General features: G+C 34.3%; 1 long non-coding RNA gene across 4 annotated transcripts; it reads right to left on the reverse strand.

Annotated features, from left to right (window-relative positions):
• Positions 1-13895: 13895 nt before the first annotated feature.
• On the reverse strand, positions 13896-49826 carry LOC107516238. Of its 4 annotated transcripts, none has more exons than XR_001598234.2 (7): positions 46645-49826; positions 40088-40171; positions 39230-39331; positions 20046-20198; positions 18937-19028; positions 17849-18012; positions 13896-16935 (listed from the first exon to the last, which is right to left on the reverse strand). It is a non-coding gene; the product is annotated as an uncharacterized LOC107516238 (long non-coding RNA). The 4 variants fall into 4 exon arrangements; XR_001598231.2 differs by having other exon boundaries at positions 40088-40191; XR_001598232.2 differs by having other exon boundaries at positions 20040-20198; positions 40088-40191.
• Positions 49827-72089: the final 22263 nt, after the last annotated feature.

Genomic DNA, 72089 nt, shown 5'->3' on the forward strand with positions numbered 1-72089 from the left:
GAAGGGTACACAATTACATTCCCTTTCCCAGTGATTGAAGGGTACTTTATTGCCGAAAAACTACTCGGCAAGAAAGAACTTAGCAAAGAAGAACTTAAAAAGTTAACCTCTCTCTTCCTCTTCCTCTCTAATGATATCAATGTCTGGAAATTTGATGAAATTGAAAAGCTACTAAGGTACCACTATCTTAAGAAAATAAATACCTAGAAAGTGGAGGCAGGAAAGTGAGTCAGTACTACTTTCTCTTTAAATTATGTGCTGATTCAAAAAAGAAGAAGGAGGAGGAGGAGGAGGAGGAGGAGGAGGAGGAGGAGGAGGAGGAGGGGGAAGGGGGAGGGTGGAGAGGGACAAGGAGAAGGAGAGTTCAGAACTTGCAAAGAAGTATGGACATTAATACACTCTAGATTTTTCCATGGGACACCAGAAAAGTTGCTATTAAATATTTTTTAAAAATGGGTAAACCAGAAAAATGTAGCCTTTATTAAAATGAAAGCCTGTTTTTGAATATGTTAACAATCTAATGCAATCTCTCCTATCGTTTTCATTCCCTTCGCAGAAACAAATCCAAAATCTATCAGAGAAAACAGTAACATCCAAAGCTTCAAATTATCTCTGTTATTTCTGTATACAGTAGAATGTATTTTATTATAAAATCAAATAAAATAATCATATTAACAGACAATTCGATATGACTGGAAACTAAGAAAAAATAATAAGTAATGGAAACAGATGAAGATAGTATAGACGAGAACCAAATATTGCAGTTTTCAGAGTAGAGATTTTAAAATAATTGTGATCAGTAAGATGATATGAGATGATAAAATTGAAATTTTTAGGAGATAATTGAATAATATTTTAAAGACATATAAATTTCTCTTAACACAAAATATTTATTTAATAATAGGTCAACACAACTGAAAAGAGGTATAAAAATATTCCATAGGTGGCATAGAGATTAAAACAGACAGTAACTACCTAAAAGAGCATTATACACATATGACAGATGACTTAGAACCCAAATTCTAACTAATTTTGAGTCCTATAAGAAGATATGAGAAAAATGGGGTAAAAGTAAAACATATAGCATTAATAATGAGAATTTTCAAAATTGAAAATGACATCAGTACACATTATCAAGAAGAAATATAAATGTCATTTTAATAAAACACATCTATGTATTATATATACGGTTTCAAACCACAGAACATAAGAATGTTCCCTCAATAAACATGTGATGCTTAGATAGTGAACCAGTTGTAGATCTGGTTATCAACAATTTTGGTGTTTTTTTGTTTTGTTTTGTTTTGTTTTTTGTTTTTTGTTTTTTTTTTTACTATGACTAGAAATGTGTGTATACCTGTATTTTCCCCCTATGGTTACAATTTAAAAATGAGGCAATGTGCCTTCCTTTCTTTTGTGTGGGGCAAACACTATTTATCTGTATCCCAGAGATGTATGTATTAAAAGATGTGGGAGAAAGTAGATGCAGAATACGGAATGGCTATTGAGTTAACCCTGTTCATAACTTTCAGTAGGTAGGGCCTGTGTTGAGCCACTTAAGTGAGCCATAGTAGAAATATTCAAATGGTTAGGAAGATAGGGAAAAAGGAAAACATCCAACCTGAAAGAATAAACTAGGTTTCTTGCTATGAAGAAGGATAATCTTTATCGAACAGATAGAACTTTTATCATTAGTATCCAGCAATTATTTTGAGTATCCTCTATGAATAGTCTTCAATAATTTTCATAGAATTTCTCTGAAAAGCATTACCATATGTACATTACCATATCTTATTACTATATGACTTAGCATTGCAGGTTGCAGATTTGCCTATGAGAAATAGTGTTTTCTCCTTTGTAGATAATGATAAAAATATATAATTTTAAGTAAACCATTGGGTATCTCATTAAATCTATATTTCTTCTTCCTGTTGTTAATAATTCTTATTAATAGATTAATTTTTATCACCATTTCATGCCTTCCCATTGGAAATAACAATTGTTCTGGTTTGGAATTGGAAGGAACAAAGAATAAAATTACTCTTATATAATCCTTATTATACACTAGTTGAGAGTCAAAAGTAAACGTGAAAAGAATAAAATTTATATCCCTACTTTTAAGCCTTTTATGCTGAGACTCTTAGAGATGGGATCATTAATTTAGGATTGCTTCTTTCAATTTTTGTTTCCACTAAGAGGAAATAAGATTATATTTTTTCATAAAACAATTTACTTAATGATTCAAACAAAAATTTCCAAGCTAAATTTGGGGACACCCAGATAATCAGGAAAATGCTCTAAAGAGATTAAGAAGGTGCCTGAATAGCTAATTTGCTGATGACATCAGAAAATTAAAAATTATAATAAGGAAACCAACTTCTTACCCTGTCTAAGCCTCCTACTTCCATTCAAGTTTTAAAATTCACACTAACTTTGCAAAAAGGAAATTGACTTTCTAATGCTGCATCATGTTAAAAGTTATGTGAAATTTTAAAGGTCATTTACCTAAATTACTAAGTATAAAAATGAACTATTTAGAATTTAGCTAAATTCTAACCACACAATGAGTCTCCTACATATATATATATATATATACAATGAACAAATTACTTCTCCTTTTACATGGGTATCAGAGAATATGATATAAACTTTGCTTTGATTTTACTATTAGAAGCATCACATTAGACACTTCAAAATATTAAGTACATTCGGTGTTTAGTTTTGAATGCACTGAACATTTAAATAACCATATATTTAACTCGATTGCTCATATTCCAGTTTCACACTTTTAGTAACTACCAAGTGTTCAAAATTTAAGTACATACGCTGAAGTTTCTAGGTCTTGGCTGTAATTTTTAAATATTTGTTTATAGTTTCCTGAACCTTTTCAGGACATTGTTTGAAAGCCCATGTCTGAAAGCTGCATTAACTGGAAAACTTTTGAGTCTCTCTGTTGTCCAATTCTTCTTTTGCTTTTATTGATATTTCTTTAATTTATAATAATTATAAAATTATAATTATCTTATGTTTTTGTAATTTTGTTACATTTTTTTTTGTAAAATTATGAGGTTGGCATTAGATGTGGGGTAAAAACCTTGTAAAATTAGGGGCATAAGACGATGCAATGTTCCTTCAGGAGTCTTATTTAGTCTTTAGGTTGGTGGCCACGAGCACAAGCAATCCTAGATCAATGCAATGCAGTTTTCTGGGAATTAGATCATTTGAACTGTCTTCAATCTCTATTTGAATGAGACTATTTTCTGTTCAACCCTACTTCTGGATGGTAAACTCAAAATGTGCAGGTTTCCTGAGGATTCATCTGATCTGAAATACTTATGCTATCATCTAATTCTCTCTTTAAAAGGAGTCTCAATTGTCAGGCTTACCTCCATGATTTTCCTTTATCTTCTGGACCTTTGTTCTCTAATATAAAACAAGGGTTGCATAAGTGAGTCCTGTCTTCCCACCCAACTTAATAGTTTTTTCTCAAAGGGAGTTTTGGTTCATATTTTGTCTGCTTTAGAAGGTCCCTCAGCGTTCTACTCCCTTTGGTAAACAAACAAAAAAAAATTAAAAATATTACGTTATAAAATAATCTGGTCCTTTGATAAGTATTGTCTTCAATTTATAGACTAATTTGAGGGAAATGGGTATTTTTACATTACTGACTTTCTCATTTGGGAATGCAATAGCGTCAAGGGTGACTTATTTGTCACATTGGAAGATATACTTTTTTAAAAAATGGTGTAAATATTTATATATGTATATACATATATATTTTAATTAGGTAGCCTGGCATATGGATTGCCAGAAACAGACTCAAATTAATGAGTTAAAAAGTTTTACTGTTATTTAAATATTTAAGATAAATATCTAATAAGGAAGAAAAGTGAAGTTCTGAGAAGTATTTTTGGACATTCCAATAGTTTATTTGGTGTACATAAGTATATTTTAAATCATTCTTTGAAAGACCATTTTTTAAAATATGAAATATTTGGCATACTTCTTAATCAGAAGCCACGAATCTAATTTGTTCTATAGCAGCCATAGATTAAAGAATCAAAATAGCAGGTGGTTGTCTTTTTTTGTTGTGGTTATATATTTAAAATATATATTCAGATGGTGAAACTCGCTTCACTGAAACAAAATATGAATCTTGAAACTAAAATCTGAGTATTAAAAGCAACTTTACACTGAACTTGAAGCCATACCTAGTAAGAAGTAAAATAATCAAAGCTAAAACAGTGAAACAAGTAATTCTTCTAGAACAGTTTCTCAAAGAATAGTCACAGACATCTGAATTTGAGTACCTAGAATAGTCATTTAAAAGGATTTCTGGACTTTACACTAATCAACTGATTCGGAATAGCTGAAGGCAATTCTTTTATAAATGGATTAAGAACCACTTTTCAAGGGCCACCAAAATGCTAACCCCCCAAATACTCCACTAATTCCGCAATTACTATTTCCACAATTACTATTTTACAGAGGTAGCCTTGAAATAGATTTTTTTTTTTTTTAGAGAATAGCATTCTTCATAACGATGATGATTAAATCCATACACTAATTATTCATCTTTTTTATTTCACATTTTCCATATAATTACAAAATTTAAGTGGCAGTTTCTTGTGAGTCTGATTCAGTGTCCTATCCTTCATTTTAATGCTTCTTTGCTCTTTGTATCCTTTTTTTTAAAAAAAACTATATTAGCTATCTAGTCATACTTCCATGCACTAATAATAGCAATTGAAGCATTTAGGTTTTGAAGCAGGAGCTGTAATTATATTACTTTTCCTAAAAATAACATAGGGATTGATGCTTTTATAATGAAAATGAACCCAAGTGATTGAATATTTATGAATTGGAATCTTTTTGGAAGAAAATATGACAGCATTGAAAACATGCAATTACCAGAAATACCTACAGTGATTAAAATGTTAATCAATGACAGTTTCTTTTATTAGAATAAACAAAATCATACTACACATAGGAAAAATAAAATTCTTATAGTTTTTAAAACTCAAATTTATGCAATCATTAAAGAAAATTTACTTCCAAATCAAATATGTCAAGGAAGTTAAATAATTTGTTTTAATTTGCTTCATAATATTAACTTGAAATTCACCATCTAATGCTCATATCTCAGGCCTACACACAAATTAATATAAAATAGTTTAAAACTCTTGAAAAGTCGACTTTTGTTATTCCTCAAATTTAAAACCAAAATGCTTTGGAATAATGCAACAGCAACATTCAATACCAAGTCTAAATTTATTCTAAGAATTTGCATGAAAATCAATCTTCTAGGCTAGAAAGTATTTTTGTTCTAATTAATTCAATATATTAACTCAATATACTTCTCTATTTATTTGCATTGTCCTTTGAGTAATGTTTTTCTTTTTATGTTTATTCAATCACAATTGAAGGTTTTAATCTGACTTTCGACCACTCAAATATTCTTTAATTTATCTAAAAAAATTAGGGGTTTTGAGAGTCGAGAGCATAGAGTTCATTATTTTAATATTCTATTATATGGCTGTTTCTCTTTAGTATAGAATAATTTTGATTTAGTGAGGTTTTATTTAAAACTTCTAAACCCAAACTGCTATGGGCACATCTGGTATAAAATATTCATTTTTTTTTTTTTTTTAGTAATGACCACATATTTAATGAGGTACTTAGTTATTTAATAGAAAATAATTTTTTATACTTTTCTTCTGGAATCTCTTCTTATTATAATATAGTTACTTCATAGATTGAGAATCATCATATATGCGTGTGTGTGTGTGTGTGTGTGTGTGTGTGTATCTGTATATTACTGTACTTCATATGCAATTTCATATTCTGATATACGGTTAGCCTGTTTCGAATCTAACGTGTCCTTTTTCTTCTTTTCCAGTTTATATTTCCAGTGTCTATCAGAAATACTAATTCCTGACGCTCATCCTCAAACTCTATTTTCTCCTAAAGCCACACCAGATTTTCTATCTACAGTTATTATCTCCTCTCTCTCTCTCTTTATTTTCACTTCACTACAGCAATAATGGTTTCCTTGCTGTTATTCAAATAAGCCAAAAACTTTTACATCGTATATATCCTTGATTTTCCTTCTGCCTAGAAACTGGTTTCCTGATTTATTCTCGTCTCCTTCAGATCTCTGATCACGCGTCACCTTTAAAAATGAGGCCTCTGTGGTGATATTATTAAAACGAATAAACAAACAAACAACAGCAACAAAACACTCAAGCATTCTGTCTCCCCTATCTTTCTCCAATGCCGTTATCTCCATCTGACTTACTGTTTATTCTTCATATTATATGCTTATTATTTATCTTCTTCTATATGATCGGAAGCAAAGGAGATGGGACTTGTTTTTCAATACTTGAATTATAATACATCATTTCACTCGAAAAATAGTTGTTGAACTGAGATTTCCATTCCATTCGTTAGCAGTTTTCCTCCATAGGCTAGCAGGGATACTAGATTATTAACAAGCTGTTTTCGACAAAAATGTCTTTTATTGATGTCCACTGATTTTCAATGATCGAAGTACACTTATGTTTCAACAAACTATTCGAAATGTTAGCCCAAACCACAGACATGTTAGATAGCCTTTTCGAGTCCTGTTATTTTTACTGGTACGATAAAAGTTACAACTAGAAGTTTTTTGTCAATTTACATCTATCTTAAATAGTGCTAAATAATATTATCTTTTTTAAAATATGGTACACTTCTTTGTAGGACATATTTTATGAGTGATATGGACAACAATCTTGGTATTCACTAATATCAGTCTAGATTCCCTTTCTTCCCAGAAATCGTTCTTAGTCTGCAAAGCCATTTTCTATGACAGTATCCTACAAGCATCTTTCCATTTACTTCTCTCTATCTTACATTGGAATATCACTATCTTGAGGAGCAATAGGCATCAGCTGTATTAGCTGTTTTATCATTAGCACCTTTCACACAGCGTAAAACACATCAGAAACTCAAGAAGTATGTACTATGATAGCTAACATTTAAGCCTTTTGTGTAGGTCAGGAACGGTTATAACTTTTACGTATATAAATTTACTTAGCACTCATCGGACCCTATGTTTGTTGTTTAATTAATGAAAAGAAAGCAGAATTGACAAGAGGTTTGATAAACTTTTCAAATAATAGGTTGATAACATAATTTGACAAGAGACAGTGGAAAATTTGAGGCTGAGGAAGATAAGCAAAGCAGATTGGAGAGCAAGAAAGGCTTTGAAACTCATTGTTAAAATAAGGAATCTAACAACAAAAAAACATTAGACAATAGGATAAGAAGATATTTGTCTGTTGGTTTGTCTGTTCTCCCCAAAGAAGAGGAGAACTAGGAGTTCATTATGGTTACAATGGTTCTAGACAATTAAATACGTGTATAGACAGTCTTAATTATTGCTTTAGAGTTAAAGAAATCAAGTTTGAGCTATTTAGTAGTTGTTATACCTTAAGATGACAGTGGAACTTCTGATAGTTTAGTCATCACTTGAAAATCATTATGCCTAGTAACGATATTACTAAAATCTGTTGCCCAGACGGTGGGTGTTTTGCTACTTTTCTCTTCAATTTTCACAGCTACTACCCAAAGGGGGCAATTTCACTGACTGACTAAGGTCTCATGCTTTCACAGAGCTAGGATTTGAAATCTTCTCCATCTGATTTCAAATTCTGTGCTCTATCAACTTTGCCATTTTTTTTTCAACTTTTAAACAACAAAATATTTATTTTATTTTTTTGTCTGAAGAAAAGCTGAAAGAAAGCCAAGTCCATAAAAGAGATAAAACCTTCTTCTCTCCTCTTGGAGCACCTTGATAGAATGAATCCCTTTGTTTCACGGATGCTAGCTGTAATCACTCTATTAGCTACGCGTCCCTTCTGATAAGAAAGAGCCCAGCTTCCCAAAAGACTCTGTCCAAAAACACTCTCTTAGAAACTGAAAACTGTTACGTGAACATAAATTAAACTACTGTTATGACTTGAGGATAAATGCGGATATGTTAAACAATGACTTATATGCAAATTACCATTGCATACAGGTTTGTAACAATGGACTAACTGGATTCAGAATTTATTTATATGAATCTAAAAGTTTTTGGTTCTAAGAGCAATTGTACTTTATGAACTGATGTGGAATTAGTGTCATATTCCATTTTCACTAACTTTTCAATATGATTGATATAGACTCAGTGTATTAATTTTACAGAATGAATTCATTTTTAAATATGACACACTTGTTAAGAAAGTGAGTGGTATTAAGGCAACTTAAATAAATGCCTGAAATAACACCAGACAATCTAAATTATTGGTCTGCACCATGTTTGATTTTTAAAAAATCTTTGCATTTGTTTAGCTGCTCAAATATTCAAAAGCAAAATATAAAACAACCTAAAGATAAATCAGTTAAAATAGGTATATGTTTATGATTATGAGTCATAGAATATGAACCTGTATATTAAACTTCACTTTTTAAAAAAAAAATTTCAGTGAGCACCATTCAAATTTTAAACTTTCTTTCAGCAATACAGTGAAAACCACAGATTTAAATTTTGAATTGAATCTCGTAGAAATATGTCAGCCTTCTATAACTACTTCTAGGCCAAGATTTAGGGGTCAGGGTTAGAATTTAATTATTTTATTGTCTTCACTGAGCTTAATAAGCACCAATGAATGTTTATTTTCGATAAAAGCTAACAAATTTTAAGAGATATGAAGGGTAAGAGAGCATTTAATCTTCAGCTTCGCAAATATATATGAATCAAAAAATATTTAAATTTCAATAACGTAAGTCCTTAGTCTCACTGTGATCAGGACTCATGATTGAATCGCTTCTGGCTTCAACCATTGACACAGAAAAAGGAAAAAAAATATGTTATTAATTTTTAATGTCACCAATCTAACTACAGGTTCTATTTACTATTTTTAGTTACCAATTAAATGTAATTCTTAATCCTAAAAGTAGCTCAATTCTATTTCAGATTTATTTATCATTCATTTATTTATTCATGTAGCTAAGAGATTTTGGCAGAATTTCTGCTATGGTCATAACACAGACTACAGTCACATTCCAACAGCCATTATAAGAAATCATCTTTGGTTTCTGGATTATAATTTTAAATGCATATGAGACATATGCTTACACTGAAATTATATCATTTAGATTGGTTGAACACCAACAGAATAAATTGGAATTATGGGGGAAAAGATTCAGGCAGTTTGAGTACTAAAAATTATAGACATTTCACTCTAACCCAAAATATAGAACATGTTAATTTATCAATTATTTATTCATTTAATTGAGCTGCTGAATTATATTAGACTATACATATTTAAAGTCTTTTCATGGTAAGAAATACTTTGGGATTCAGAAATCCATTATTATGTATAAAAGCACATTGAGAAGATTTCAATTATACAAAAAGTGAAACTGTTCAATTACACAGTTCAAAGTGTTCTAATGATATTTTGCAGATTGAATTCCCATATAAAACTCAGCAGTTCGTTATTATCTGAGATTTAATATACAGCTTCAGAAACATCATATGTTCTTTCTAGTGCCCTCATTGTGTTTTGTTGCTGAATATTAAAGCACTTTTTAACTAAAAAGTCAGGTCTTACTGGCTATTGTTTTGAAAGGTTCAAAGTAATAATTTTTAAGATGTAAAAAGAGTAAAAAGAGGGAAGCAACTCAAGTGTCTGTGGATGAATGAATGGAGAGACAGAACATGGTCCGTACATAAGAGGGGGTATTATTCAGCTTTACCAAGGAAGAGGATGCTGACACATGCTACCACATGGATCAACCTCAAAGACGTTGTGCTAAGTGAAATAAGCCAGTCACAAATGGACAAAAACTGAATGTCTCACTTACATGAGCAGTCAAATTCAGAGTCAGAAAGTAGAACAATAGTTGTTAGCTACTGCAGGAGGACAGTATAGGGAATTTTGTTTAATGAGTACAGTTTTGGTTTAGTGAGAAGAAAAAATTCTGGAGACTGTGGTGATATTTCCAGGACAAGGGGAATGTACTTAACTCCACAGAACTGGATGCTTAAAAAGGGTTGATATGACAACATTTATGTTATTTATTTTTTACCACAACTTAAAAAAGCAACCATTAAACTATGTACTCCTTTATAGGTTTCAATTGATATATAACTCTAGTTGATGAGCTGATCCTTATGGCTACATTAAATTTAAAAAGGTCACATTTTATAGAATACATTTTCTAATAAATAAGGAGCTCTTGTTGAATTTATAGCAACTTAATGAAAACAAAACTTCAATATTTTATTCTAGATTCTAAAATCTATTTCAGGTCATATTAACTCAGAGTTAAAATATGACTAGCATAAAATGCATATTCAACCTTGTGCAAATACATAAACCAGAAAAGAAGTTATATTTCTATTTAATCCCTATTTATAAATACAAAAATATCATAGCAAAAAAAAATGTAAAAACTCTTCAATATTTTGAAATTGGAAAAAAAATTTCGTTTGAATTCTAAGCGCGAATACATCACCCCATGCTTTGGGTTTAGAAGATCATACAGATGCAACTTGGTAAAACTAATAAACAGTGGCTATTTTTTTACCATTCAAATATAACACACTGTGCTGAAAAACATCCCAGAAGAGTGATTATCACATGATAACGTACCCTCTCTTCTGTCTTAACTGCTAATTAAATTAATTAATTTAGTGGTCTTTCCCCAAGTGGACTTGATTTAATATCCTGCATGTAATTAGCAGCTCAGAAAATAGAGATGAGATGATTTTGTTCATGGTTACACATAGCCATAATCCAATGGACTTTGTAACAATATAAGTGGAGAGAGAATTTTGTATGTCTGTGTGTGTGTGTGTGTGTGTGTGTGTGTGTGTGTTTTAAAAATAAAAGTGTTCTTTATTGGAAAAAGATAGTAACACTGGAAGAGGACACTTTTGGCTGGAGTCTACCAAACAGATATAATTCATATGTTTTAAAGCTGCTTGAAGATATAGAAATTATTTGGAAATATTAAATGCAACTCATATTAATATTAATAAAATAAATTTCACCTTTTGACATTAAACATAACTTGATGTTTCAGAAGGACCGATTTCAGAGCCACCTGCTCTAATTGAAATTTGAATTTCAGCTCAGCCATATACTAGCTGAATGATCTTTGGAATGTGTATCATCTACACAAGAGTTTTGACAAATATAGATAATAATAATAATACCTACATAATAAGGTTGTTGTGAAAGAGTAAATGAGTTATTCCATGTAAAACAGTAAGGACAGTGTCTGGCACATAGTAACTATTAATGATTTTCATTATTAAAGAAGTGGTACTATTTATTCCATACTACTTTTTAATCGAATTACATATATAGGCACATATAAAATAAGTCATGGGCATTTATGCCCAACTGTTGGTGCATAAGAAAATAGATACATATCAGGAAAAACAAATAGCAGAAAATAGAAAATTTTCATAAATTCAGTAATTTAACACCAAGTTATACATAAAAAGTTCATGACACACATTAATATTGTAATAATCTGTCTCTCCATTCTCTAATAACATCGATTAGGCAAAACATTACTAAAATAATAGAGATGGATAATTTAATTAATATTATTGATTTAATCCATATCAATGTTCTACATCTAAATTACCTGTTAGTCAACTTATTTCCTCTTTACCTCTTATTTTATAAAATCTTTGCTTTCGATAGTTTAAAACCATGATACTAACTATAGTCCTGTTTAAAGTTTATAAATATAATATCTATTTTAGGTGATGCTTTTGATTTAATAACTTCTGTGTTTTTCTTCTTAGTTGAGTTACAGAGTCTTGCCAGAAGTCGCATTTTCTTTTCTGGTCCTGGTGTTGTTTTGTGCTATTTATTAGTGCCTGACCAATCTTGCTTATTTGTTTATTCTGTCAACATGATGAAAGATTATTCTTTTACTTTTTACATTCTTTGGGATCATTTTCACATGTTCTTTATAGCTCTGTAGCTAAAATATTTACATAAGTTTATTGTTTTAGCTAATTTATCTAGCATCCTGAGGAAGTTAGGTGAGATCTGACACCTTCAGTAATTCTAAAAAGAAATATCTGTTTTTAGCAGTCTTATTTATTTTGCTTTCATCTTCTGTTTGATTTGCAGGCCACCTCTCAAGTGTCTGTTACCTCTTAACCGCCTTCTACCACTAGTGCAGACTGGACCTTGGTCCATGGCATTTTTTAATGCCACCGTTCACTCTCTCTAGACCCTTCCTAAATAGAGCGCGTAGGGACAGATCTTGTATTCCCCGAGCTGCTTTATCAGGAAGTGTTTCTTGAGTCATTATTGTATTATTGATCTGTTATGCTGCACTATGTCTAACAAAGTTCATGACAATGATAGTCTTCCCTAGTCCCACACAGCCAATGGGGGGAAAGATTCAGCCTCATTTTATGCTTCTTTTGATGAGAACAAGAAGTTAGATGGTGTCCTAATGACAATCTGACTCAGAAGTTCTGGTTTCCTCAAATTCATGATAAAAATTTTTAAGCCCATTTCGAAGCAACATTATTGATGATTTTCCTGCTAGAGCTTGAAGTCTTATTTTGCACGATGTGACGTGATATTTTGCATTACTATTTTTACTTTTAAAGTATTATTCTGTTTAAAGACCAGAATTATATGAAAGGGCAGATGACATATTTTCTGCACTCATGCTACTGATGGGACTTTCTTCTTTCCTGGAATATTTTAAATAAATCTGTTTTTAATTCACGTCTGTGCCGTTTGCGCTACATGGGCTGGGCATCTCACTCAGATTTATTTCTGGTGTTTTACTAGTTTATCTAAATGATCATCACTGCCTTTTGCAGTTCTGCTTACCCAGAGGATTACTTGTTGATAACGAAATCGCCTGCCTGGAAGGAAATTATGCTGCAGCTGCACCAATTGTCAAGATTTATTTCTTTAGAGCCTTACTATGGTAAAATGTGGTCTTTATAATCTCAACCATTATATTAGTAAAATATATGAAGAAATATTGGAATATATGTTTATATAATATGTTGTTCCCTACGGCATATCCTTACGTCAGCTCTATATTTAATTTTATAAGCAGATAAAGCATATACGCGTATATTTCTTACCAGAACCTAAAGTATGCATATCTTAAGTGCTGAAACAGATATAGTATAGTTAAAATTGTAAAAATATCTATATAAAGAGAATTTGTAAAAAAATGTAGCCAACAAATCATCTCAAGGACATTAGTTATTTTCTTTCGGAAAATTATAAGAAAATGCTATTTGTAATCATCAAGAAGACAAGTTTCTAGTAGAGGATTTGTTTCTACTTGACAACATAAAAACATTAATAAAAACTTGGAAACCACTAACATAAAAATTTTATAGTATATAGTTCATAATTATAAGATTTAGGTAAAACTTTAAGGAACTTAAAATATTTCAAGGCAATTCATAGAAGAAGTCTTTCCTCTTTTTCTCTAATAATTTATTCTGTTTTCTTTATATATATTACATATTGTATAATGTATATGTGTACATAATCCTTAAAGACATTTAAAAATATATATGCACATACATATATATATATGTGTATATATATATATATATCTGTAAGGACTATAATGAAATGTGTATATATGTATATATACAATATATAACAAATATAATATATATATTGAGGAAATATATATTTTATTATTAAAATTATTATTATTATGTTCCTCAAAGGGAGCATAATAAAACATTAACTTTATATATTACTTTACACTTTCAAAAAGAGGTTGATTTGTAACAACTCACTAATAGTAACAATAAAAATGTGATAAATATATACATCACTAGGAAGTTAAAAAAAAAAAAATCCCTGTCTATAGATATATAGATACAAATGAATCGTATTTCCCACCCCGTGAGAACTTTGGAACAAGCACAGAGATTTAATGTGTCATGAGGAAGCTCAACACTTTTTATCTGTCTGCTTTGCTCTCTTGGGAATGTGTCTCTTGTCTTCATTGTGTCCTGATCAAACAGGAACGACCTAGAAGGACCCAAACCCTGCAAACTAAAACATGGACATGTTCCACTGCAGTTTGTTTTTTTAAAAAATTAATTAATTTATTTATTTTTATTTAACTATATGCTTTGGAGTTTTTAATAAGTACTCAGAGACCGTTCTCATTCTTTAAAATGGCTGTGAAGCATACTGTGACATGACTGTGCTATTTAACATGTTTTAAATTGACATTTATATTCTTTTCAGTCTTTAGTGAATGTAAACAACTCTTTAATGATGATGTTTGCATTTATATTTATCTGTGTAGATGTAAGGATATCCATGGGAAATTTTCCTAAAATCTGTATTGTTTTGAGAAAGAGTGTGTGCACTTTAAATCACGTTTAAATTGTCATTCATAATGTTTAAAAGTTTACATTTCCAACAACATATTAAATTGTCATCTTACCAACACTAGTAGATTCTCTTTACCACAAATTTTAATTTTTACCAATCTGATACTCTCCACTGTTCTGTAATGTCTATTGACAAGAGAGTTTTCTCCTTCCCTTGGTTTTTATAAATGTACTCATAGGCAAAGAAACAGGAAATTCATCCACTCAGAGACAAATATGGTGAAAGACCTTAGTTAACGATCAATAAAAAGTCAATTTGAGGCCATTTTTGAGCTACTTTTTAGAATTTGAGTATTCATTTTCTCTTTTCTCAGGCATACCAATTTTTAAATATCCGTTCCTTGAATGCATATCATTTCCGAAGACAGAGTCTGGTGCAGAAACTCCATCACCCTTATAGTAAGAGTAATACCAAAGTATCAGTATGTTGTCTGTTGTTCTCAGACATGCTTGCTTAAATTTTAATTTTGCCCTTGGTCATTTAATCAGTCAATATCATCTTCCCTGCCTCTTTAGTTTTACATTTAATTTATAATCCTACAACTATTTTCTAATATTTTGAGGTGCTGTCATTTCAATGGCAAACGGAACTAACAAGCAATCTGAAAGTGTTACTGCTAAGCGAAAGAATAGGACCAGAACTACTTTAAGTTAAACATGTATCGTTCTGAAACTACTTGTCCAAGTTTCTTTTCTCGGAGTGCGAGTACACAACTCTAGGGTAACAGGCGAAACGATTAATTGATTCAAAATAAACAACACATCGCTACTTCCTCTGAAAGGGAGTCTGGATTGCAAGAGAAAACTAGGCCAGCGGCACCTTTCTTTGATCCAAATGATTCTGGAAGCAGGGAGATATAAGAAGACACCTTTTATAGCATCATGCCAGCAAGGTTAACTACTTTTTATGCTTCGAAGTCACTCTCACTGTCTAGGGAACATCATGCTTCAGTTGGAGAGGGCACATGTGTTTGGTTTAGCTGTTGTCTGATTAATAAAGGAAGCCAAGCTAGTTGTTTTTGTTGTTACTTTTAACCTTTTACAGTTTATTATTCCACGTGGACAGGGAAGCAATGATATCCATTCAGTTCATTAGGTTCTTTAAATTAAATGAAAATCAAAAGAAATATTACTAGACTATCATGTCATACCTGTCCACTTGACATATTACATGTAAATAGGATTATAAACATTTTACATGGTTCTTTATGCCCCCTCCCCTTTTTGGGGGAAGATGAGAGAGGTTGTCAGTCTTTTAATTTAGATTACATTGCAGTCAAGAAAAAAATATAATGTTCATCGGTGTTTACAGGTAGGATTCCTCGTGAGTGTGGTTGGAAGTTTGAGATGTCCTTTTCCACCTGTAGTTCTCTCCACATTGAAACCCTTCCCTCCTTCCACACCAGGATACCGAGCACTCTTCTTCTGATTGAGCGAAAGTGGGAGCTAGTAGATAGGCCTGTTAGAGGTATCGTTGGTGGCAATTTAGTGACAGCTACTACTGACACTATCAGATGAGTGTTAATGAAAGACGTGTTTTGTTTTATTAAAGGCACAACCATCAAGACCTGGATGTTTGTACTAATTCTGTGTTACTTTTCCTAGTGCCAGTATTCAGCTGTCAGCCAAGATCAGGATGCCATTCTAACATAGTCATTGCATGCCAAGATCAAAGAAAAAACATGTTTTTGATGGCTCCCTCACAAGGGAAATTCTTAGATGTTCTGTGAGAGATTCAGTAAGCCCTGAGTGCATTTGTAAAAGTGCATTTGTTTGCTATCGCAACATAAAAATTATGATAGACTTTGAACCTAAAAACATTATTCACTTATTAGCTTCCAGTTCTATTTAACTGGATTCTCCACTTATGGTCACACCAGGCCTCAGTCAGACTGTCAGCCAATCCAAGCTCTTATCTGGAAGCTTTTAAGAAAGAATCCCTTCCGAGCTCATGCAGGTCGTTGGTTGACTTTGTCACTTGGAGCTGCAGACTGAGATCCCCACCTGTCTGCTCCCAGGTCGTGGCTGGCCCCATTTCTTGGCACACGGCTTGTCTGTCTTCAAAGCTGGCCATGGCACCTCAAAATACTTTGAACCTTTTGCATCAAATCTGACCTCTTCTTCACCTCTCTTTTTTAACACCAGCAGACGTTATAGTCCTCTCAAGTCTTCCTTTTGTGTCTAGAATTCTAGAAATGGGGTTTGTTTTGTACTAGAGAGTAAATGCACCTCAATCAGTTTCTCCTTTAACAATTAAAACATGACAACTTCCGTCACCTACTTGTTATAAGGAAAGTAATGTAGCCACATTCTTCCTAAAGTATCTTCCAGAGCCATGTGATGCTCAAGGATTCTGAGAGAGCCTCGAGGGTCTAAGCTTTTGCCAATAATTGTCCTGCAATATTCTGGGAGAATATCATCTCAGACTCCACAGAGAGCTCTGCCAGGGCTGGTACAGCTTTGCAATGATAGAAAACCTAGAAATGAGAAAAAGCGAGTGAATTTGACACGAACCCTCTAGGGACAAATACATTGACCTCTGGGAGAGCAGTGAAGATATTTATATTTTTACGGAAAATTCAGTATTAACATTTGCAGAGATTAAATTTTTGGGTCATTGTCTCAAATACTATGGAAACTGTAGATCTTTATTGGAGGAAATTTCTCTATGATAATTATTAGGGTTGTTTTTTCCCAATCTTGAAGTTTGGCATATATATATATATATATATATATATATATATATATATATATATATATAAAATCTCAAAAAGATTTTCAAAAAAATTGCAGAAAAAGGATGAAATATATGCCTTCACAAATTGTGAAAGGATCTTATCATTGATTTTTAAAGATTTTCATACTTCCTTTGAAATATTAGTATGTATTGATCGATTTACAGTAATATCTGGTTGTCTTTCAATTATGAACTCTTCGGTCTCACTTATGCTCTTCTGAGTAATAAAAAGAGAAAAGTACAAGGAACAAGATGTTATTCACTTTTTCACAAAATTATGTGAAACCCAAATTGATTCATTTCGCTTTGGCTTCTCATTCAGTTTTAGTCGATATAAAACTGTCCATTTAACATCGCGCTGTTTGACGTTTCCCTCGGTAATGCTCGAGATGCGGAGGCCTGACTCAACACTTCCTAACAGGAGGACAGACGGCTTCATTTCAGTAGCTTCATGCATGTCACAGTTCTCCTGCTGAGCTATCTATTACCCTGTAGGATCATAAGTTACTTCTATATTATGTAAAATGCAGCATGCATCAAAGGTGACATATGCCATTTGGGAGCTTTATTATAGTTCACCTAGCAAATTCTAAGGACAGTCAAGTCAAAATGAGATTTCAGAATGCAAAACAGCATTTACGCTAGTGGCTCACCTGGTGTCCTGTTCTGTGACATGCTTGTCCTGTCCCATTGTGGGGATGCCTCCGTAGAGGGAACCATGAAAAGTGTCACTGGGTTTCTCTGTCACCAAGCACCACCTGTACATTTCTGATTCGGTAATCTCATTTTAAGTGCATCTTGCAAATTGAATCATGTCCTACGAGGACAGATACTGTCATCTTCGAGAAAAAATATACTGTTAACCACAAACTACACTCCTCACGTATGGCTAAATATATTTCCTCATACATTTAGGTGAAAATAGATGTGTCTTCTCTATAAGGACACATTTTTAAAATGTATTTTAGGCATATGGCTGAGAATAAAACTACTTCCTTCCTATCTGAGCAAGGTAACAGATTAAATTTGAAATGGTGCTTTCATGCAAGCCCTGAAATATGACAATATATTTACAAGTGACAGCTCTAAAGGAAAGCTTTCCCTTTTGTTCTTTAAAGTACTCTGTCATTCCTATATTTGATTAAACAAATATAGGAATGACAGAGTACTTTATATATATATGATTATATATATATATATATAATCAATATATACAGAATGCTATCCTATACTAGTGAAATTACACAGTAAATAAAAATGAGAGACTATGGTTCTTGTTCTTATGCAACACACATCTAAAGGGGAAAAATGTAAACATATCGCATTTAAAACAACAAAACCAAAACAATTGCGGAAATAAAGTGCAATTTTTAATCAGCTATTTATTTAAGCAGTAAAGAATTCAGAAGCTTAAAAATAAAGAAATCGAGAGTGAGTAAAGCATAGCCATGGAAGGATTTTATTCAGTTAATTTTGTTCATTTAAAACAGAAATGTATTGAAGTCAGCTCGCAGGAGAAAACGAGGAGCAGCATTAGATTTCACGAGAACTGGAATATGGCCATCCAACCACGGTCTCGGCCATTATTTTCCTTATGATTCATTTCTCAAAATCCCTGTTCTTTCTATTGAAGACTGTTGTTTTAGATAGTGTGTGAACCATCATGTGCCCATACTTACTAATCTCTCTAATACCCAGCATTTTTTAATGGACTCAGTTTTCGTGTCTAAATCAAACTTACAGGAGAAATTGTGTGTTTGATATTTGTCCCTTTTCTGGTGGCATGGTCTCACTCCTGGACCAATTATTTGCCATTGGGGAGGACAAGATAACCTAGAAAAAGCAGATCGTATTTGTCAACTCCTTCATCAGAGAGTATGGATAATATCTTTCAAAAGAGTCCATGGATGAAAAAGTAATGTCTTGATACAATGAAGAGTCACTTGGAAGAAATAAAAATTGAGCTTATTTAGATAAGTCTTGAGGTGAGGTCTAAGGGAAAGACAGTTTGCTTTCTTGTGCAGGGAGAATATCCATTGTTTGATGATTTGTAAGTTAATACACTTAATGTATGTGTGTGGTACTGAGTAGGTTAAGATAACAGAATTCATGAGGATAAAATAAGGTGCTAGAAAAAAAAAAAGGAATGTCTTGGAAATAAAGCTCCTGTATGTCAGGGATTTGAGTTATATTGTCACTTTGGAAACCAAAGATTACGGAAATGTATATACGAATGATGTGTTGCAGAAGGGTAGGTTGTGATTTGTTTTTGTTTTGTTTTTGGTTGTTTGAAATTGATATGGAAAAAAAATAAAGGGGAAAGAAGCAAAAGTAGAAGATAGGTCAATAAGAGAATTGGGACAAAGTAAATATATCTTATGACATGTCTCCATTTATAGCACAATTTTACATTTTAGTACCTAAATGATGTAAATATTTTAGAAGGATCTCAGTGGTAAAGATAAAATAACCCAATCATAATATTATATTTCATTATGATACTTAAGTTATTTTTATTTTATTTTATTTTTTTCACAATCTCATTAACCGAAATCGTTTTGACCATGAACAAATCACATTTGAAATAAACATGGCTGGACCACTCCAAGCATCAGCTCTATAGTATAATAGTTACTTCTAACAAGATTATGTTACAGAGTAATGTCCTCACCTGCGAATGACTTCCCGCCCTCATCTACCAGTTTACTAACACTCTAGACATCTCCCACGACTCTACGTTTACAGAAGGCGAGCAGAGCGGAATCTCAAAGAACCTCATGCCAATCTGTTTTAATCACAGAATGAACTCTTGACAAGAGCATTTGTGTTCCAATACACTCTTACCCTTACGCCTTTGCTAATATCTTGCAGTTCAAAAGGAGCTTTGGTTCATCAGGAGTCTGAGACTAATTCACCATGTATGGAAGGGCAAGTGAACAGCCAACTTTGCTTGAACACACTTCTTCAGGTAAGTGTTCCCTGAGTTCATTCTCTCTTCTCAGCCTTAAAAGGATCCAAATAATGAAATGTGATTATTTTAATCACGTATTTTTTTTAAAAAATTCTATACTCACAAAGCTTCAAATATTATAATACAACAGATGTTTTCACATTATGGGGGGAAAGAGAAGTGAAAAGAAGTAGACTAGACAAGACAGTGGAAGAAAAAAATAAAATAAAATTATAAACATTTCCCGGTTGTTTCCTGAGGTCCTTTCTGAAGATTTGATATCAGAACATGTCGTTTTGAAGAATTAAAAAATAAATAAATAAATAACATTGCTCGCTGTTGAAACATGTTAATTGTAACCTCTAATATAATTTAGCTATGTGTATATGATTCAGTCTTTTATATCTTCTCACCCAAGTTCCAATGAAGAAAATGAAAATAAGAAAAATTTTCACAATGAAAAAAACTATTAATAAAATGAGCCCCCTGAAATCCCAACTATGGAGATAATTTTTAAATAATAAACAACAAAAAAATGTACTTGGCCATCTCAAACTAAACCAATCCTGGACTAATTGTCAAAATTTTATTTTTTTAAACTAATATCCATTGGCTGCCTCTCTCCCACCAAGGACAGAAAGCTAGAATGTATAAATATCCCAATGATATCTGGATGCATTTATTTATAGTAGAAGTCTATGAAACTCTTAAAAGTCTTCTGTGTCTTATATTTTTCTATGGAAAAATGTTTCAGTGTGTATTAGGATGAGTTTATCTAGAATTAAGAATAAGAAGCAAGTGGAGAAAGTAGAAAAATATCTAAATTTCTAAACCCAATAAATCACAGTTCAATGTTTGCTAGAAATTTAGAATTTGAGTATTATCTAAAATTAAGAGTAGCCATACACTCTGTCCATTTGCAAACACTGTCTCCCTATGGAGCCCTTAGTATTCCAGAAAACATAAATTAGTAAAAGGGAGACCCATCTGCACTCCAAAAGAAAAGATTATAAAACTGATTAATCACGGCAATCACAAAATCATTTTAAAGACATATTGAGACTCCCATATGTAGCATCATGGTGGAGTCATGTACTAAAAAAAAAAAAAACTACTCTGCCAAGGGGAAAATAAACAAAATATTGGAAAGAAGTAACTAAAATGTTTAAGTTAATTACTGACCTGGAAATATGAAATCCCAGAAGCAAAAATTAAAGTGAAAATAAGAACTCTTAGTAGTAATCATGTACCCTAAGCATCTTCATCCTTAGAGTAACATGAAAACGCTTACGGACTTGAGTCATTGTTGCGATGACTAGGAAGAGGTAGATAGGATCCAAGGTTCAATTCTCTTCTGCAGGGAAAGAGTGTCTAGTGAAACACTCCTCCATTAATCAATGTGAAGGCAAACAGATATGATCCTGCCCCACAGAAGTGGGCACCAGGGAAATGCGCCTATCTTGTATTTGTGGCTAAGTATCACACACACACACACACACACACACACACACACGCACGCACGCACACACATATGTATGCACACATACATATACACACATACACCGACATACACACATAAGCACACATACACACACATACACATGTACACACACACTAGTGAATATTCAAAAACACAATCCAGGAATCATGTAAAATCAAATAAAATATGTCATAGTATTCACTATAATAATCTAAGATAAATATTTGCCCCAATGATTAAAATAAGAAATGGCAATCCTGCCAGAGAAGCATAGCTTCCACCCAGGCCTTAAATATTTCCCAAAGAAAAATACGAAGAACCTAGGCTCATAGTCAAAATTTTCATAACAATGAAACATGAAAAGAGATATTACAGAAAAAAGCAGTTACATCAATTAGATCAGCATCGATATCAGTAATTAGATTTCTCAGAAATAGAATATAAGACATTTATTATATATTATATATTAAGCAAAGAATATGAGCTAGAAAATCATAAATTGGTATTTTATAAGCTAAATATAATAGTGAAAATTAAATATTCAATTATTCAATCAGGGTGAATTAGTGGACTATTTGCACAGACCCAGTGGACTCTCCAGGTTAATTCACTTTAGTAGAAGGTCTAAAAGAGGTTTCAAATAACAAATAGAAACAGTGATTAATTTAACAGCAATTACTCACCTTATCCATTTGCAAGTATCATCTCTTTTTATTCTACAAAAGGTTAAAAGAATAAAGGGAACAACATTCATATGCATTGCAGAGTATGGATTATAAGAGAAGATGATTAATTACTGAAACTTCAACATTAATTTAAATCTGAAGAAAGTATTTAGAATATAACACACATTGAAAAGATGAAAAATGTGGCACAATTAAAGAAACAGGATAAAGTGAGATCTGATGTATATAGAAGTAGAGTCTAGAGAGTGGCTGCTAGATTTAGAAAGGGGAGGAGTCAGTGAATTAACAGGTAATGGCTGTGAATTTTCTGAAGGTAAGGGCAATATTACTGTTATAACTGCTGATGCTAATTAAATATATTTAAAATCTAGAAATTTTGAAACTCTAAGAGATAAACTTTGTCATTGCATTACGGTTGCATTTAATGATAAATTTAATGATTTTACGATACAAATTAATATTTAGGTAGTTTTAGAACTTTTCTCCCACCCAGAAATTTTTTAGAAATACGAATGACCACTTAAAATATGCCCCCCATGCAAATCTCCTTAAACCATACTTAATTTCCAAATACAGACTTCTACCTAACATAATATAGTGCATACGACAGAAAAAATTTTCCTAGCAAGAGAGTGCAAAGTTCTTGGGTGATACTTACTCCTCTCCTTTGATATCCCATCACTTAAATACTGTGATATAAAGTCAATGATTAAAACAATTAGTGAAGTAATTATTCTTTTGTGTATCCCAGTGTCCCTTTTATAAAAGTGTTGTATAGATAAGAACAAATACTCCGATAGAATTTCAGTTATAGTATTCCATCAAGGATAAGTGAACATTTTTCTACTTTTTTTTATTCCTCCACAATCAATTTTAAGAGAAAGATCTAATGAAAGTATTTAAAATACAGAAATTAATCTTAATTACCGTAATCTTACTGATTATTTTTCTGCCAAAATTTTTTACCTTTTTTCTCTGCTTTGATAAAACACTTTGAATAAGTGAAATTAATTCGCAAATATTTAGTAACTGTTTTGGATATTTTCAAGCTTCTTAAAACTATTTTTTTTTAATGTGCTTTTGGATTGTATTGTCTTGTTCTTAAAATATGTAATCCATGTCCATATTAGAAGGATACTTGACCAAATTTAGTGTAAATAGCATTACCATCCAGTTAACATGAAGATAACTGTTAAATCAGCTTATAATTACTGTTTTTTTTTAAATCTGAGAAACTGGCATTAATCCAGAGAGCGCTAAAGACAGCAATGACTTTAATTAAATTTAATATAGCAATTCTTTCTAAGTTTGCTCTCCGATTTTAATTCATTGTCATCAAAGATAAACATACAGAATTACACAAACATTCAATATAGCTTCTTCTGATATTATTAAAACACACAAACACACACACACAGAGAAAGAAACCAGAATGCAGCTCTCCTGAAACAAATATCTGAATTCTAATATCAAATGAATGAAATCTATTTAACAAATTCCTACATCTTTTTAAATAAGATGTCCAGATGGACACCAATTCATTAGCATTTACAATCACAGATTAAAATTAAATTTTTTTTTCTAATATTTAATCTCTAACTTTCTATTCAGTTCTGTTTAACATTATAGACTACATTGGCAGATAGAATCTTGTTGAGTTCCTCTGTCTCTCTGTCTCTCTCTCTCTCTCTCTCTCTCTCTCTGTCTCTCTCTGTCTCTCTGTCTGTCTGTCTGTCTCTCTCTCTCTCTCTCTCACTCACTCACTCACTCACTCTCCTCATTCTCTTCTCTCCTCACAGCTTTACTTGAGATATTTAATCCTCTTCCACTGTATAACCATCGGCATGTCTGAAAAAAGTCTCCTCTTGAAGTAAAAATGCTTTATCATTCATTAATTATGGCATATACAATATTTTAATTCCCTCACAGTTTGGTAGCTCCGTTCTGAACATATAGTGTCTTTTTTTTTCCCAAAAAATTTATGCCAAAGGGTATTGTCAAATTTTGAAGCCAGGTTTGAAGCCAGTTCAAATTTTGAAACCTATGCAATGAAAGATGGGTTTTAGGTGACCCGAAAAAAATAAATAAATAACCTTCCCAATTCTAGATTTCAGGCTGTCAATAATGCAATATATTAAAATTGTTTTGTTGGTGCTTTTTTATAGTCTACGTGTTTACTACTGACAGTGAAAGTAATTCGTGTTTTGTGCGAGCAAGACATTCTGTTTCTAAGCTGCATCTTTGAAAAGTTATTCATGCAGAGTTTAGTTTTTAAAATCATGATAAATGATATGTTTTGCATGTACGTATTAGGAATTGTGTACTAGAAAAGTACACAAGACGAACAGTGCCTTAAACGAATGATAGGCATATTTTCTTTCACTGACTGATTAATTCAAAATTGGGTAGTCCACACCTGCTATGAAGGCTCCCCAGTGCTGTCAGAGATTTGGGAGATTTGGGTTGTTTCTTGTTGCTGCAACTTTCATATCTATTGGCAGCCCCATCCTTGAGTTTGCCTCATGGTAAAAGGTAATTTCTGGAGGTACTGCTATCACTTCTCTGTTTTATGTAGGATTAAGTATGCAATGGCTCAATTTAACTGAGCAAATATCTCTTTTAGTAGAATTCTCTGTTAAATATCTTCCAAAACCTAATTGTGCAGATGTTCACCCCATTGCTAGCCCTGTTTGCAAGTTAAATGAGTTTGCCCTCAAAAGTGTGTGCTGTTCCTGGCACTCACAAATTTGGAAGCCTACCTCTTCTTTTTAGCATAAGTTATTAGAAAAAAAAAAGTTGGCTAGGAGAAGGCTAAGGAAAAATTCATATAAAATAACACTAGAAACATATATTCTTGCTTGTACTAATTCACTAATTAGCATACTTTATATATAGCATTTGATCAATAAAAAATTACAGTTTTCCCAGCATTCTGCTAAAATTTGTTCATCTTTTCCCCAAGGCCAGGTTGGAGGGTGGTTCCAGCATCGGGTTGGGTTTAGTGATAGCAGAAAACTATAAACACCAAATAAAAAACCGGATGTGACATTGGGAAAGAATACTTGTTATTAGACTTGTCAGTGTAACGAACACTCAGAGAGAAGTATATGCAGACAACCATGAGGCCCTGTGCTGAGAATGTTTTAAAAAATGCCACTCTTCCTATAACACTAAACGTATTTTCTGTAATGTGATTTTGTACTGAACACCTGCTCTTCACCGAACAGCATTTTCAAACTGAGCACGTTGGCAGGTGAGCGTGTAAGAAGGGATTTGCTATCAAACGACATATTAAAGGACATCATGTTAATAGCTATTTTAACAGACCATTTTAGTTTGACCTGAGTTTTCATAATATCATTTCCTTAAAATTATCTTAATGTGAGACTAATTCCCCAAACCCTGTTTAACTAATCTTGCTTACTTGTTTTACCAATTTGTCCCATTATAAATATAGACTCTTCTGATTAAAATAGCTGCAATCTTTGACATTGCAGACTTTGATAAATGAGGGTGTTAGATATACCTCACAGCTAATGAAAGTCCACACCTAAATTTGGATGACATCAACTATGCCAAATATTATTTTTCTGAGCATAATTACTAAAGAAAAAAAACCCTCATATGTGATTATAGTGCTAAACAATGCATATCTTCATTGAGATTTAATAGATAACTGACTTAAAACAATACTGTGGGAGACTAACTTTTTGATGCAACAGATGTTGAGTTTACACAAAACAAATAAAAAACAAGATTCTCTATTTGGACTACTCATTTTAAAGATAGTATTTCCAGTAGCAGATGGCATTCCACAGAGTCTTATGAAATAGGAAAAAAAAAATGTTTGCCTCGACACTGTAAATTAACAGATTGCTTACAACCATGCACATATGGATTAATACATTTAAAATCTGTTTTTTATAAAGGTAGAAAATTTCCATATAGGACAATATGAGAATTATTAAGCATATCTTCCTAATGCTTATACTGAAAGTGAATATAAATTCACATGTTTTTCTAACCATGGATTCATACGCTTGGATTTAGTTGAAATTAAATAAATTACTCACTTTTCTAGGGAGAAATTTATCACTTGACAATATGCCAGTTTTGCAACTGATCCGTTAAGCATATGTATGCTATCTCATTGTGTGTTTCTTTAATCACAATATGGAAGAACTGTAGAAAGAATGTCTTTTGACCCCAGTTGTGTTGAGTTTAGAAGTCACCTACTCAAAAAAGTCTTGCAGCGGTTTTAAAAGTTGTGCAGAATTCTGTCTAAAGCTAATGTCCCTTTTTTTCTGTTATACTATGCACTTTATTTTGCTATTGGAAAAGAATTTACCTTTAACGATAAGAGTAAGCACAAAATTGTATTTTCATTACGCTGTCACTATTGAAGGGATTTAATCTGTTATTTTTCAACAGTCAATTGTGTTTCCTTAAATTATCAAAACATTTTATAAAAAAAATGCATTCCAAAAGGAAAATTAGGCTATTAGGTAAAAAAGTTTATACTCCCGCCCTAAGGGAAACTGTCTTTCTCTAAATTGAAAAATAAGACCATTATTATTGCTATAAAGTTTGTTTTGTATAAAAATAAATATATTGAGCTTCAACTTCAACATATGAGGGATGAGTCCATCTAATGCATTAATAAGCAAATGGTTATTTCCTATATTTACTTGCAGTAACTCTAGTGCAATGCACTTTATGCTTATCATTCTTACTTCTATGAAAGAAAACTTAAATCCACTCAACCATATTATCTCACTTGTATTCTAATTACTTGAGGTTATGGCACCAAGTGATTACATCATGAGTATTATCATTCTGCATAACACAAAGCATACATCCGAAATGATTTCACAATAGATTGACTTTGCATTATGAGCATCCTGCTTCTTTCACAAGGAGTAGGGATTTCTACTTAGCTAGAGATTTTGATCCAAGGTGACAAGACGAGGGAGGTGGACTTGAAGGTGGAGGAAGGGGCCGACACAGACAGAGTTGACACACAGCTGGGGAAGCCAAACCAAATGTATCTAAACGGTCCGGACTTGATTCCCCTTTTGAGTTTAATTGCTATATTAACAAAGCATGACTCAGAGGACATAATCAGTGCATCTCTCATACTCCCTTCATGTTTAATCATGTGTTGCTTACTTCTGCACAGGGCGAAAACTGGGACAGGCACCATGACTTCTCTGGTTACTCTAGGATGATAAACAGTACCCCACATAGACCGTGGCCTGGCCAGTTATTCTGAAAGTTTCATGTCTATCTTTCTCACTCACTTTTAACATTTGCTTAATATTTGGCATTTTAACTTACTGAGTCACCTCTGTAAGACTACAGGGACTGAAAAAATGGAAAGGGGAACAAGGACATTTTAATTTTAATTACTAGTCAAAGCAGATGACCAAACCCAGCTCTTCAGCCATTTTGATCTGGGGAGTTTGTTTAGACATAAGTCTACTAACTCTGAAACGTGCACAGGCATCACAGACATGCGAAAAACTTCATGGCTCTTTCTGTCTCTAGATTTAAAGCATCTTCACAATAGGGCAAGACCCCTCACCTAAGAACTCTCGTTATAGGTCCTCTCTCAATGTACTTTCTCAACCACTTTATAATTTTGGTCCTTATCAGTGGTGCCAGGTTTGGAACCCAAACATCGTGAAACCAAGTCTGGGGCCTATTCTGAAATGTACGTTTTGCTTGTCGCCTCTCTTTACAGCATCTCAACACAGGCAATTTTTACTGTTTAAAAAATTTGTACTTCACAAAAAAATTATTTAAAGTTTAGGAATATTCATTGAGAGTGCAAAGAGAGATTTTGTAGTCATTACTACCAAAAAAATATATAGAATAAGAATCATTTGTTGCACTGATGGGAATATTTTGTAAGAGTTTATTTAGGAAAGCATAGGTGTTTATTCATTGGTGAATTTATTTACCCATTTATTTATTATCTATATTTAAGTAATATTAATAAAAAGTACTAATACATAATATAAATCAATCTAATAAATATCATTAACTGATGTCTATCAAAGAGGTTTTAATATTTGGGTAATACCAACAGGCACCATCATATTCGATCTTTATGATTATTGTATGTGGTAGTTATTCTAATATATTTAATTATGTATTAATATAATAGTTAGAACAATTTATTCAAATATCTAAGAAAAATTGTGTAAGCACCTTTTCTTTTGGTAAATTGAAGCCTGGGGTCTGAGTGATTCCATCTTAAATAAATTGAAGCCATTTAATCTTTTACTGATTCCACGTGATTTATAACATTGTCTTGGGCATGACTATAGGAAAATAAATAAAATTGACTTGAATTAATATGGCATAACTGTGAACTAGAAGCTTAAATGAATTCCTGTTTCTGGGTATAGATCTTTACAAAGATTTTATTTGGATGAGAAAGACAGAACCACTATGTTTGCCCTTTGAATTTCTACGTAGTCTAATTTTTTTTGAAAAATATCAAAATATCATATATATACATGTATTTGTTGCTATACTTTAAATTCTTTAAAGGAGCAAGAGAAAAATTATCATCATAGAGTCATTATCCATGTACTTTAATTAATTAAGCTATCTTATAAAACATCATTCTTTCTGTTATTAAATACATAAGTGCTCTTATTTCCTAATTAATTCGACAACAGATAAATCTTGGTTTGGTACTTGTTCTATGTTTGTCTTTCTCTTCTTACATATTTCCTATATATTGATACCATAGAAAAGTTATGATATTATACAAACACTAAAACAAAAATAAAAGAATATTGTCAAGAATATTCTTGTTAAAAAAAAAAAACATTATTTCAAGGACCCCTTATGAAATCTGAATGCAAAGAACTGCATAGGAACCTGATAAAATTAACTTTATATTGTATTTGAAATCGTATTTACAATTCCTGTTACTAAAGAGGCAATTTATTTGTATAATGAATCATTAAGCTCTTCCCCAAAGCTTTATTTTTTATAGAAAGAAACCTTTTGTGGTTTGCAAGTAATGAAATTGTTTCATCAGGCTCTGTGGTGATTGATTGTCTTGGTTCAGGAGATTTTTTTTATTCCTCGTCATTGATTTCTCTCATTCACTATTATAATATCTCAAGTATAGCTTTTCATTTACTACTGAGGAGTTATTCTTCAATAGCATGCTATTGTTTTCCTGTCGTTAAAAATGCACAAGCATGCACACATGCACACAAATATTAGCCTTTAACATTTTATTTTTATGTTCTAAAGAGTAAGCATAAAATATAAATGGCATTTTAAGTAACCACTTGACAAATAGTTCTCTTAAAGAGATTTCAGAATTTTAAAAGTTACCTTTATGGTTAGAAAGGCGGAACAGACAGAAGTGCATATTTATATGTTTAATAAATAATTTGCATTGTGCTCAGATGTTAGTTATCTATGTACACATATAGCATAGCGTTCAGAAATTAATTTGAGGGAAAAGTAAATATTACTAATATCAACAAAATCCAGCTATTGTAACATATACAGCTTTTACCAGGAAAAAGGATTAAAATACAGGTTGTTCCATGAAAAGTGAATAGTTCCAATATAGGAAAGTGTTACCAGGAAGAATATACAGACCTTAACTAATACATACATATATACATCAGCATTGCAGATTGTTAGTGCATAAATCATAAGTAGCTACATACTTTCTGAATTCTGAAAAGATACAGTTAATAAGGAAATTAAGAAAAAAAATTATATCATAATAAAATTATGTATTTGCTTAGAAAGCTTTTCCTAATAATACAAAACAAACAAACAAACAAAAAAACTCAATCCTATTCTCTTCCTGAATTACATCATTTAAAAGTAGTAGAATATTGAGAAAAAATTGGTAGGATGGCAAGTGTGTCATAGATCATTTACCCGGCAACGTTAGTCATATGACATGTGCCACTAACTCTGAAGGAATCTCAATTAATAATAACTTTTAAAAGCCTTGAAACAGGAATGGGAAGATATATGCGAGGCACTCAAATGAGTACAGCATTTTAAGAAGTGCTCATAACGTTCTTGAATTATTTAAGAAAAAATAGATTATTTGCATAGTTACTTAATACAGGGACTGTTCTCCAAGCAGTAATGGTTTAACCGAAAATCATTTTCAGAAAAAAAGTGAAAATGTAAAACCTCTCTCCTGTGTTGTGAAATGGTGACTAGCTACACACATTCATTTATATTCCTCTTCCCCTCTGTAGAGAAAATCTACAACAAGAACAGAGGATAAGGCACAAAATATAGAGAAGGATCTTCACTGATGCTTTTGCACACAAGCCTTTGAAACTGCAGAATATAGAAAAAAAGGCCCAAAGGTGATGCTCTAAGCTTCTTTTCTAGGTGGTCAATGTCTTATCAAGCCTTGCAGTCTGATCCTTGCCCATCCTTGCTTACAGAGGAGCCCTGCATTCCAGGGACCTCAGAACGTAATACAGATAGAATTAGGGACTTTGTGTCTTCGTTATCTATCTCACTGTCAAACAGGTCTTCACTCAGAAATCTCAGACCTACTTGTTTATAGAATCACTTTTCCTCAGATCGCCCCTTGATATCTTACAGGATAATAATTCAGAAAGACTAGACACTAGTACTATGTTTTTCTTTGACATGTTCTGAATTTACTCCATGTGTTTCGAATTCTCTCTCTCCATCCCCACTCATATGTGTATATAGATAATTAACCCTGAAAGTACAGAAGACATTACATTGCAATGACATACTTTGGGTCGTAGGTAGATATAAAATAGATTTTAAGACTGACTTACACTAGACGTGTGTCCAATTAATCGAAGGTTACTTCCTTATTTACAGTCTTATCTTTTGATTTGAATTATTCTTGTGGTTGAAATAGAGACGCTTAAATTGTCACGAATCATTTAACGTTTACTCTTAACATGTAGATTCCTGCATTATAATTAGTATGGGACTCTCTACAGAGAAACTTCACCTGCATTTCATTAGGTTCTCATACCACTTTTTTTTTTCTTCCATACAAACAGCGAAATCTTTGAAGAGGCAATGTATAGTGAATATCCATAATTTCTCTTCTCCCATTCTCTCTTGAATTCGTTTTAATTAACATTTCACATGTTCACTGGACAAAAGCATTTCTTCTCAGGATCACGGATGTCCTCTAAGTAAACAGAATGGTCAATTTTCTTTCTCATCTTACTTGAACTGCAAATAGCACTTAAGGCAATTGATCACTTCCTCCTCCTTGAAGCATTCTCCGTAATAGACTTTTCCAGAAACACATATTTCTGCCCCCGCCCCCACCCCCCGACCTCACTGGCCTGTTCTTCTCAGTCTCCTGTGCCGCGTCCTTTTCTTCCTCTGCCTGTGCGAGTGTGACATCCCAAGGTTTAGTCTTGGCAATTCTCCTCCTTCCTAAATAAACTTATTCACTCTGGCGGCTTTAAATTCATATGCTGCTGACACCCTAATTTATATTCCCAGCCCAGAAAATTTCTCTGAATTCTGGACTTGCATATATGACCACTTAACATCTCCCTTTGAATATGCACCTTACACACCCCCAGTGTGACATGTCCGCGTATGAGCGAATCGGCCCGGTCGGTGTTCCAGGAACGTGTTCGCATATTCTTCCTCGCTTTAGGATCTAGAACTGCCATTCTTCAAGATCCTCAGTTTGAAAACCTAAAAGTCATCTTTGACACCTTTCTTTCTTCTGTCTAATCCATCATCATACTCTGTGCATTTAGAAAACACACAGAATCCAACCAGTGTTTACCATTTTCAGGACAAAACAACCACCAAACCGATCTAATTTCTCAGATCGATGATTGTAAGGACTTTAAGGTTTTTTGTTTTTTGTTTTTTTCCTCCTGCTTTTACCTCTATAACCTGATAGTCTATTCTCACGGTGGTTTTCAAAGTGACTGTTCAAATCTGAGCGTCGACACGATTTTTCCCCAAAGCCTCCTGTGGGTTCACGCCCCACTCAGAATTCCCTCGGTGGCTTCCAAGGCCTTGCCTGTCCATAGTGTCCCGCTCTCTCTTTAGTCTTGTCTCATGTTATTGCCTCCTGTTTGGTCATCTCCAACCACCGTGACCCCCTTGCTGTCCCCCTAAAACATCGAGCACGCTCCCGTCTCAGGATCTCTGTGTTTGCTCTTTGTTTCTTTGCCTGGAGCACAGTCTCAACAGAGAGCTTATGTCTCATTGTGTTTCTTCTTTCGATTCCCAGCTCAAACATGGCCTCTGAGGGAGGCCTACCCTGACGACCCCATGTAAAACAATAACCTCTACACATGCTCCCTTTCATCTTTGCCTTGTTTGTTTGTCTCTAAAACGCTTTCCGTTTGGGGGTATACTAAGACTTGATTTATGAGTTTATTTTTCTCTTCTCACCACTAGAATATAAGCTCTGTGAGAGATGATATTATTTGCTGTTTTGTTTACTGCTACGTGCCCGATGCAAAACAGTACAGTAGCTCATAGATGTCAAGTAAATATTTAATAAATGAAAAAGTGAGGCATAAATATGTTGTGGTCATTCTTTACTCTGATGGTCAACAATCCAAGTGTGAAATTGGGTTGTGAATACACACTCCTTATCATGAAGCCTGGGCATTCCTGAGAGCCTATCAACACAGAATAGTTCTTACGTTCTGGTACCTGCCTCTCAACCAGCTCAGCCATGATGAGAAAAGTATTTTACCACCTGCTGGTAGCATTTCAGGCGATTCTCAGTAAAAAGCCTGCTCAGTAGTAGGAGAAATTCTCCCATGTTTGATCTGGGATGGGATCCATTGTTCAGGCTGATTCTGAGCAGGACTTCTTCATTAAAATGGGCACATCAACCAGATTCAGGCCATCTTGCCTAATAAGTGAAGTTATCTTTTAAGATTGCCACTTTGGGGTAAGGATGAGTTTGTGAATGATTTTCCAGTTATCACTTTTCCGATCGAACAAAGTCTTTGCGTATCCTCTATTCTCAGGCTCCAGGGACATTATTAAACATTGTAGAAGTGCAATTGTTTTCCTCTTATACCCGAGTTTAACACAGTATGTGCCTCTAAGGATTCTAATTCTCTAATTTTGAGAATGTTTCCAGTGTGTTCCCTGCTAATCATCACAGTTAAGCATCTCTACTGTAAATATTTTTAGGAATCTAATCTTCTTAAATTATGCTCAAAATATTTTTTTTTATTTCCGTAAAAATATTTTTATTTCTGTAACAATGGCAACATCTACATTCCACCTCGATTTACTAAACAACGACATCCCATACAGTGTCCAAACTATAACACCGACAATGAGTCCACTGTTACCTTTTAGAAAAGTCTCATCCAGCCATGTTCAGTCCACTTCCGTTAGGAGTAAATACTGAACTGCCGCCCTCCAGCAAGAGATGCTTACCTGTGTCCAGAGCTGTCGAATGGCCTTTCCACAGATGATAATTCAGAAGGGAGTAGGGTGTTCACAAAGTCAAAGACAGTTCATCCTCTGAAAGCCTGCCATGCTGCTACCTGTCCCTTATCATGCTGAGGACTCCATTACTGTCCTTCTCCTTCCCACTCTCCACTCAAACCTCTCTTTTTCTTTTTCCTTTTTTTTCCCTTTCTAATCCCAGGACGATTCTTATCTATATAATTATTTTTTTTATAATTTCTAAACATTCAAATCATGTACAGTTTATAACAGCTTCTTTCCTTTCATATATGTCATGGGTTCAAAGTCATTATGCCAAGGAAGAGAGAGTATGCAAAGAAAAGCATTTGGGTCTTTGGTGACTTCATTAAGTCCTCAAACCAACCGTGGGGCCACTAATCCAGGCTGACATTATGTGATCATTAAAAGCCCTTATTTATTGTAACTGAAAGTAAAATTTACAGAGCTGTAAATTCAGTGTCTCTTTATCTGACTTGGAACATAAAAAGCAGATTATATGTGACACATTTTGATTCTACCCTGAAAAAAATCCCTACCTAAGATTTCCCTGTCTTTTTTGCTAGTTATTGCAACACTAGCCCATGGACGACTAAGTAAAAGCACGTTAAAAATATACCTATTTTGAGCCTAATCTTTTAGTTTTTACAAGGAGATTGGGATTGTGTTGAAATTCAGGAAGATTTAGGTTTAAGCAATTCCTAATCCCCACAGATCAGATGAAAAAGAACGAGTTGATGTTAGAAGTAGACAGTGTTTTTTTGTTTGTTTGTTTGTTTGTTTGTTTGTTTGTTAAGTAACCACAATGTCTGAAAAATAACCATCAGAAATATGCTGTCCCTTGAAAGAGCAGTTTATCATGTTTGTGTAAAGTGAGGAGTTTGGCTTTTGCAGTTGTCTGAATTCAAATTCAAAAAGCAATATTCAAGTGAATTCTGCATAACAGTAGAATACAAAGTCTGCAGAAAATCTAGGACGCTTGTTTATGTGTAGTATAAATGTCACCATAGGCCAGGGAAGTGAATGGTACCAAACTCAATACTGGACTATTCGGGACAGATTCAAATAGACTGTTAGTGATGGGCTACCATTGGGATAACAAAAATGCATGAATGTTTGAGGGAAAAAAATCCAGTACAACATAACGCATAACAAAAGAGCAAAAGCTTAGGAGGAAAGCAAAGTTTCAGTGTTTAGCCATATTAGGGCAGATGAGAAATGCAGTAAACAATATTAAGACTAGTGAGTTGTAGCAGAATTCAAACCCATTCTTAGATTTTTTTATTCTAGGTAGAAGTGACTTAATTCATAATCTAAGCAATCATATTGGACCAGTGACTTCTGATAAAGAGATTTATCTGCGAACTTCATGGACAAGGAAAACATCTGAGCGACCTCTTCTAGAGTCAACTTAGGAAACTTCCGTGCATAACTGCAGGTAAGTCCACAACTGGATCCTTCTCACCGTGACAGGTAAGATGGATGCAGCATGCATCGACCTATTTTCTAACTCAAATTCACAAGTCCTCATATTGTTTTTTCTCAAAGTATTTCTTCATGAGAAGATATTTTATAATATGATTGCTATCTCTGTAAGGTAAGTCAAGGTTCTATTGTTAAAGCATGTAATTAAGAACAGTTCAAGATAAATAATTAAACATTTTAAAATAAAAAAAAAAACTGAGAGTAGTTATGAAAACAACCTTGAACTTAAAAGGATGAAATATAAAATATAATCTAAGTGATTTCACAAATATATGAATGCATTTATACTGTGTAACTATTGTTGAGGAAAAACATAAACTTGTGTGATTTTTTTCCCATTCAAATAGACTTCCATTTGAAAACACAAAATTCTTTTGTATTCCTATACTGAATGGTAAACGCTTTGTATGAGAGAATTATTTTATGGTATTGTTTGATCTTTCTGAAATTTTTCTTATGCTTTTAAGCAGATACAAGGCATCCTAAAACACTTGAGTTTTAAAATAACTTGTATTAAAGGAATAGGCAAGATCGAGAATCTAAAATGCATCCTTATTATTTTTGCTATGAATTAATCTTCTGTATAAATTCAGAGCCAGTTTCTTTCAGGCAATTATCATAAATGCTCATGAATTGTGTTCACTTTCCATTATGCTGCGAATAGTCAATACTAGAACTGCGGTATAACAACTTAATCAACATGCCTTAATGCTCCTCGATCTCTTATGTCTAGATTTTCCTAAGCCAAAATGATTTATACGCTTCATATCAAAATTACAGGAGCAAATAACGGGAAACTCTTTTTGGTGTTTTCTTTTACCGTAAATACAAAACATAATATTGGCATCCTCTAACTTACAAACAGGTCATGTTCCAAACAGCCATTTTAAACTCAGGTGGAAAGAAGAAAGAAATAAGAACGCATTTCCTTACCCACTTCCAAAAAAAAAAATGCAGAAAAACAGTATAGCTGATTCAAGGAGAATAAAGAGAGATTTCTGGCACACCAGGATTTATGACCAGAAACTTACACTCTCTCAGCTGAACAGGTTTTCTCAGTATGCTCTCAGTGCTCTCGCTAAGCAGTGTGTGTACTCCTGCTGCTTTTAGCCATCAAGGTGGGTGAGCAAGGTGGCGGAGGGGGGGGGGGGCGGGGGCAGGCTGATAGGTGAGCTGTTTCCTTCAAGTAGATTCAGTGCATAGATTCTTTCAACTGATTATGTTGAATTCCCACTGCCATGATCCAGCCATTAATAGCTACAATCAACCCTCACAGGGCTCCACTTCTGCTCAACTGAGACAGACAATAATAAATGCAAATATGACAGATCGGAGGATCATGGTAGCAACAGATCAGGGCGATGTGGTGCAGAGATATTAGGTGGATTCTTTAAACTGAGTAGTGAGAAAAGGCGTTTGTCGGGAGATGACATTTCACTTGGAGCCAGGGGGACAAAAAGGACTTGACTAAGAGGAAATTAAAGACGTGTATTTGTGGTGTTTAAAAACTGGTGGCTTAAACCTAGTGACAAGCAGCGAAGTGGTGTAATATTAAAAAGAGGCACATTCTATATAAATTTGCAAGCCAGGATGTAGGGTTCAGATTTTATCCCAAGTGTCTGGTGATGCAAGTGAAGTTTTTAAGGTAAATAATACTGTGGTTATCAGTCGAAAAGATCACGCTTACTGAAGTTAGCTCAATAATAAGAGCCTATTCTCTTTTCTATTTTTTATTGAGTTTTCTCCCTTTTATCCTCCTTTCGTTCCTGTGTTTCTCTTTCTTTTGTATTTATAAAAACAACAGATTTTAAATCAAATTTGATATCATGATGTCTGAACATCCAGTGTAATTGCATTTCTAAAATGTAAAATATCCCCTTAAAACATATAGTCTTCCATTCATCCAACAAATATATACTGAGTGTGTTCCCTGTGTGAAAACTAACCAAGATACCAGGTATAGAGTAGCAAATACAAGAGACAAGGATCCCTGACCTCAGAGGAGTAAGATAGACAATAAAAATGCTAAATATAAATATATATAAACACACAGCAAATAAGATAGTAATAACTGTAAGGAAGATGAGCAGAAAAGGGAGGTATGGAATGCTGTCCGATGAGAAGAAGTTTTCATCTCCACACAAGGTTGTCAGAAAGACCTCTTTGAGATGACTTTCAAGCAAGGGCTGAAGGATGAGATGTGCCTTGTGTAAACATAGGACAAGAGACCCTCAGGCAGAAGAAAACAGAAGTGCACATGCCCCGAGCTAAAGGCATAATTGCTGTGTTTAAGAAGAACAAGAAGGTAGCATAGATAATCTCAGTACCAAATCCTACAGAGCCTTGAAAAGCACTGGGAAAAAAATTTGTTTTTATCCTGAGAAAATGGGAAACTTTTAGAAAGTTTTGATCAAGATACTGATAGGATCTGTCCTAATCATAACAAGTTCCCCCCTGACTGCTTTGTGAGAATAAACTTAAGAGAAGGGCAAAGGCAAGAATAAAAAGATCAGTGAAAAGATATTAAATGATAAAGGCAAGAGATAAAGGTTGCTTAGATCAAGTGGTGGCTTAAAAGGAAGAATTAGCAGGTTCTGGATATATTTTGGAGGAGGTTCCTATAAAACTTGTAAAGAAATTGGATGTTGAATGTGAAAAACAAAAAAAAAAAACAAACCATCATGATGATTCTAATTTTTGTCCTAAGCTAAAATAAAAATGAAAGAGCTGGCTTTAAGGGGAGGAATGTGAGAGACATGTGTTTTATTGATTAAGAGTAAGGAGTGGAGGTCGACTAAGGACTTTGGCTTTGAACATGTTTGATTTACATTTCCACATGGAGATGGAATTTAGGCAGGTATGTGAATTACCAAAAGATCAATTGTTGCATAGATAGTATTTGGAGTCTTGACAGAAGTTGAAGTCAACGAGAAAGTTAATGTAGGGTAAAAAAAGATTCAGAAATGATGCTTAGGGTACTGAAATTCCAAGTTCTGGAGATAGGTTTTGCAAAGGAGATGGAAAATGAGACCCATCTAAAGAAAATGATAAGATGGTTGTGACTTATAATAAAAGCCAGGAGGGTCTAATTGTGTATTTGCTGTAATAAGCCAAGACTGACAAACTAATAATTGAAAGGTGGATCTTATGACCTAGACAAGGACATTTAAAGGGAATATTAGAATTAAAAGAATTATTGGAGATGATTCAGCAGAAAATCAGAAGAGAGAAGGTACAGGCCTTGATGATGGAGATCTTTTTTGGAGTATGTTGTTTTGCCTAAAACGAAGGGGGGGAATATGGGAAAGATACATAGAGTTTAAGAACTAACATTTTTTATTTTAATTTTTAGTGGGAAATAGAAATATTTTTATGATCATGAGAGCAATCTAAGAGGTAAAAAGTCATAGATAATGCAGAAAGAGAACAAAAGCTAAAGTGTTCTGAGCACGTTTAAGGTGGGCTAGGCTAAACTATGGTATTCTATAGTTTGGGTGTATTAAATGCATATTTGACTTATGATATTTTCAATTTATGATGGGTTTCTAGAGACATTATCTCATGATAAATCAAGACGCATCTGCAATATACATTTTCAAAATATTACACAAAGATTACTACATCATCTAGCACATAGTCAGAAACCCGTACTAGCTAATATTAGAATTAGTGTTATCACTATTATTGCTAATATATTTATTCCCATATTATTTATTTATAATTTCCACAATTATACCAAATTGCTCGGAATGTTATCACCATCAACTCCTCCTTTTGCTCACCAAACTCTATTACATTAATTACCTATTGTTTACCTCACTTTCAGCGTGTTGATTTGGGATCTGCAACAATAATACAATTCCATAATTGTTACCATCTCCAATTGTAATTTCTTTAATGATGGTAACACTGATTGACCAGAGTTATTATTGCTAAATTGTAAATCCAAACAAAATGTACTTACCGCATGTTCTTAGATGGCTGTCTACAGCCTCCAAAAATGACCTGCGGTGCCCTCTGTGGCTTTGCGCTCTCGTCTCCCAAAATCATCTTTTACATCCCATACCTGGCAATGCCAAAATACATAAAATCATCAAAAAATGCTGTATTTTGCTCTATTTCTGTGCCCAGCTAATTCTGAAACAGCTCTTCAGATTCAGATCAAATACTACCTCCCTTTTTTTCAGCTACATGAATACATCTTCAGACTATGCAAAATAATTACTGATGAGTTGTGAGGATGACACAGGACATCCTCTGTGGTCAGCCACCCAGGCTCTACTAGTCATTTAAGTGGAGATCAATGATACTCAAAGGCAGCTATGCGTTTTCAAAGGACTTTCCTAATCTACAATTCTGTAGACATTTATGAAGAAATTTTGTTACCAATTAGATCCTAGACAGCAAAGTAATCAGCTTAGGAAAGAAAAAAAAAAAAATGTGTGTGTGTGTGTGTGTGTGTGTGTGTGTGTAACAATTTCAATCATGATTTTAATCAACTAAGAGAGAGTATGTACTTTATTTTTTTTATATATATTAGTTTCAGGTGTACAATACAATGGTTAAGCATATATATATATATATGAAGTGATCCCCCCAATTGGTCTTATACCCACCTGGCCCTATACATAGCCATTACAATATTATTGACTGTATTCCCTATGCTGTACTTTGCATCCCATGACTATTATGTAACTACCGATTTGTACTTCTTAATCCTTTCACCTTTTTTGCTCAGGCTCCCTTATACCTCATCAAGGCTATCTTTCCTAATGACAAGCAGTTAATACTCTGTTAAAATAATAAAATTACTCATGCTTACCATTATTTAGCACTTCGCTGATTCTCAGATCTTTGAGAGAAGAAATTGCGTGCTTATTTCTAGTCCTCTGTACTTTCAGCAATACTGGCAGGATTAGAGAGGTACTATAAACAGTGGTGAAATGAGTATTTTAATGAATTAACTAATGAAAAATGTGGTATTCTTTTGAGTATTAAAAAAACGCAAATAGAGAAGCAGTGAAAGGCTACTCCTAAAAAGTAATACTAACAAAAATGATTTTTTAAAGAAGGCTAAAGATACTTAAAATCAAATCTATAAATAACTATAATAATGTGAAAACACTTAAATTGTATTAATTAGGAAACTTTCTGGTTATTAAGCAGAAACAATAAAGCCGTTCATTTCATAGACATGTTAAATAGGATATTATGGACAATTAGCAAGTTGAAAAAGTTTGCTGACCTAGCTAATGACATTAGTGGCATCTGACTCAACATGTGAATAAGGTAAATAATCCCCAAAGTATAAATATGATGGATTGTAAAGTGGCCTTGTTAGGTTTAGCAAAAACTCTAATCTTGACCTACCACTTTACTTCCAAAGCTAGTCAACATATCCTTAAGATCAGTTCAAATACTTCTAAAATTATGCAGAGTTAATTGCTACGTAATAGGTATTTTCAGACTAACAGGTCACTGCACCCATTTTAGATGATTAATTTAAGGAAATAACACCTTCGAGAATAGCAACGTAGTGATTTTGTAAATGGATAAATGTAGATGATATTGAGGAAGCATGATGAGAAATAGATTCTTATGACATTTCACTTAGGTGTTGGATTAATTTTAAAGAAAAGGTACTATTACACTATTACTCTTTCATATGTGTTTCAGAATCAGTTAGACTTTTAAAAAAAATTGTTTTTGACAATTTTAGTACAGCCTGGTCTCTGACTTCTTTGCCCAGAGAACCATTTGTAGAAAGTCCACCAAACAGAGTCTCAGGAAGAAAATACCATCTTTTTTTCTTTCTTTCCTGTGATGTTACCAAAATGCTTGTGGTTTGATCAGCTGTGGTTAAAAACTCAGTGATGCATTCCAAGATAAACAACTGACTTCAAAGATTTCATGTCATTCGGAAATACTGTCCAGGACCTGAGGCGAAAGCTCTTTCCCTTGCTTCATGTTTCTGTGAGAAACTTCTAAATCAATGCCTCCAAGAGGAATAGACTTCACCAAGTGTGATCTCTCTTTCTTTTTAACTCTCATTCTCCCCAAGACGAACAGTGTCATTTATCTGATTTTACATATTGTTTTAATTTCCGTTGTTTCCTAATTTCTTATTTTAATTCATAGAAATATTTTCTCTCAAGTTATTTAATTCGAGAAAATAGAAATCTGTAATTAATGTTAGTTAGCTATTGCTAATTTTTATATTTCCATATTATAATTCTTTTCTTGTTTTACAAAAATGTTATGCACAATTCCTGTATTAGCTTCCTAGTGTGATTGTAACAAAGTACCACAAACTGGGTGGCTAAAAAACAAACAAACAAACAAACGCAGAAATGTATCTTCTCCCGTTCTGGAGATTAGAAGTCCAAAAACATGTCAGCAGGGCCTCATGCCATCTGAAAACTGTCGGGGAGAAACCTTCCTTGCTTCTGCCTCACCTCTAGAGGGAGTCTTCCATTCTTGGCATTCTTTGGCTTACAGTGCGATCTCCATCATCTCCATCATCACATGGCATTCTCCCTCAGGCTTTCTGCGTCTTCACATGCCATAATCCTATTATGAGAACACTGATCCTATTAAATTAAGGCTCATACTATCCCAGTATGACTCCACCATAACTAGTTCTATTTAAATAATCCTATTTCCACATAAGCTCACGTTCTGAGGCCCTAGAGTTTAGGATGTGAATATTTCTATTTGAGGAAAACAATCGAATCTACAACAGTTCCACGTAGTTCCTCTGTGGCTATTGGACCTTTTTTATTGTGATCAGATATTGCATAAAGAATTGTGTGAACAGAATGTTTTTTGGGGTAGGAGTAAACAGGATTTACAAATTTCTAATCAGATTCTTATGTGCCCCTGAGGTAATAGGAGGTTGATGTAGACGATAAAATGGCAGCTTCGCCCCCGCTGAAACTCCGACCTGTTGAAGATTGTCTCAACAGAACATTCTTGGTTTCGTCCATGGTTTTCTTTCTTCTCTTGAAAATCGGTGTTCTAATCAAAAGCTATTAAGAAAGTCTTTTCAGTATCGTAAAAATATACATTAAGAAAAAGTAACTGTTCTTGGATTTTGAAAAGCCAGATGCCAATTTTCATCAATTATGTTTCCATTATCCTATGTTTTACACTATTTGGCAGTTATGCTTCAAAGATTGTCAGTGGTGGTGATGTCATTGAAAACGGAGATTATTTTATCTCTTTATTTCTTTGGAGATTTTTTCTTGAGGGTGTGGACTTAAATATATTCATGTTTACTTTGCACTGAGGGTTATTTTTCAATTTGATTTATTAAAAATGTTTTTCTGAAGTGGATCACCTAGGAAAACAATATTAAAAAACAATACTATTTGTGATTTATGTAAACACAGTAAGATGAATTACGTAGTAATATATTTTAGGGTGTTGTTAATGGCAATCATTATTTAGAAGTCACAATTAATTAATCAAAATGCTATTAATGGTAATAGAAAATTAATAGTAAAGAAATGTGAGTTATATGACCTTTCTCAAAAAAATAAAAATAGACTAGGTACATATTACTGAAGCATGAGTATATTATAATCGATCATAAAAACAACCTACACAATGAGTATATTTGGCTAAGTGAGCAATGCACCTAAGGATTTAAACTGTTTCTTCAGTTCTATGGTAATAACTCTATAAATATGAAGAATCATGTGTTCACAGAAGATATACACTAGATGACCTTGAGATCGTTTAAAACAGCAAGAAATTTTAACCAAGTTAAATGTCCATAATAGGAGATTTTAATATAATAAAAAATTACTCAACAATAAAATTTGTATTTTATAAAAAATATTTAATGACAGGGAAATTTTATAGTTTCACATTAAGCATAAAAAGCAATTGGAATATATTATGTGTAATAATGCCACATTTAAAATTTATAAATCTTAATAAATGTGTGATAAGGACACATTGCATATAACAAATAAATCCAGAAATATAAATAAATAAAAATATAAGTAATGTAATATGATATAATACATTAATAATATAGATGTTTTCTCTGTTCAGGTTTTTTAACTGACTTTATGTTTTTTAGAGCAGTTTTAAGTTCATAGCAAAATTGAGTGGAAGGTACTAGAGAGACTTTCCATGCATGTGTGGCCTCTCTTTTTATCTTATTGTCAATGTCCCCTCCTGAGTGGCATGTTCGTTATAACTGATGAACCTACACAGACACATTATTATCACCCAGAGTCAATGATTTTTTTTTAACAGTTTACCAGAAATGCTATTATTTGTATTTTCATTCAATTTAGGAAATGTATTTGGGCTACATGCTGTATAAATTAGTTAGGCTAGTTTACGCTCTGTTGACTACTAATTAAATCTTCTCTCAGTCCTTGAACATAAGAACGGTTTATTTCTCAGCAGTTCTATGAATCCCATCCTGGTTGACAGGTAGAGGTGGCATTCTACTCCACATGAACACATAGCGACCATGTAATACATAACGATATGACAATTTGCTTTGGAGATTTTAGAACCAGAATTTTGAGAATGTCTCTTCTTCTTTAAGGAAGGTTGGGTCGGGCGGGGTGAGCTAGGAGGAGAGAGGGAGCGGGTATAAAGGGATGTCAAGGAACCAAGAGAAAAATAAGTTACTTGATATCCCAACACATGAATTTTGACAGTTTAGGAAAAACTATCTGAATTTATGACCTAAGAGTTTTTTTTTTAACTTTAAAATCTTTATTAAATGTTCTTAAAAATAAAATACTCAATTTTAAGTGCTGTGGCTGTTTTACTCTTAGCAGTGTATTTGAATAGCTTTATATATTTTTTCAAAAATCATAATCTTTCAAGAGTGACTAGTTTTGTCTAAAGCAGAAATTTGTAAATGAGTTATAAATTTAAGAACTACCTAAGTAAAATATATTGAGAAAATATACATGAATATAGTTGATTCGCATTAGAAATAGTAGTGAATTAAAGAAAAAACAATAATCAGAATTAGTTATCTCACTTCTTTAGTACTTCAGAAAATATTTGGATCCTTAGTATATTAATGAAAAACTGAAAAAAAATATTTTTAGAAATACAATTTTAAATCCAAGCAATACTTTAGAGACTATAGTTATTCTGTATATGAACATTTATATCTTCTTGCTGTGACAGTAATAACTAAATCATTTCAAAACACACACAGACTTCATTAAAGAAAAAACATCTGAAAAGAGGTACAACAGAAAGCCTCGTCCTAGGAAAAGGAATTGTAATAATTGTTTATGAGATGGGATATGCTCCCATTTCTACTGTAGTATTAATACCTGTCAGACTCCAGAATCACTTATATCTTAATTGCGCTAAACCATTAGACTTAATTGAAAAGGAATACAAGTCGTTTAAAGCACAACTGAACAATTCAGTGAAAATGTCATTTGTCCTCTTTTCTGATGTCATTTTACAGAAGTATGAAAGAAAATATTGAAAGCATCTTATTTCTCTTGTGGTGTCTTTTTTTTTTTTTTTTCCACCTCAGAGAAATTGCTAACCCCCAAATCATAACTTTGGTGTTATACCTAAGAAAACCCTCAACACCCAAATTCATAACTCTTTGAAGAATAAATTTCTTGCCATAAATTAATATCATCTGGAAATGATTTTTAAAATACGCTTTATGCAAAACAAACCCCCGTTCTGAGAATGACCTGCGTGTATGACAGTTGTCCCACTGCTAGATGAGAAGTGACCCATCAGTTAGCTGGTTCGGAACCCCAACACAAACTGCAGCTTGGGTGACAGACTCAGACGAAGCATAAACTGCCATGAAAGAAACGAAAACATTTTCTAGGCCTCCTGGGCATTATTGACAGATTTCTACTGCTTTTTAGATAGGATTCTAATCAGCAGGAGATCTCATTTGTAAAGAACCCTTTATTTAAACATAATAAAATGCCCCATTAAATTAGGGGAAGCCCAAATGTTTTCCCATTAATATACTTCTGGGTAGGGAATCGTTGCTATAAAATAGTTTGAAACATTTTTTGGCTCATTCCCTTAAACTAAAACTTGAACTAAAGAACAAATATAAATGTGCTTTTAGACCACATAGGGCTTATTCGTATTTGAAAGTCAGTAAGCATTTGCACACACCTAGTTTTATGAGGATACATTTCTTCAATTAAGAGCAAAATACTATTTTGTTAATTCTCTAGCATTTCAGAAAGTCTGCTATTTCCATAAATAAATCCTGTATGAAGTCTCCTATATTAAAATAAAAATAGATAAATAAGTGCTCTGTTCCCTTAAAATAAAAGTTCACTGTGTTATCTTGTAATGACAGCATAAACAAGTCACACAAATTTTGAGAGATGATTTTTAATAAACCTCTTTGTAAATAAGAGAATGGCACACAGGGGAAAAGTGGAAGGCTTGATTTCAAGTGCGAATTTGAAAGGAAGTGTTTTTTTCATTTTTCCGAATTCATGCATGCCTCTTCTCTAATGTCTGCAGTTTTCAATATCTGCCATGCATCAAAATCACCCAAAGAGACGAGAGACACAAAGAGAAAAGTTAGTGGACTCCATACCCAGAGGGTCTGATTCTGCTTATTTGGGACAGAGCTTGGCACTTCTTAAGAGCATCCCAGCGGCGTCCAAGGCACACTGGGTGTTGATAGCAACTGCTTTTAATGAAGGGCGATGACCAAGTGAATATACTAATGTGAACAGAGGCCCCATGTGACAGCTAAGTTCTAGGGTTACATTCCCTAGATTCCGAATCTTTCTTTTCAGGTGGCGTTGATTCTATTCGTGGTCCAGGGATCAACTATCTTAATATTAACAATTATATTTTAACGTAACTGTCACCCAATATAAAAATCATCAAACGAAATTATAATTTTAGCATCCATTAGAAGTCTGGGGATATTTTTAAATTTTTACTCATTGCTGGATGTCAACATTTAAAAAACATTTTTAGTTAATATAAGAAACATTTTTAATCTGATGTGACAGAAGGATCACTCATGCAAACCGACTTGAAAATTACCTTAGTTCTTCTTTTAAGAAAATTTTCTAAAAACTAACATCTCTCAGTTACAATTCTGATGCTTTGCGGAGCTGCTGTCGGAAGAAGCAGTTTGCAACACCCAGACCACAGCAGCGAGTTAGTATACGCTACATTATCTACTGCAGCCTGTACATTTTGGACAACAGTTTACTATGACAGTCTAAAGTAATGAATTAATGTTTAAAAGATTTATACAAATTTTGTCGCAAAACCTAGCAAATTAAATAGTATAAGACTGTGAGTAGTTAATAGTTACGTCTAGGTCTTTGCATAGTGGTGATTGTCTACTCTACAGCCAGAGTCACTGCAGCTTACCCTCTCTCTGCCAGACACCGATGTCGTTGATGACGTCCTCCTCCTGCATCCTCCTCCTCTCCCACACCTGTTTCTTCCGCTTCATCACTGACACCCTGAATCCGTTCCCCACAGTTATTGTCATATTACAAAATGTCTTCATTCACCACATAGAAGATAAATAAATCATGAACCAGATTCTCACTGAATATATACTTCGATTCTTAATCATCCACAGTTTTAAAACCAAAAGGAAAATACAGTAGCATTCCCTTCTCAGGAGTTTTGGGAACACAAAAGCCATTAAAAAGAGCGTTCTGTTTGCTTATTTCTATTACTTGACGACTTTCGTAGCATCAGTCTTTTTTCTGCTGTTCATCTCCCTGCCCCCACACCCCGTGCTGTGCTATCTATCTATGATTACTAGTCCTGGAGAAAGCAGGGGTTCGAATTATCGAAATCAAACTCATCTTCTGTGTTTTCATTAACACCTCATTTGAGAAATAGCGTCAAATAGAAATTATATTGTAAAACATGTAAACTTGGCAACATCTAAGCTGGACATCTTTCAACAGTTTGGGAATAGGTTATTCGTACTCTGGATCACATATATGAGCATATTAATATTCTTAAAATAGTCAACAAACAATAAGGGATGTATACATGGTGGCCTTTTCCTTCACATATTTTCAAATTCTCTTCAACCTTCCATTTCCTTGGAAATTCCCTTCTGGCCGTTATTTCATTTATATTTATCTCTTCAAGACTCATACGTTGCATAGATCACATAATACCTCTTTCCAAATAGAGCTGGACAGAGCCCACTGCTCCCTTTTAAGATTAGTAACTTTTTAAGAATGTTTGATCTCTATTTGTACAATTTCTATGCAAAGGTTATTAGGGCAAATTTCAGCCAGCGCTAAATGCAGCCTGCAGCTACACCAGCGTATAAACACACCTTTCTAGAGAGTTTGCGAAAACCGAAGAACTGCTCTTGCTTTTAACTGTTGTTTCTTTCTCTGTTTCTTGACTTCCTTCACAAGTCTGACTCATTTTCTGCAGCATTTTCCATCTGTGTCACTGGCACACGTCACATTTGCCTGGTCCAGAGGTGCGTTTGCATGTAGCATCAGGACTGTCTTCCTCACCGTTATCTTTGAAGCCAAACTCAAATGATGTCCTGTAGCTATGGGCCTGTGAGTTGTGTTAGAACAGGATGTATCAGCCTGCCAGCATCGATTGCTAATTGTTTTGTAATTAGATTTATTTTTGCACTTATATGTGGAGGAGTCTGGCGGCAGGGGGAGGGGAGGCTCGGGGAGTCCCAAGATGAAGGCTGTCGTGCTGCTGGAATGCACCCGTGCATCACCTCATTGTGAGAACTCACCCACAAGCTGCCATTGAGCTTCCCAGGGTGGCGAGGTGCTTTGTCCCAATGATGATTCTCTTACACCCTCCCCTTTATCCTTCCAATGCATTTATCTCAATAAATCTTGTGCATATATCAGCCCATCTTGGCGACTGCTTCACAGAAGTCCCAAACCAACACAATGGGGTGCCAGATTTATGTATAATACCATTTCCTTGGAATCTTTGTTATTTCTATAATATCACAATGCATCGAAATCAAAATGCATTATGACAAACTAGGGTTTATTTTAAGAATGCAAGAAATCTACCAGTGTAATACATTTCAACAACACGGAGTTACCATAAGCTCACATCAACAGATGCTGAAAACGCATTTGATAAACTTCAAAGTTATCTCAATAAAGATGCAAAACGGAGAAAGATTACATAAATATAATAAAATCCATTTACTCAAAGACAACAGCAAATATTATTCTAAACGGCAAAGCACCTAAAGGAATCCTACTCAAACTATAAATTGATCATGGGTATCTATTACGACTATTAATATCTGAGCCTCCGAAGTGGTCCTCAGGATATCTACAGGGATAGCTGAGAGACATAATCTATATTATGGACTTTGAGTATAACATAATAGTTGGGTAGATTATTGTCTTCTCTTCTTCTAGAAATCATGTAAAGTCACAAGAAAAATAAGAAAACAATGGCCTTGTCCATGTTCCCTAAAACTTGGAGTCAGATGGGATTTACAGATTCTGGAGTGTGAAGCTACTCAGTCTACCGAATCTGTGCAGATGTGATTCAAGAAGTGTGAAGGCTATTTAGTTGGCTCGGAGGTGGCAGACTCCGGGAAATAGTGCAAAACTATACTTCCCACAGATAAAGAAATCATCCTGGGGGGTAAACACTGTATCTCTTATTTGCTCTAACTAGATCTGTAACTCTAATGGATTGATACCAGGAAGAATATGTTCCTGCAGAGCTGGAGAGAAGAGGCATGGAGACTAGAGAGTATCAGGGGACCTCAGCAGCAACAGGTTTCCAGTGTCAGCAAAATGCAGGCACTGAATTTGATGTGCTTACCAGGAAGTGAAGAATTCTATTTTGCAGTGACTTTTGATAAAAGTGAAACGTCCAGGGTTGTCAGCAAATGTCTTTGAGGTTCAACTCTGTACAAAGAAAAACCAGAGATGAATTTTCAAAGAGCACACAGGCTTATTTGTAGGAAGCTGTCTGTCCTTAGGTCAGAAGAACAATTAAGAGCATTCAACTTTGACCTCCTTTCCAAAGAGGAAATTCCTCCAAACTAATAGTCTAATAAAAAACAATATATTCAATAATGAGTAACGATACAGGAAATGTTAGACCATCATTGTCATCTCATTATTAGAATAATTTAGAGAAGAGAAACAAAGCTTTCATGTTGCCAAAGAATGAATTAAATCCTAAAATCTTTTTGGAGCAAATGCTAAGCATAAATTCAGTCATGAGTTAACGAACACATTCACACTTAAGTCTGCAATCATTGGTATGATGGGAGATCACAAAGCAGAAGTGTAAAAAGTTGGAGGAGAAAAAATGGGGGGAAAATGTGAAGACACGAAACATGGACTTGTAGGACCTTGGTAAAAAAAAAATGAAGGAAAAAATAAAGCCATTGGACAAATATAGATGACATTGGAAGTGATGCCAGGGAGAATCCATCAGAGGAAGTACAGTAGTGACGTGGGGAATAGAAATGAGAAAACTGACTCAAACGCAGTTCAAGATTAACTTGGAAAAACATTTTCAAGGGAAATACATTTTTAAGAGGGTTGTGGGAAAGCACCTTTTATGTGTTATTTGTAGGAATACAAATTGATACAACACCTTTGGAGAGCAATATTATATATATATATAATATTATATTCTATATAATATCTGATAATTATAAAATGCTTAGTCTTTAACACAACTTTTGCATAAGAGAATTTATGATACAGCTATGCTTTCGTGTATGATATTCATGACAACCTTGTTGGTAATGGCAGTGTTGAAATCGTAAAGATTAAATGGATTAGGTGCGCTTTCATACATTCCAACAGTGGAAAATTTTAGGGCTCTAAAAAGGGTTGAGAATGTGTCTATACACTGAAATAGAAACACATTTTTACATATTTTTTTTAACGAAAGTACAAAGTAACGTGATGAACTTTTATACATAATTACCTCTGTTAGAAATAAGGAAGCCATCGGATTCCCTGTGTTTGTTTACTTGTGCATACAGAAAACAACTGTGACCAGAGTGTTAAGAATCCGTGAGAGCATGGGGACAGACTGCTGGGTAGAAATGTGATAAGATCAATATTCATTATTGATCATTTTTTAACTTTTAACTTTGGCTTATATGATTGTGTTATATGATTTAAAAGAAGCTAACACATCACAAAGCTAACGAATAAAACAAAAAGGGTATCTTGGGGGTAGTTTAAGCAATAGAATGACATAATTTGTTTCATGAATACAAAAGGACTTTATGGAGACGATGAATCTGAAATAAAGTGGGTGGATTTGGGATAAACCTTGAGGAAAAAGCTATAGGAATTTTGAATCATTTCCTTCATTTACTCCTTCGACAAATATTTACTGAGTATTTGATATAAGTACTCATTATAGTGTCAAGACTGTTTTAAGGCACAGGTCATCAGATGTTAGCAGTGGCGTGGGAAGGAAAAAAATCAAGGGTGATTTTCAAGGCATTACTGTAAACTTGAAAAAAACGGATGCGCCGCATGCTAATGTTGGTACAAGAACCTTGAGGAAGGAGTTTCGATTTCAATATTTACTTTAGTGATATCTTTCTGGCATTTAGGTGAAAATGTGAGGCAAAGCGCTAAGACATATTAATACGTAATTTTTTTTTAATTTTCTTATTTAACTTCTCAGATACTGTCTCCAAAAATATGGTGATATGAGGCATATGATGTTTCTCTATGGGAAACCACGATATTTAAAAATGATAACTCTACTCCTAATTGAACTATAAATACAATTCAACCCTAATTAAAATCCTAGGGTTTTTTAAAAAGAGTTTTAAAGGTTTATTCTAAACTTAATATATCAGGGAAAATGTGTAAAACTAGCCAAAAAATTCTAAAAAGCAAAATTGAAATTCTTATCAGAGCATATCAAAATGTTATAAAATTACACTCTTTACTCTGATAATACAAATTGTGCTCTGATGTTGCAACAGAAATGATCAAAAACTGATTGCATTGCAATGTTATTTCAAAATCTTCAGGCAGAGTGTGTGTGTGAATGTCGAGGGAATTGGGTAGGCTGTGAGCGGTTTAAGCAATTAATATTTTCTCTGAAAGCATTTCTTTCTCTTTGTTTGGTAAAACTGCCTTTGCAAGGAAAAATCCTCACAATATGTAGCTCTGTGGCAGTTTACAGTGTCATTCTGGCTGATGCTACCTGCCGCACCAAGGGCATAGCTCTAACATTGTGTCAGGCCCGTCACTGCAATAGCTCCTGGCATCGGACGTGAGTTTTATAATCCCATAGTGTCGCTGTTTCCAAGAACTGAGGATCAGCACATACGAAATTGATTCCAAATGATGTATGACACATTTGCTTCATGGTTCACCTTTTGTCTCCCGATCGTATTTTCCAGTTTAGAAGGTAGTAGTAATCTTGCCAACTTGTCTCATTCATCCCGTCTGGCCCTTTCTTTTGCACGTTATTTCAGAAATTCCCGAAGAATAGTATGTATGTGAAATTCTTAAACTGTGTGGGTTCAAGTAGTACACCATTTTCAACATCATCTTAGCTAGTTTTTAAAATTTTCAGGAGGCAATAAGACATCTGTGTCTGCGTTACTACATCAATGGCGTTTCCCCCTTATGTCTTTTAAAATAACAAGCTAAAATTTAGAAAAGAAACAAAACGAAAATACAAATACACAAATCTTATCGTGTTCTCTGATTTCTGTTATGCTACTTCGATTCATTTGAAATCGCAATTTCCACAACAATTTAAATAAATAAATCTATTGATAGTCTTTCATATCAATAGTTTTTCATAAATAATAGGCTTCTTAAAAATAAAATATTTTATTAAGGGTCATGACGCATACACAGAAATGTATGTGCATTGAACAAACATATAAACACATTAGCATGAATCAGCCATTTCACAACTATGGTCTAGAAAGAGCATTGCCAGCAATCAAAGGTCTCCAGGTTTTCTTGTTCCCTTTACAAATAATGATCCCCTCACCTTTTCCTGGATTTTATTATAATCACTCTCTGTACAGATTTATACTTATATCTCTAATTAAGATCTTTAGGGGCCAGTTTTCGTACTCTGTATAAATAGAAGTGCACATCCCATTTCTTGTCATATGGGTCTGCTGAAGAAGCATCCCATAAACTTTTGTTCATCTGGAAAATAAATACATTGGTCTCTATTTTTGAGGAGTATTCTACTATGTTGCACAATTCTAAATTCTCTCTCTTTTTTTTCATTGTTATTTTGAGAGCAAAATTCCCTGTCAACTTCTATGTGCAAAGAAGAAAGTAGTCCTCTCTGTGACTTTGGATATTTAAATGGTAAAATCAGGACTTTCCCTTCGCCAGGCTGGGGAACTGAGTGCTGAAGGAATTCTGGATGTCTGTTCAAACTTCACAACCCAGTGTGCAGGACAGTGGGAGATTTCCTTCTGTTTTGCAGAAAAATTGCCAGGGTTTGGGTTGCCGTGGAATCTGGGCTCTCTTTCAGCCTTCATAGCCTTTGGACATAAGAGAGCAGGAGGCAGTGAACCCCTAGAAAGCCTTCTCTCAGAAGACTGACTTAGAGTGAGGCCCCACCTCACTCTAAGTCAGTCTTCTGAAAGCCTGGGGTTTCTCTGATACTCCTTCTCAGCCCTCCTGCTCTGTCAGATGTTCTGAGGCAGGTGACCTCGCCCTTGACAAATCCTGTCTCTGTGACACGGGGTGGGGGCACTCTCGACCCTCCTCCTTGCTTCAGCTTTTGCTTCGTTTCCATGAGCATTCAGTGAGCGCCTGTGAAAAAGAGGCTTCAGCAGGTGGGTCCGGATTCATGGGGGATTCACGAGGTGCCTGGCACTCTGGAATCTGAATCTGTCAGGCCGTCCCACGAGTAGACGCTGAAAGCTTCTTGAAAGTTCCGCAGCTTTCACCTTCCTTCGTCACGGTGGTCTTGAGAAATCTACCCATTGTTCCACCATGTGCGTAAGAAGCTCTCAGCTGAAGAGCCTTCCACTTTCTGGAACATAACTCCATTTAGCTTCCTTCGAGTCCTCAAATTTCTCTTCATTTGAAAGAAAACAACAATTTCATAGCTCGGTCAGGTCGTGATGTTTGTTAGTGTGAACGCACAGTCCCTTGCTGATGATGTCCATATCCAAACTGGAAGCTGAACATGTTCTCAGGTATTTTAAATTTAAGGTTTTGTTGTTATGTTTGCATCTCACCAATGGTTTTGGACTTGACTAGACAGCCAACTATAAGCGAGCTACATCTGTTCATGATAATTTTCAATGCGAATGCCTACACTGAAATGCCATTTCAAACACTAGCTTCTTGGGGGTATTTGTTATGGCCGTGGGGGTGAAAATGACAGTCCTATCAAGAGAGCAGAAAGCTGTCTTCATTATTAAACACTTGCATCACATTGGTCATTTCCAACCACAAAGCATATGTTTGGGGAGAGAGAAATTATTTCTCCAGACGGAGTTCCAGAGAACCACTCGCTGTGATAGTTTGGGGTCAAACTAAAGAGGCGATAGTTGCATCCTTAATCTTTTATTATCTTATAGTAATCTCTTATTTGCCACATCTAGACAATTTTATTACCCAGTCCTTAGTCTCTCTCGTTCCATTATGTCCTTTATTGTGTATACTTCCATGACCATATTGAACAGCCAAAAACCTACTTTAATCATATTAATTCTTTAAAAAAATCAGTGTCAACTCTGAATAGAATAAAGATGGCAATCACAAAAGCTCTGTGATGTGAATAACATTATCATCAGCTCTGTTTTATAGGTAAGAAATAGCATAGAGAGACTGAAGAACGTACCCAAGTTCGAAAAGTTCATACGAAACTGAGTTGGTTATTTGAGTCTTCTTTACAATCTAAAACAATTAACCAAGATATTATTCTATCTCAGTTGATAGAAGTATTTAGAAATGATAGGATGTAAGCTGTATGTCTAATTCAATCATTTCAAAAAAAAAAAAAAAGGTCAAGATTGCTTTAACTCTCTTTGGCTTTATTATAAAATCATAAATTTCAGGACGTTTAGATCAATTTTGGCTTGGTAGTTTAATTGGAGAACTTGACTTTAACTTGCTGTGATCATTTATCTTTAAAAGTCAAGGCGCAAGATTAGTCAAATATTATTGTCTATATGCTAATGGATATCTGGTCTAACATTAAAAGCAGCTGGAACTGATTTGGGCAGTTCTTCCTCCTTGAATGTAGTCAGGGCAGAGGGGTATGGGTCAATTTAGTGCTCAAAATTTAACATAGTAAATGTTCATCCAATTCCTGGTCTAGAGAATTTTGAAAGGAACAATAATAATTAGTGTGTACTCCACATGTATTACGCGCCAGGTGTTATCCCAGTTACTGATTATTACCAAGTTCAATAGTTATTGGAGAGGTTTTCTTAGGATATACTATGGAAAGACAATTTCCTATTCAAACTTACAGTTCTAAAGCGATAAAATGCATGAATAATAACTATTGTAAAGTTTAAAACCATCTAATGGAGACTTATGCTTATGCAGCAATAGAAAAAGAAAACCCATGTAATGCACTGAACTTTCTAGAGGTTCGGGTCTGGGACGATTCTGTGCAGCACTGTGTTACTGAAGACTTTTTCACTGAGAGATGCAAGTTGAATTTGAGGAATGACCCTACCTGAGCAGCAAGACCCTTCCTTCAGCCCTTAAGTACAGTCTCACAGTGTTCGGCACTATACGCTGTGTAAAATAGCCATTCAATCAAAGCATATTGACTTGATGAATAAAATTAGTCCTAGGATACACAGTAAAATTTAATCACTATATAAAAGTGAAAAATACAGTATTCGAACTTAGGCCTGTTGGAGAGTAAACATGTCTAACTTTATAGTTTGAAGTTATAAGATTGGCACATTAATCCCAGTCCTATAACTGACTCTCGAATTAAACTTGTGTAAGTAATTAACCTCCGTGTGACCAAGTTTGCTCATCTGTAAAACAGATACAGTAATTATTATCAAATACTTGTGGGCATAGTGTGAGTGCTAATGAGGTAATTTCTAAAAGTGAGTTTCTGGAAAGGTATTTTATATTTACATAACATCTTACTATGCTAGGTTATTTATTTTATTTTTATTATATACATCCAATGTCTCAATTGTTTGTAGAATATTTTTTTTTAATTTGAAGTTGACCAGAGGTCGAGCTGTTGAACAGGAGTTGAAATATGCCAATAATTGAAATATTTATAAATATCTCCTTAGTGTTTTATACATCCGTTTTAAGTTGAACATCTTTTTGAGGAAGCAATCTTGTTTTCTAAAAGTTCACAATGTCTACATTTTCACCTTACTTTTTTGACCCAATAGTTAGATGCCAGAGGCTGCTGTGATCTGTCTAGAGAAGGGTCACTCACCCCAGCACTGCTCATGCGCTGGGCGTGTAATGCTTGCTTCGAGGCGGCTGTCCGTGCACTGCAGGATGGTTAACAGCATCCTTCGCTTCTACCCGCTAGATGTCCGTAACACCCCCTCCCCCCATTGCTGATGCTCGAAACGTCTGCAGATGTAAGCAGCTGTCCTCCGCAGGGCCAAATCGCATTCAATTGAAAACCACTACCCTAGAGGAATCAGACGGCCTGTCCAAACTGCGAGGAGCTATCAATTTAAGCAATCTTGACACTAAGAGAAATGCACACGTGTACACACACACGCGCGCGCGCGCGCGCACACACACACACACACCTGGTTTGCCTGGCATGGTCCTGATATACACTTGATATTCTATCATCAGGTCCCATCGCCATTCGTACTAGGTTTTCAGTTTTGTCATGGAGCATCATCACTAATCCATGTAATGAAACAAACAGTAGCATTTTATCCACCTACAATTTGTAATTTCAGTTCCCCTCCTTCTTTTTTTCTTTTTTGTTCTTACAGGGTGTTTTATGTGTGTGCAGTGAACAGAGATTTCACTTTAAGACATTGCTCATTTGAAAGATAAACTCATTTTTTTTAACTCTGCCCTTTCCTGAGACAATGTGACTACAGCCTCCCGTCTAAGCCCAGCATGCTGTGCAGGGTGCGGAGGAGTCGCTAACGTTGCTAACAACCCCTTCGTAGCAGTATCTGTAAACACCTCTTGTTGAGTGACACATGTCTGGTAAAATAAACTGGAGCAAGTTAAAGCAAAGAGAAGATTAGTGTGGCGCAATGCTGGAGAGGGAAGGGGGGTGGTTAAGGAGAGGTTTTATCTTTTTCTTAGTTGTAGTAAAGCAATGCTAACATTTTATGGCTTGGAAATCGGTATGTTCTCGTAATATAAAAATTCAAGTGTGACATAAGCAGATTTCAGCTTTAAACGTCATTCTTCTTCCAGTGTGGAGAATGAATTTGAGTGAGGCCAAAATGAATATGTGCACATCAATTAGGCTCTAATAGGGTCACAGATATAATGGGAGACAAGATGGTAATTCGGTTTCAAATCGTGATGACCGAAATGGGAAAAACACAGGTACTGAAAAGACATAGGATGGCTGGGGGATCAAGACGAAGAATTGACTATGTGGAAGAAGAGAGACCACGCTGTAGAAAATGAATTCTAGGTTTCTGATTTAAACGACTCGACGAAATCAGAACACAGTAGAAAGGTTTGGAGACGATTACCAGGGATTGCAGGGTCTTTAAAAAACTCAGGAAGACTCTTCACGCAAGAAGTTGGATATAGGAATGCCAAGTTTGGAGGAGAAGTTTGGATTGAAGACAATAGACCTGTGACTCATCGGAGTCATGGACTCAAGTAACGTCATCTAACAAGGAGAAGAGATATGGAATGTAAGAGGGTGACCATTAAACATTTAGAAACATGAATATTTATGTGACAGATGAACTAAATCTTAAAAGGAAATTAAGAAGAAGAATGGATTAGCAAGGGCACCGAAGGAAAAATCAGATGATTGCAGGGTCGTAGGAAAGAAGAAAGGAAGCAGCTCAGAAATAAAGGAGTGGCCACGAGCATTAAACAGTATTAGAGGCGTAATAGAGATGTAACAGAAAATCTCACACGACTTTTCACTTTGCACATAATTGCCAGCTTTAGAGAGCTGTTTTATGACGATTATTGAGGTTAAATCCAGATTGCCATGGCAGGTTCCCAGGAAAAGTTTAAATAGGAAGAGGAAGAGATTGGAGAGGATGTGAGGCAATGGCATCACTAAGAAAATATTTTCTTTTGTCATGATTCAGCCAAAGCACGCATGTCTTCATTAAAATTATAAAGTTCAGTTAAATCTTTATCCTATTAGGAAATGTTGTAATGTTCTCAGGTCAGTGAAGTTATTTTTATTTGATGTCATACTTGATATTAAAATATGCTATATTTTAAACCCGATCTACCAGTCCGTGCTTATTAGAAGATGAAGAATTCTATAAACTACATCCATAATAATGTATAGATAGTTTTACAGTGATATCATATATCATTAATAACGTGATCTACTACATATGATGCATTTAACTGATAGATAACAGGTTATATTAGTGATGTATATAATGAGATAAAATAATTGATTAAATAAGTAATTAACAGATGCCTAATTTAAAATAAAAGAACTTTTAGTAGAATTCTAGAAGATGAATGAACATATTATTTACCAATTTAACTCTTTAAAATGAGTTATTGAATATGCTTATTAGTTTACAGGATATTATAAACGGAAGTAAAAGCTACATTTACATATAAGTTTTTTGTTATTTATCTTCACTCAGATATTTGAAAATGCCCCAAAATGACATTCTGTATCAAATCATTAACCAGTATAACATTGTGGCTTAGGCGTTTAGTTGCTTACGTTTCCCTTTCAAAAACACATGGCAAGTTTGTAAACCAGAGTTGTTCTTTAAAAAAGAACAATTACACTGTGTATTTCATTTTTTAAAGACCAAAATCACAGAATGGAAATTAGACTTTCTAAGAAAGAAAAGAAACTTTAGGATCTTTATAAAATTTAAAAATGCTAGAGTGGAAATCGATTTATTCTGATGACATTCGTAGGAGCAATCTACTTCTATATTTACCAAGGGAGAAAAAAAAATAGTTTTAGAGAAAAGGCAAAGGACAAGTAAGAAAACAAAGCTTATGCAACTTTCAGCTATACCATAGGGTTGGATGGCCATAATGGAAAACAAAAGAAATGCCAGGAGTCGGTTTAGTTCTCAGGTGCTACTGGCATCCAGCAAATGCCACTGGAGCCTCCAGACTGGTGCTGGGATGAGTGTGGACCCTCCTGCTGGGCTGAAGACAGGGCCATCCAACCAGCTGATTACCAGGTTATCCAGGACAGATCACCCTAGAGCTGCTTTCTGGGTAATGCCTATTGTCATATTTAGAGAGAAGGGGGGTGAGGGGAAGGGAGCAGACTCTGGAAAAAGAAATTCAAAATGCATATAATTAATGGAAGTATTAATATCATGAACACATAAAAATTGAATAAAGACTACTAGAAATGGATAAAATATTTTTGAAAAGAATTTAGATCTTATTAGCAATCAGTGCAAAATGAAAACCATTTGGTCAACAATTAAAAGTGTGATAATCACACGGATTGGTTAAGATGAGAAACAAACTGTGATAACTGCTAACATGCGCATAAATCTGGACAACCACCTTGAGAAATCATTATCTTTTTAAACGGAAGATATACAAATTCTGTGATGCAAAAATTTCATAAATGTGCACCAAGGAACACATATTAGGATGTTCTTCCAAGCCTTAAATTATCCAAAAAACTAGACACAGTGCAAGTGTCTTTCGAAAGTAAGATGGATGAATAATCGCAGAGTGTTTAATTTAATGTAAATGAATGAACTGCAGCCCTGTGTAGTACTTACTGGACGGGATCAAACTCGAGGACTCAGTATGGAGAAATAAAAAGTCGTGATAGGTGATTGACATTAAAATGAATAAACAACATGAAAAGCTTAGAAATATATTATTTAGGAAGCAATATTGGTGGAAAACTGTAAGTAAATTAATAGTAATAATAACCACAAAAATTACAAAAATGGTTGTCTCTGGAGGGCAATGTAGCCAAAGAAATGATACAGGAGACCTTGATTTTTTAAAGAATAGAATTTAATTTATAACTTAATAAAATACAATTGACTTATTGTAAGCTAGTAAATCATAAAACGTGTTAATGTTTTCAATAGAATTTTGTTACAGTCAATATAATTTAGAGTAGGCTTTCAAAAACATTTGTGCCTGCCTCTATTACTTATGAGAAAATAAACTCCATACTTTTATTAGGCTAAATTGTTGTTTTAAATGTGATAATAAAAATGTAACTAAATTCTACTGAATCAGAATTTGAAGGGGAAAAAAAAGTAGCCAAATGACATGTTTACTTTTTAATTTTTGAGTTGGCCACCGCAATACACATTAGAGAAAGAGTTAATTTAGTAATTTTGTCTACACTTTATAGGAATTTTTAAATACAATGAATCATTTATAAGTCTTTTATATATACTTTTCTGGTTGCGTTATTTTAGACAGACTATAAATGAAATATTATGAAAATGGCTTTGAAAATCTGCCACCTGGTGGAATGCAGTTGGAACTACAAGAACAAATTTTTTTTCCTTTTCTTTTCCTTCCTGGATTTCTTTTTTCTTTATTTTTTTTTCTTTTCTCTCTCTCTCTCTCTCTCTCTCTCTCTCTCTCTCTCTCTCTCTCTCTCTCTCTCTCTCTCTCTCTCTCTCTATTATTAGTTTCAGCTGTACAGCACAATGATTAGACATTTATGTAATTTATTAAGTGATCCCACTGCTTGCTCTTAGTACCCATCTGGCACTATACATAGCCCAAAAGTCAAAGATGGAAGATAGAAGAAGACGGGGTTTTTTTTGTTTGTTAACCTTGCAACCACTTAAAATGACTTTGGACAAATTATACAATCTTCTAAGTGAATAATGGGATAATATAGTACAATTTCTTAAACAAAAAAGTATAATCAGTAAAGTGCCATGAAAATGTTGTAATGTAGAGTAGTGAATTTTATGAGAAAAATATATCTTTTGATGATAGATGCCAACAATAAATCTACATTTTTGTTACTATAAATATTATATTTAATAATCTAATAGGAACAGTCAAGCGTAAAAGAAATGTAACTATTAACTATTTAACAATCACATTTGAAGCACATTTCAGCTATTGATTGGTTCTCAAATACAGAAAATAAAGAAGCAGTTCTTAATAGAATATTATATATATAATAGTATTCCATTTATCATGATATTTAATTTTTAGCCTACAACTTTTGATTCACTTTTATTTGCACTGATCAAAAAAACATCCAGACTTCTGATTTAGCTATATTTCTCAACTTTCCATAATAATGAATTTCGCTTACATTTTTTGTCATTTATATTCTGTTTCTCTTATGTAGTTCAAAAAAAAATAAGTAAAAAAGTCATCTAATGAATTTCTTAAACTAAAAATATATTTATTCATTGCATAGTTATATATAGAAAGCAAAAAGCATCATCTATTAGAGTCAATATTATTAGGTATATAAAGAAAATAGCTAAAGTAACAATGCTTTAATACCTATAACAATAATCCAAACCCTACGGTAAGATTAACTATATAAACTTATATATAAAATAAAGAAAAACGTTCAATAGATGCATACAACCCCAAATAAAAGTTCCTGCTTGTAAAATGCCTTGATTTTGCTATCTGTCACAGATATCTTGGTTCTAGATAGACACGCTAAGGTAATATTATATCTGTGTAAAGATCCATAGTCTTACTAATTTGGGAGAACTGACATGTTCAACCTAGAGTAGATACAAAGAGGAAATAACATTTTATAGCAAAAGTGTATAGGAAAAGGATGCATTCCAGAATACCCAGGAAGTCTAATCTCTTCCTCAACTAACTGCTTAGATTTGGATAGCCGAGCAAGTGGGTGAACAGAATTCCTCTAAGAATTTGGATTAATCTAGAAGGTGAAAAGGTTTAAAGACAGCAATTGTCAATTTTGGAAGGAGTAACAATAATAATACGTGATAATGAATAAGAAAAAAATGACAGGTTAAGATGAGAATGGCAATGATGCTGATCCCTTAATATATTTGGTTAGGACGGATAGGGATTTATTTTTAATGTAAAAGTCAAATTAAGAGATCAAGGATTTAGGATTTCAAATCATCAGTTGATGGACCAGTTGTTAAAATAGCTGCAAAATTTTTTTTTTATAAATAGACAAGAAATCAGAAATAAAACTGAAATGTTTCCTTTAGTGCAAGTAGCTATCACCATGCCCTGGAATTGCGGAGAAAAATCAAAGTGTAGTAAAAAAAGACAGCTAGAAAAGTTAGGGAACTGGCTATTAGAAATACTATCCGTGAGCAAAGAACAAACCTTTCAACAAAAACCTAAGTATAGGAAACTAGAAAACAACATGACAAGTTTCCCAGCCGGTGTTTATGTCGTGGTGATGCCATTAACCTATTCAAACGTGTACAGAAAAAGAGGGAAATTACGGCCTATCCGAGTCTAGACAATCAGAATTGTATGCTGCTGCAGCTGTGCGCTCTGCTCCTGCTCGTTGTCCACCAACACACACTCACGGGATCCGTTTTTGCTGACATATTAATTTGTTGCTACGGATTTAGGAATTTCTCAGTGTTGCGTGCTTGTTGAGCTTACTACCCACAGCAGACCGTTCTCTTTGGTTAAATGAATCACTTTCTATGAGTTTCTGATTTGAAAACGAAAACCAATATGTTCCATTCTTTTTATGACATTCTTCTGGCCATCATTCTTAATATACTTCCAATTCACACTTTGCTAATTTGATCGAATACAGACCTGTACTAACTCCTAAATCTATACCTATAAAATAAAGTGAACTAAATTATGTGTTTTATTATGTTGTTTTTTTCCCTTCAAAGTTCACATGAGCTTTACGTCTCAGAGACGAATTTGTGTGTATTTGTTTGTGCGAACACGTCTGTTAGTGTTCTGCACGTAGAAATAGGAAAGCGCTTTTCCACATGTCACTGATGCCATCACCTCGGACATGGAACCCGGTGACCCTCCTCATTCACTGATCTCAAAGTTCCGTGATTCCCTACGCACAGCAGAAACTCATCCAAATCATATGCTTTTAATCTTTCTTAATATCTAAATCGCAGACTCCATCATGGCCTAGAAACACTACTGTAAAGGCTTTAATTTTTGAGCATCAGAAACTTCCAACTCTCCTACATCTTTATACTTAACGATCTGTCTCTTCCTCCAAGTTAGGAAATTCAGATCCTCAACAAAGCAGCATTTTCATAACCATTAACTTTATGGCGTAGATTCTTGGATTTGTCAAAAGCAAGTTGCTATTAGCCATTGGAACAACGGTCATGAAAATTATTCAGGGTTTTCATGTATTCTGTTCACTACTATGTCTATCTACTATGTCACCCTTTGGAACAGACTGGCATGGGCAGTTGTTTAAATCATCTTTACTTTTCATGCTTCCAACATGAGTTGTGAGTTGGCGATAACCTAGTGAGGCATCAAACTCCAGAAGGTTCCTTTGTTCAAGATGTGTCTCACCAATAAATTTTTTAAGGGAAGAAAGCTACCCTGATCAAGCTTATATTCTCTCCTAAGTGAATGAACATACAAGCTCTGCTCTGACCTGGTACCTTGTATACCCCTCAATCCCCAGACCAACCAACCCTGCCCTGTGTGTTTCAAATTCTCATTAGTCAGCAGCTTCTTCATGAATATTCCATTATTTAAGGGCTTGCTTAATTATTATTTTACAATCAATGATAATTATATTGCCAGAATAATTCTCTGGGCAAAGATCAAACTATAGAGTGACTTTGGACAATGCCCCTATTAAAGAAAAATTGTAATTATTTGTAGCTCAAATTAGGTTTTGGATCTTTGGGAACTCTAATTAAGTGAAAGGATAAACCCCTTCTAGCTCCCTTGTCTTAGAATGATTCTTTATTGGATAGCTTTGTTCTCGAAAGAACCATAACTTCTCTGTGCTTCATTACAAACATGAATCATATCCTGAAAACTTTGGACAAGCTGCACTTTCTTAATCTACATAATAAATTAAATTTTTAAAATGCGCTTTATAAATTATACGTGCACTTATAGATGTGGTCATTCCACTTGGGCTTTATGTATAATTCTGATTTCCCTATTGATGTTTTAACCATGTTGGTTATTTTATTAAACTGTTGCTACTGGGAACACAGATTACATTATGCATCTTTGTCACTGCCTACTTCTGAATTATACTAGCATTTTTGATAAATTATAAATACTCTGTGTCTGTGTGTTTGTATATATTCTAAATATTTAACATGTTAAAAACATTTTAAAAAACATAAAAGTACTCTGTTAACCCTTCAGATAATCTTATTTCTTTGAAAGAGCTGGGAATAAGTGAGGAGACATGTATAAGGTCTTTAATATTTACCCCCCAAAAAAATGCTTCATTTTTTGTGTGTGTGCATGTGTGAATCAAAGTTAAACTCTCATCTTAGCTCCTTTCAGTCTGAAAGACACACCCTGTAGTATTTTTTATAAGGCAGGTCTTCTAGCAACAACTTTTCTTACTGGGAATGGCATTATTTTTCCTCTACTCTTGAAGGATAATTTTCCTGGATATAGAATTGTTGGTTGACCTTGTTGGTTTCTTATGCATTTGGCACCTTAAATCTATCATCCCCACTACCTGATAGCTTCGTTGACTATGATGTGTTTAGGTGTGTTTCTCTTTGTGTATTTTTTTTCTTTTACTTGAGGTTTTTTTTTTAAGCTTCTTGAATACATAAAGAAATATCTGCCATCAAAATTTGGCCATTTGGCCATTATTTTATCAAATAGCATGTCTTTTCCTTTATACTCTCTTCTGAGAATCGAATTACATATATACTGGTAAACTTGATGTTTTCCCACAAATCTCGGTTATTTTTATTCAGTATTTTCCCTACAAATTATATATTTTCTATTGGTCTATATTCAAGTTCACTATATTTTTTATCTTAATTAAATCTGCTTGGAAAGGGTTCTACCTGTTCACATCCTTTCTAGCAGCATGCAATACTTCTTCTAGTGAGTATAAAACTAACCTACTTTAATTGGTTTCTTGAATCTCCAATCAAAATATGTCCTTTAACTCTTGTTTTCCTCAGCATCTTCACCTTTGTATAAATAAGGTAATAATGCTATTGTCTTTGGAGAAATAAGTTAATGTTGTCCTTGTTTGTATTAGTTTCCTAGGGCTGCTGTTATAAGTACCACAGACTGGGTGGCTTAAAACAGAATTATATTCTCCTTCAGCTCAGAAGGGTAAGGTCTAAAACCAAGGTATCAGCGGGGTCATGCTCCCTTTGAGAATATGACTGGAATCCTTTTTTGCCTCCTCCTAGCTTCCGATGGTGGTAATTAATGCTTGGAATTCCTCGGCTTGTATAGTTCCATCACTCTAATAGCTGCCTTTATAGTCACATGATAGTCCTCCTGTCTGTCTCTGTATGCACATGACATTTGCTTCGTCTTATAAGGACACCAGTCACATTGGATTAGTTCCTGCCCTACTCGAATATAACTTTATCCTAACTAATTACATTTGCTATAGTTCCATTCCCAAATAAATTCACATTCAGTTGTACTGGGAGTAAGGAATTTCACATATTCCTATAGGGAGAGGTCCGTCTGAACCCATAGCATTGTTTTTGTACAAAGAAATAGCTAGTACTTACTAGTCCTTCAGGACTGAACAGATTACAGGGGGAAGGTCGAAATAATTTCTGTCAGAATTCAGCCCTCATTTTAGTTACCAGAGCTCCAATTTGAGAACTTCTGACCTAGTCTAAATATTCAATTTAAAGATAATGAAACAGGAAAAAAGAGGTCATGTGATTTATCCAGAGTCAGAGTAATCGTTAACTGACCAGGGATCCTAATTCAGGAATTTTGAATTTAACAGAGTTAAAATCAGAATCCACAGTGAAGTGATTTGCTCAAGGTTTAGCGTGCATTTGTTTTGGTATACAAGAATCAGGGAAATGAGAATATCGGGAACCATTTTGGTTCTGGCCCTCCCCTAAACACAACACCTTTGTTCTGAGAAGGAGCCAGCATCGTAAATCTGTGTCATTTTCCTAATTCTTGCAAGAACCTTGTCATGTGCAGGATGTCTTTACAATAAGGTAACTCTGCATTTTGAAGTTTACATCAAGATTATAGATATGAATAGACCGGAAGTAAAAACCAGGAACACAATTCAGAATGCCACCTATTGAAATTGAGACGCACAACCAGGGTTATGGGAAAAATCTGTACCGAAACAAAGCTTCTATACATTTCTTTGTTCACAGTTGTCACTGAACTTGGAGAAGCTGTTGAGCTCCAATTATTTCATTTGAGAGCAGTTAGAAGAGATAAGTACTAAAAGGAGAAATTGCCCATATTTCCAGATTTCTTGTTAAAAACTTCATCGTTGGCGTTCGATGACTAACACTCACCAACTCTTCTCTCTATGCACAATTGCTTGAATCTACCATAAAGAGTTGCTCCTTAGCTCTTGTTTTCCTCATTATTTGACAACTTTCAAAAAATCGGACTATTTCCTCTTTGTTAGGTTCACCCCTAGGAAGAGGTCTGGATTCCTGTCACTTTCAAAAGCAGAGATTTTAGTCCCTAGACCAGACCCAGATGTGTAAGTCACCCAGAGCAGCAAAGGGATTGTCAGAGGAGATTTTCCACCTGACTACATTTCTGAAGCCTTGCCGAGCTTTGTTTTATACTCTGATGCATGTCTTTTTCTCAGTGTGTCATATTTCAGCTTTCAACTCTTCCGGTTTTACACGGTACCATTTGGTCTTGACTAATGGCTAGGCTTGGCTTTTGAGAGTAACCTTCTTTTTGACTCTTACATAGCCTTTGTCACATAAGCCACTTTTCTAATCTTGCCACTGAAGTCACTATCCTTTGTCGAAGGTTCTGAGACACCTTTTGCTCAACCGGCCAGCTGCGCTGTTACCTTTTGCTTCCCTCCTCTGGCGGTGACTAGTCATTACAGTTAACCACTCAAATTTCTCTGCGTTCCCACTCGTTTAGTCTTAGTTCCTGACTCAGTTCACTCATTTTCACATTCGTCCGTTCCTCCAAAAATATTTATAGAGTAACAATAATTTGCCAGACCCAGAGAGAGGGTGAGGACAAAAAGTTGTGCAAAGTTGCTCTCTTTCTTGGCACTTATTGATCTTGCAGTGTAGTAGGGACAATCATTATTAATCAAATATCGGCTTGCATATCACTGATATTCCCTTCCTGGGTCCCCATTATCTGTGTTTCCTTAATTGCCAGCTTATCCTTACCAAGGCTTCTTTTGGATCTTATAATATTAGAATGATGAATTTTTAATAAATAAACCTTGCTTATTCACTCATTTATCCTTTTATTTGTTCATTCAGCATTAATCTACTAAACCACCATGCATAAAGCTGAAGACATTGGTGATACAAATAGGAACTCAAGAGACATCTAGCATGAAATCAAGCAGAAAGTCTAGCAGAAAGATCACGATTAAAATAAATATAACTAGAAGAAATGTGGAGTGAAGAAGGAGCATAGGAGAAGGAACAATTGGAGTATGTAAGAATTATTTAGTTTTTTTAATATATACTTACCATTAATGGGAAGATTGCGGCATGATTTCCACTAGAGTTTCACACACTGATACTATCATCTTTACCTTTTTGTGTTTATATGTATATACTTTTTTGGGGAAAGGAGTTCTATATACTGCTTAATTTACATAATTGTAGTATCATTTTCGAAAGTACGAAAACTATATAGTGAATTTTTATGTTATACAGGGTTTTCTTTTAAAATAGCCTTTAATATACTGAGTTGAAAATGTTAGGTATCGCTTTCAAAAGTGTTAAATAGTTAAAAGCATAATAGGTTCTATTCTAGACCTTTTCAGAAGCAAGCAGTGCATTTAAAAAAAAAAGCTATGTAGAAACATTTATCTTTTATAGAAAAGGAAAATGATTATGAGACAAGTTTAAAGGATTTGCTTAAGACTTAATATCTGATAAGTGGCAGAGAGGCCCTTTGATTCGGAGTTCCTGCTAGGCTGGCTCCTCCTTCCCATCATGGCAGAAAACGGACACGGCGAAATTAGCCTCTCCCTACGCCGCCAGGGCGATGCCAACCAAGCTTTCTTTAAAGCACCTTCAAAGTTATGCAACATCGTAATGACACAACGTCTCCCTTCTTTCTCATTTTCACCTTAATTTTTTCGGGGGCTAAATATTTAGTTTATGAGTTATTCTGTGTTGCATTCGTGATGTGGCGCCCACCAGGATTTAGCTTCCATGACAGTTTTATAGCTCTAGTCGTTAGGAGTGCTGGCGACAAAGGTCTTTAACTTCCATCTAGAAACTGTCTCAGCTCAACAGAGTTACCTTTTTCAAAGTCATGCTTCTTCCTGGGGTGGCTTCTATTCAACCACGGATCAATTCTTGACGCTTTCAATTCGAATTCGGAGCGATTGCGAAGGACCATTGTAGCCCCGCAGCCCCCTGTGGGTCTGGCAGCGTCACCATTGGCCGGGCACCACAGTGTCCCTTCTCCCTTTGGCCAGCCTGCTTCTTTCCTGTCCCTTCCGCAAGCCTTGGATCCCAGGAAAGGCATCTAGCAAGGAGCCAGCACACTAAACTTCATCTCAACTGCGTCTGCTTTCTGGGGAGTGGAGCCTGTGACAGTCGTAACAGACGTGGTCTAAGAAAGTAGATATAGGCTATTTCAACTTTGGATTTGCTACTCTGAAGAATATACCAGGTGACATGATATGCTGCCAACCCCGAATGCAGCCTAGAACCCTAAATACAATTCATGGTGTTCTACAGGCTCATACTAGAGATAGAGCATCTGGATCAGGTACACACAGTCAGGGAGCAAAACAAACTGCCCAAGCCAGCTCCCAGGTATCAATCACCCTTATGGTACCAGGTCCCCTCCCTCGGCTCACACTGTCTTATGCTACTCTTATGACTACCTGTTGGAGAAAAGAAAAGGGAAAAATATATGTGTGAATTTAAGCCGAAAATAGATGGAAGCTCTCTGCAGATTCACCCAGGGGTGACCTCGAAAGACAATGGCAAGAGAAAATTCCCTTAACGAGCAAGCACCTGGTCATTTGCCATGTGCAGAAAGAGTGGCGGCCGAAGGTTGGCCTTTATACTGACTTATGGACACAGAAAGTGGAAGAAATAAAAAGGGTCATGGACAGGAGGGTCTGGGTTAAAGGAAACAGAATCACAGACGATAGTGGACATAAAGTGTGAACACTTTCACATCACACATCGATGCTGACCAGAGAAACTCTACCAGAAAAGAAGCAATAAACAATGAGGAGTTACAGTGATGCAACCAGGTCGCATCAGCCAGCCTGGTGACCTCGGTGCCACGCGTGGACCCAGAAGGACGGGCTCGTGGAAGGTCAACCGTGGACAGGGTGACTCTTCACAACTAAAGCTTCAGCTCACATCTCTCAAGAAATACAGCACCTCCTTGCATAACTGCGGTACAGTGATAAGCCCTAGAACATAACATTTAAATTTAAACTCAATAATCTCATTCACAATGGGTCTGCGTTTTATTTCCTCGATAATTGCCCCTTCTCCCAGTCCAAGATCCAATCTAAATTTACATATTGTGTTTGGCTGTAAATTTTTTCTCTCTTTAAATATACAGTGTGTGTGTGTGTGTGTGTGTGTGTGTGTGTGTGTGTGTGTGTGTGTGTGTGTTTTCCACTATGACCTTTGTTTGAAACATCTAGGCCAGGTAATCTTTGATGATCTGACTTACGTGTTTTTCCTCTAAATGATGTTTTTGCCCTTTAAAACAGTTTTAGTTTTAGAAACACACATATGAACACAACTATTTCCCACTTCTATTATCATTAATAAAAGTTTGATTGCAGTCAAGTCAGGCTTTTCACGGGAACCATTCACTGGAGCCTCCTCCTTGCTTTGACACGTGCCTCTTCTTCTGAACAACTTTCCATTTCTGTTTACTACATATAAAGCCCCTTTATTGGGTAGGCACTAAAATTAATTTTTCTGCTGTTCACCGAGCAAATGGGAACTCAGAAGTTATTATGGGTTTTTTGTTCCAAAGGGTAGAGATCAGCATAGATATTTTTTCTTCCTTGTAAACACTGCTTTCTCTCTCTCTCTTTTATTATGATATCTCAAAGAAGAAAGAAATATAGGACAAGATTAGCAGCTCAGTCAGGTGCCAAAATAATATTCTGGGGTCTGGTATACTACATCCAAAGATTTCTTTCTTCTTTTGAATATCTCTAATGTGTTCTCACATTTCCTGATGTTTCTGATTTAACTTCGCACCAACATAGTCAGCAACTGGGAATGTAGGACAGGTTGGGGTGGGTGGGACAGGTACTTTTATAACTTCTGTCATCTGCTTGCACTACAGTGCATATGTCACTGGTCACATGTATGATTTCAGTTACTTTTCTAGCATTAGGGACTATATTTAAAATTAAGGATCATATGAAAAAATGTATAGAACATAGATATGTTAAGGATTTTTTCCAAGTCAGTAAATGTCGAATATTCAAATAGGAGCAATTAATATGTAGATAACTTTTCCTCCATGCATTTCTTTCCATGGATAGAAATTTGTATTCTTTTTATACATAGCCAGTGGCATTTTTTGCCCCTTATGTTAAATTGCTGTTTGGTAAATTTCATAGATCTGGATTCAACATTTCCTTATTCGTGACATCCAAAGTGGAATATTTTAGGGCACAAACTGAGAATATGGGAACTCCCAAGGTTTTTAGAGCACTTATGTATGGCAGGTTTCGTAAATTAGATATCTAATTAAACTTTGAAATTTAAGTATTTCGTGATAACTATATAAGTACATCTATGCCTGGTCCCAGCTATTTTTGTCTTTTGCATGTAGGATTCTTTAAAATCTGAATGTGGAGTAAACGTGTTTTCCACGGTCACTTGGCAAAATTTCTTTTTTCTGTATGACTTCTGTTAGGTTCTCCTGTTAAACCACATAGAAGCTGCTGTAGCAAAGAAGTAGTGTCACAAGGCAAGTTCGATAAAAGCATAAATATAAATGGACATAAGTGTGCCTTAATAAAATTAAAACTCACGTTCTTCCAGGAGTAAAGATTAATTCACCACTCCACTGCATCATTTATAAAATACATATCACATTTTTGCCTCCATCTTGATGTTACTGGATATGTAAAGGACATACTTTAAACACTCTTTCCTCGTGGATTTGATTTTTAAAAAGGACCCAGTTAATAAAGATGTTTTCTATCATGTAGAAATAAGTCATCATGTCAAAATCAAGTAGAATCTTGAAAGTAGTTATAATTTTCAGTAGGCACGGTGGCTCTCTACGGTGTAAAAAGGAGTGTTACATAAACCTGGCTTCAATATAAGCAATGAGGGGAAAATGCTGTGTATTTTTATAGTGGCAATAAAGTGTTTGGGGTTGGAAATAATTAATTGTTTGTCTTTATAAAGCAGCAGGAATTCACTTACATGAATAACCAGCATTTACAAGTACTTGTAAAAAAAAAAAAAAAGGCATAAAAGTAAGATAAACTTACCAGCAACTACTAATCTGAGAACAAAGACTAATAATAGCTGTAAATAGTTTTTATTTTCAGACATGCAATCACTAAAATGTTTACTTCTCTACAAATAGAAGTTAAGCAGCTTTGGGTTATGTGATAACTTCTGTGAAAATAGATACAAAAAGTACTTTACAATAGCAAGTGTGCTTCCTGTGCCTTCAAATACACAGCGTTTAAAATATGAAACACCATTTCTCTGACTATCATAATATACACATGATATGCTATAGGTATCTACATTTAAGTGACTCTTCCTGCATACGGAAGCATTTCTGTGTTTCTGTATTAAATTGGCAAATAGATCACTAATATGTTAGGATTTGGTTTTACTACCTCTCGACCAAAACATTTTAGTATAATTTAAAAATATTTATACGATATGCCAAGACTTTAAATAGAACACTATTTGAGATTGAATTTAGGAAATTTATTCATCTTCTGGCTTGTTCCAATTTAGAAATGTATATACACTAACAGGAATGACTCGGTCCCACTCACGTTGATCCATTGGCAGTACAGACAAAAGGAAATATTTGTATTTAATTCAGTTTCAATTTTTTCAACTTAACATCAATCTACAATTTCATGTTTCTGATAAAAATCCAAATATATGTCATTTTCTAGTGCTATCTTAAGCAAGTAGGAATGCACGTCAATTCCTTTGTTTTCTCAATGTGAAATTATATTTCTCTCGTGTTTCCATTCATCAGAAATTTTTTTCATGCCTGAATATCTATAGTTAAAAGTTTTATTCTAAGGCATCCATGCAATGAAGTGCCCTGTGGTCCGGATAAGTGATAAAATTTTTCCACTGTGCAATGCCAGTAGAAAAGATTTTGTGAATCTTACCCATGTTTAAATTATAAAAGTTATTTTATCCAGGCAAATGTTAAATAGCTCTTATCAATTCTAGAGAATGCGGCAAGGCTGGCTCCTACTGTTGGAAGAACCCAGAAACTGGGGAGCCCCCCTGCCCCCCCAAAGAGGAAGGGTACTACAGTATTTTCCAGTCCGGATCCCTGAAGAAACCACAGGGATTCAGCCAGTCCCTCCGTTGTTCCCTCTTTGGCCTTGAATACATAATGGGATTTGGGGCCACTGACCCAGCG

Source organism: Rousettus aegyptiacus, unplaced genomic scaffold, assembly GCF_014176215.1.
Source record: "Rousettus aegyptiacus isolate mRouAeg1 unplaced genomic scaffold, mRouAeg1.p scaffold_m13_p_16, whole genome shotgun sequence".
In the NCBI taxonomy this organism is placed as follows: Eukaryota; Metazoa; Chordata; class Mammalia; order Chiroptera; family Pteropodidae; genus Rousettus; species Rousettus aegyptiacus.